Source organism: Diadema setosum, chromosome 2, assembly GCF_964275005.1.
Source record: "Diadema setosum chromosome 2, eeDiaSeto1, whole genome shotgun sequence".
NCBI classification, from domain to species: Eukaryota; Metazoa; Echinodermata; class Echinoidea; order Diadematoida; family Diadematidae; genus Diadema; species Diadema setosum.
This window is the reverse complement of record NC_092686.1, coordinates 40217094-40272763: the sequence shown is the minus strand read 5'-3', so window position 1 is coordinate 40272763 and position 55670 is coordinate 40217094. Positions and strand designations below refer to the sequence as shown.

Sequence of the window (55670 nt, the reverse complement as noted above, 5' to 3'; positions counted from 1 at the left end):
ATTGCTACAGTTGTACCTTTGTTTGATGTTGCAGCTTTTGCTTGCAAGAGTTGCGTGCGATGTGACAAGTTGAATGTCAAAATGAAATCTCTTTCCTTTCCACTCCCCCTCCCTTCTTCCTGTCTGTGTGTCTATGCTGTTGGGATTTGATATGTTTTATCATTCTTTTGTTTTGTGCGGATCTCTGGTATTTACAGTGAGTTATATTATAGAGTCAAACCTGTCTATAAGTTACCATTGTCTGTGGTGGCCACCTGCAGTTTATGACCACTAAACACAATTCCCCCAAGAGAAAAGCCATGTTAACCACCCTGTCTATAGTGGCCACCTGTCTACAGAGGCCACTTTTTTGTCTCCCTTGGGTGCCCACTGTAGACAGGTTTGACTGTACTAAGACATACTAAGACATACTAAGACATCACTGACTTCATGTTATGTGTTGTAGTACCATTGTTGAACTCCTGTCAACATTATTTACATGTGTTGGATGGGTCCTGCTTTGCCTTTCGATGTACCGAACTTGGCGAAAATGGTGCAACTCCTTCTGGCAGTCATATTCATGCATGAATGAAGTTGCGAAGATTGAAAATGTCTTGCTATCTACTGTGAATCTCAAGTGTGGTATATCACATTCACGGCAGCAAATAATGTACTGTGCATGTGATGCACTGTCATTGACAGCTCTGCTTATTCGGTTTCACATTAAAAGAATCTGCAATTGACAGGGAGATCCATTACATTTTTATGTCCATTATGAGTGATTGAGTGATTTGGAATATTCCTGTACACCAATCAGTGATGGCCAATATTCTTGTACACTGTGGGCCTCCCAACCCGAATATTTTGGTGCTTCGGCGAGTAGGTGTCAACGGACGAGTTTTCATGGCCAGTGAATGGCGTGATTTTCACTGTAGGAAAAAGTGGGCTCGGATGAAACAATAGATGCAGTGACATGGCTGTGTAACACAAGTCATAAATGCTTTCAAGATGACTCATATTGTGTGGTTCCCCTTCTTCTTGTCAATGCTTGCCTGTCGTATTTGGTTCCTTGGTCCATCTGAAGTTAGTTTGAGAGACATAGAGGTGACGTTTTATGAAAAAAAAGTTTTCAGGTCTTTCTCTGTACAAAATCTGTATAAAACTTTAACTTGTAATGCACCCGTTCTCTCATTGTAATAATATCATTCCTGCATTAAAAAAAAAAGAAGTGTTCTCCGCTGGAGATATCATAACCATCTTGATCTTTGACAAGTAGGCACAGAAATATCAGCGTGTATTCTTCCTCGGTTATCTGTGTAAAAATGTTGTTTTTATGCCTCTACCTCGAAGGGTGCTGGATGCATTAAGTTGCATTATGGGAGTATCTGTATTTCAGTCTATCTGTCTGTCTGTGCATCCCACATCCTTTTTTCATTATTTTAGCTCACTCCATGGGTTTTCTTGGCACAAGACCCAGCTAGATGTGCTACATGAGGTGTAGAGGTGTTGATTACACTTTGGGCAAATCACTGTAGGTCAAAGGTCAGAGGTCACTGAGATTTGGCTTGAAATGGAAATGTTACCTCCACCAAGGGAGGAGGTTATGTTTTCTTTGTTGTTTGTTTGTTTGTCCATGTGCAAAATAACTCAAAAAGTTGTGAACAGATTTGTATAAAACTTACGAGGAAAGTTGAGAATGACACAAGTAACAAATGATTAATGTTGGTAGTGATCAGGCAATTTTTGTGGGTTTTATGAAGAATTTTTAATATTTTGGCATAAACGCACTAAAGTGCATGCTCTGGTTTCTGCTGGGGCGAGGCACGCTGTGCAGCTGGAAGTTGATGTAACAAAAGGCTTCTATCTTTGGAAATCAGGCAACTTTCAGCACGCATACGTATGGGTGGAAATCAGTGATCTCTATGGAAGAACAAGATCAGTGGTGGAAATAAGCTGCTTGGCGGAGGTCTGCGCTCTCAGAGTGCTTCTCTAGTTCAGTTGTAATTTCATCTAGGAATGTCCAGATGGGATATAATGTAGCAGAAAGAGTAGAAATAGCAATTTTCTTTTTTTTGGCAGGAACATGATAGCAGTGTGGTCTGAAGTGTCATTCTTGAGCCATAACCTCAACTTGGTGTCTGCAGGTTGTATTATGTGGTAAGGTCGAGAAATATAGCAGTAATCAATTGATTGTTGGAAGTGACGGGGTGAAAGGTCATTCAAAGTTAACCAAAGTTATTTCCTGGCCATGAATTCCCCTCGGTTTAGATCTAGTGAAAATGCTATCTTGTGCTACAAATAGAAATAAAGAGAAAATATTTCTTGTGTGGAGAGAAGGTTAAAGGTGAATTCTTGTCAGTGATTACAGTAGGATTAACAAATACCATCAAAATCTATTAATGAGAGGCCGTGCTCCTATGGCTGACATTGTGGTTCGTTAGAAGCAGGGGCATCCCAGTTTACTGTGCACAACAATCCAAATGCTTCTAGTTGTCCTCAATAGAGGCCTCTTATTCTTTAAACTTACTCGTTGACTCAGGAATGCAATGACTTTAAAACCTTGGCAGTGTTTATTTCATACGATGCTGAATACCTCTTGTTTGTTGATACTCAATGTGCATGATGAACTGTGGCTATGGATATGAAGAAGATACAAATTTGCCAGTAACAGTTAGTCGCATGTAATCTCACAGGAGTGAAGTCTGTGGTCCAGTTGAACAATGAATTATGTGATCACAGTCTTCCTGTAGCTCGTCTTGTTGACCCAGTTGCATTTCCTGTTTTTTCTTCAACTTAACATACATGTATCTCTGTTTAGCATGCACTTAGGATATAACATAACAAGACCTACATATTCCTGTGGAAATCTCCATATGTCTCGACAATCATAGAAGATGTTTATGACTGCGCATTATCGACATCCGGCTTAATTTGTCTTGGGGGAAATCTCTCAATGTCTTGTCAGTAATTTATAGAGGAATATAAATCTATTAATCTGCTTTATTTCATTGTATTTGTGGTCATGAATATGGAAGTATGACATGAAAGGAATGTAGGATACCAAACGTTTGATTGTGGTGATATTATGAACATTATACGATGTATACTTTGCAGATATAACATTGTGGGAATTGGGACTCGTAAAGACAATTTTGTGAGTTGTCTAATTCACGATTGCAAACTGCAGTGTTGGAACAAGAATTTATATCTTTTCATCAGGAAAGCTTGTGATTTCCCATTTTGGAGATGATAAATGATGCATTTGTGTTGCAGGAAACAATATTCTAATGAGCCGTTAATTTTGCAAATGTATCAGTCGCATTGCACAATTCTTGCAAAGAGAAACATCTCAAAAGAAACGGGAAATACATTATGATGGAAAACAGATGAACAAGAAAACTGACGAAAGAATCGCATGCGTTGTGGCTTTTGTATAAAATTCAGATGCCTGAGAGCAGTTGTATTTTATCCCGAGGTGATGTTTTAGTACAGCCAGCCTTGCCTAAGTCGAATCTATTTGGACTGAAGTAGCTTCGACTCAGAGAAAATTTGACTTATGAGGGATTAAAGTCAATAGAATATAAAGAGAAGGGACCTTGAAAAGGCCATCGACTAAGGTGATTATTCGACTTACGTGAGGTCAACTTTAAGCAAGGTTGACTGTATCTGGGTAGCCCATGCCATGGTTCAATTCAAACACTCCCCCTGTCATAGCATCCATTGTTCCTATGTATCTTTTATTTCAATTCTCTGATTACATACTGTAGTGTCTTTCTGTTGACTCATAATGAAAAGGTTCACTTATGTCAGTAGTGGAGCAGAGGGATTGTGAGTCGAATGTCAGCATTTGCCGTCACATCAGTCGGGATAAGTTGTAGTAGGCCCACGAGTTTGGGGCATATACATGTACATGTATGTAGGACTGATGAGGGTTTTCCGTTTAGCAGTAAACATTGACCAAGGGTTAAGCAAAATCACTGTGGAAACTCATCATGGATAAAATCATGTGTGTAAAATCTTGTGTGAAGTATCAATACATACTGTGTACACCATATTATGTTATGCGATTATGATGTATGACATTTTCGGAATTGGGACTTACAAGACCAATCCATGAGTGGTTAAAGTTGTGATCAGGAACCACAGGGACAGATTGAGAAGTAATTCCTTTTTTCTTTTTTTCAGAAGAAAATTTGTGAATTCCCACGTTTAAAAAGCAATTATACAGAGTACCTGTCACCAGGGACATGTTACAAGTTGTCAATTTCACGCATATCAATCGACTTGTAAAAGCGCTGTGAAATATGCCATGTACATGTATGCAGCTGGAAACATTGTAAAGTCAGTTTAATATTCAGAACAAAAATCCTGCTTCTAGTGCCCTGAGATACATGCAGCTGTAATTTCTAAGCAGCAATTTGAAGGATATGAAAAGATAACATGAATATCTGAAATCATTTTTTTTTCTTCACAAAATATCATTAAGGACCTTGAAAGCTGGTATGTACACTTGCACCAGTCATTATGGTTGTGGAGCACTATAATTGTAGCCATCTTCATGGCACACTTTGTCTGACTGGTGTACAGTTGTCAAGTCCCTCAGTGAATTTGATGTGACATGTTGCTATCTTTTACTTGATGTCTGTCATTTTCATGATGTGATTTGAAGACTCCAGAATTTGTTACTGTATGTGACAGGATCCTGGTTAAAGTGATTCAAAGCATTCAGCCCTCTCAAATTTGTTTTACATGTGTACTTGTATCTCGTAATCTTCAGGCTGTCTGTTCCTACATGAATGTTTGCTTCAAGATTTGGAAAGGAAGTTTGGATGTACTATCTTGTGTTGCATTGAAATGTACATGAAGAGAAATTAAAGATATAAATTATACATTGTGCAGTGTACGTTTGTAGTCCCCCCCCCCCCCAATTCAGATATGAGAGTCCGCACATACAATGTACTCCCGTCTTTCGTTATGAAGAAATTTCATTTTAACAGAACAAATACAATATACATGTATTACGAAAACAAGGGAACCACACAGGTATCATATCCTGTTTGTTGAATACTCGTCATACACTGGAAAGCTATGTGAAATGGGATGGTACCTTTTTAATTTCATTTTAAATATTTTATTTAAAAGAGAGCATAAATTTGCTTGTATTGTCACACATGTATAGAAAATGATGGTGTAGGATTAGGTTAGTTTGCTGTTCCAAAGGTTCGTTTCTTACTAAAGTTTGTTACTCCGAAGGCTCCGTATTCCGAGGTTTCCCGGTATTCTGAAGGTGTGTCTGAAGCTTTGCTCTTTCAAAGATTTGTTATTCTGAAAGTTCGTAATTTACATAAAAAATATATATACATGTATATTGTCTGTTTTCCGAAGGTTCATTGATCAGAAAATGAAATAAGGTTCATCATTCCGAAGGCTGGTAAAATCAAACAAGGCAAGTGCCATAATGTGTCTCGCCCATTCCCGTACAAGAAATTGTACGTGAATGGGATATAACAGATAAAAAGAGATATAAAAGAGTAAAAAATTATGGCAAAAAAGAAACGTGCCATAAAGACTTAACATTGAGCCCTTAAAGTTTGTTGGCCCCTGCTTGTGACCTTTGACCTTGTGGTGACCATCCACTCCCCAAGGGACATCTACCATCCAAGTTTGGTCACAAATGGAGTTATGGATCAAAAGTTATGACCCATAATAGAAATGCGCCATAAAAACTTAACATTGCTCTCTAAAAGTTCGTTGACCCCTGCCTGTGACCTTTTACCTTGTGGTGACCATCCACTCCCCAAGGGACATCTACCATCTAAGTTTGGTCACAAATGGAGTTATGGATCAAAAGTTATGACCCATAATAGAAATGCGCCATAAAAACTTAACATTGCTCTCTAAAAGTTCGTTGACCCCTGCCTGTGACCTCTGACCTTGTGGTGACCATCCACTCCCCAAGGGACATCTACCATCCAAGTTTGGTCACAAATGGAGTTATGGATCAAAAGTTATGACCCATAATAGAAACGCGCCATAGAAAATTAACATTGGGCCCCCGAGTTCATTGACCCCTGCCTGTGAGCTTTGACCTTGAGGTGACCTTCATATATGGTAAAATGTGAAACTTTGTATGACCCCTCTTCCCTCGAAGTTTTATTGCAATTGAAGCCCAGAGTAAAGAGTTATTGAAATTTTTGTAGCGTTACGGACAGACGACGGACGGATGGACAGCCGCCGCAGGCGATCCCTTAGTCTCCCCTCACCTCCGGTGGGCTCGACAAAAATGAGAAAGGTTCTCTATTCTGAAGGTTCATTGTGCCGAAGGTTTTTTGATCTGAAAATGAAAGAAAGTTTGTTTTTCCAAAGGTTTGTTAATCAAAAAAATGAGAAAGGTTAGTTATTTCGAAGGTTCGGTTATCTTAAAACGATTATAAGGTTTTTAATTCGTAAGTTTTGCTGGTGGACTCATCTTTTATCACTTTTGGATTAATGAAACTTTATTTTCATGTTCTGATTAATAAACGTTTGGAATTCCTATCATTTTCGGACTAACAAACCATATTTCATTGTCAAATAAACAAACCCTATTCCCCTCGGAAACTGTGTGTGACACACAGAGCGAACACACAGTGATGTGAAGCACTCCCCTATATGCAGAGACACTATAAATGCTTGTTCCGCTACGTATTTTCCAAAGCCATCCGCATTTCGTTATAACGGAGCACATTTCTTTTGTTTTTCTTTGTCAGTGGCGCTCGGGAAAGACTTCATTATAACAAAAATTTCGCTATTTGTTATAAGCGAATTTTGTACCATAGACTTTAATGGAGATAACTTAGGAACCAGAAGTTTCACTCCGTTATAACGAAATTTTGTTATAACCGTGTTCGTTGTAATGGGAGTGCACTGTAACAAGAAAAATCACCCGGAACAGACGATCTTGTTACAGCGAGATTCCCCTGTCCAAAATATTCAGGCCAACTGATTTTCAAGTGTCAGATTTGTAGTGAAAGTAAATTTTCATTTGCACTTCCATAATTATAGTTCTGGTGCACACACACACACACACACACACACACACACACATTGCAATTGGAGTTAATTGTCAACATTAATACACTGATACAAGTGTGTCACAAGAAAAAAAAAATGAGTACTGGAGTCCGTTGTGTACGTAGACATAATTACAATTTTAATCATAGATCAGAATCGAAAAAGAGAAGGTTTGGGTAGAAATAGTCTGCCACTGAACAGGATCCTGTATTCTGACACATGCCTAGATGAACAAAATAACAGAACTGTTCAGGATTAGACAGTATGTCATACAGAGAGAGCATACCTGTACATTCTTCATCTAAATCTACCAGAACATTATTACATCTACAAGGTAAAATGAAACATAAAGCACAATATAATTTACAGCAGTGTCCCTTTCAGATGAAGAAAAACAAGAATGAACACAGATTGAAAGTTTGTTTCACTTGATTTTCCAATAAGTAAACATTGGCAAACAAACGACTTGCTATGGCAGAAACTTATTAAGGATATCACATTATTGTTATGAAGGGACATGCAGAAGTTGAGTCTTGGTTTAGAAAGAAATGACACGCCTATCGTACAAAAACACTCATTTACCTATATCGACGCGCAAATACCTCTGCGCTGTTGCACAGAGTAGGTTACTAAGCAATACATCCGTCAGTCTTGCGTGGTTCAACTGGAAATTCAGCATGTATTGCCCCACTTTAGTGATAAAAGCAGTGTCTCCATACTGTTAACAAACTCTTCAAAGCCCTTGCCGTATCTTTGCAAATGTATATACATGTACACCCATCGTCTTCCTCCCTACAACAGAACTGCGCAGCCATTTACTCTCTCATGCTTGTGACAATCCCATAAGTTTTTACCCCTATACTTGCAGAAAATAATTATGAGAGAGAGAGAGAGAGAAGAGAGTATGCACACACACACGCCACAGAGAGGAAATCAAACTGATTGAGACTGGACATCCCAGCTCCAAATGAAGCGAGCGACTCCCATGTGCCTGAGATGAGTGACGGAACACGACACGATAAGTCTTATGCTCTCATGTCGGACTGACGAGTCGCCCTTCAACAGAGAAAATGGTCCTTGACGTAATAACTGAACTTTATGCTTCAGACTACAGGATGTCGCATATACTGATGGGAATCTCATGTTTGGACTGCTCAACAGAAATTAGGTAATGCCCCCCAACCCCCAATACAACATGTGACAAAAAAAAAAAAAAAAAAAAATGTTTTGACCAAAACATCAGCCGTGGGAAACTGCGATTTTTATACTGTGTAATTCCTTAGTTGCGAGATTTAAATTATAGCAACAATAACCACCCACCACATGTGTTAGCAGTCTGCTATCTGGAAATGCTCTCTTCAGTAGGAAACAAACGGCTCATAAATTACGCAATATCTTCACTAAACTACCACACAATCTGAGGCATCCCAACCCTTCCTTTAAATTGATACTCTCAAATATCTGTGCGACGTTTGCTTTTCAAAACATGCTCGATAACAATGGGTTTATATAAAAGAATAATTAGTTAATTGCTACAAGTACACATGGTCAGTCGAACCTGTGAGGTGCAATATCAATGATGGAGCTGTAACTGTGTTACAGAGAACAAATACATGGTTGTTCTCTACCTTATTAATAAGACTGTCTTCATAAAGGCACAATGCCAAACTAATTGATCTTTACACAAGGAGGAAGAGATTTAAAACAAAACAAAACAAAACAAAAACAACCCTCCCTGTACTAACAGTTAAATATGTCTGGCAAAGATCAGGACATACAAGAGAAGCTAGCTGAAAATGGTAATGTCTGAGATATGGGTACTTCGGGTCATTTCCTTGCTAGGTACTACAATTGATGAGACTAATAATCTGGATATTTCCAAGTGATAGTGTGCTGTTGGTTGACATCTGCCCCTAACACTTCAGTAGCACTGAACCAGGTTTGTCAGACAAAGGTTTGACTCTCTGCTACACATAACCACTGCTCAACGCGTGCATAATACATAACATATATAATTCATGGCAGAGTGTGACATTTCCTTGAATAGTCGACACATATGTGAATACTGACCAGAAGAAATCATTTCCAGAATTTATGGAGCTGTTTCATGCCTACAATTCCATACTAGGAACTGCTATCAACTAAAGAACAATGTGTATTTCAATGGCTGATGTGATGTACAGATGGTTCTTCTTAAAATCCCGTAAAACATTTGCAGATGAGGGCTGCCACAGTGATTACAAAGATTATAAAAGCATCTCCCATCCGTAATGCTCATTAAATTTATATCATTCAAAAGAGCAAAATCAGCTGGAGTAGACACATGTTTGAAATTGCCATCTCTTACAATATAACCCAGAAGAAAAGTTATATTGGGGTAAGAATCTGAAATCAAGTCTTGGAACTAGAACAAAGTTCCAATATGAATGAGGAGCAGATTTCTCCAATGCCACTGACACTTCAAACGCATGTCTACAAATGTATTTCTTATTTTATTTTCATGTATATTCACACTTGAACATTCTCTGAGACTGCACGCTACAATATTCTTGTGTTCCAACATCCTGCACATTGCTTCTGATGTTTTCACCACAGAAAATAATCCAAGTCCTGGTACCATACCCCCTCCCCCCCCCCCCCAAAAAAAAAAACAAACAAACCCAAAACACCAACTTTAAAACTTTCCCTTCCAAGGAGCGTAAGTATAGCAGATGCTGTTGTAGCCCCCCAGCACACTATCACTGCTTTTGGTCTAAAACAAGGAGGCCAACTGAAATAGTGTGACAAAATAAAATCTGCTTAGTAGTACATGGTTACTAGCCGCTTGATGTCTCTCCAACGATGCTGACAGGCCTGTCCTAACTCATTGCATAAGTTCTGGTCCATTGTCTTGCTGCAAGGAGAAAAACAAAACAAAACAAAACAAAAGGACAGACAGATAGAAATAAAGTCATAGCTGGAAATGACATACTGATACATCATACATGGCAACTGTACAGTGAACGCTGACCCTGACATTTGAGCTTTCACCATCATTATATCATGGAAAATGTTGCTTTTTCAATTCTACCTTTCCTACCAAATACACAAATAGCACCATTCCTATTTGAAGTTACGGCTGAAAGTCAGTTTTTGGACAAAGTTCAATGACCTCTGATATTAAAGACCACAAGGACTATTCCCCAAAATGTAATCGGCACATCTGCACCTAAGACAGGAAACCTTGGCCACGCACGAAGAATGTCTAGAAAAAACTTGATTTCTTAATAAGCATGATAGCATGATCTGGAATGAATGGATGGATATGACCAGGGTGCTACATAACTTTATTTTACCACTTGCCCGTTCGGGCAAGCAGATTTTCAAGTTTGCTGCAAAACACTTGCCCGAAGATTAATTTTACTTGCCCGAAAAGAAAGTCCAAATTATAAAGAAATGATATAGAAAATCATGTGTAAGTCCAGGGCTTGATAAAACACAATCATTTGAATAAAACACCACAAAGATTCACACACCTAAACACAATGGCCCAAATTCATGAAGGTGGTACAAATGAAACCATGGTTTAAACCGTGGACAAAAACCATGGAGCGCCAAGTGTCGCATGGAATATTTCGTTACAAAATCAGTGATATCGTCGATGAAATGATCATTTTGTAACGAAATGACAACAGTTTGTAACTAAAGGAACGTTTTGTCCACGAAATGATAAATTTTTTGTTAACGAAACGGTCATTTTGTCAACGAAATGATCAATTTCGTAACGAAATATTCCGTGCGACACTTGGTGCTCCATGGTTTTTGTCCATGGTTTAAACCATGGTTTCATTTGTACCACCTTCGTGAATTCGGGCCAATGGAGTTAACAAATTTGGACCAATCAAGTGGTGCCATTGCATTGCACTGGGGCTTCTTCATGTATAGTACAAATGTTGGAACCTTGCTGAAATGAAGTATGAAGTGTGTTGCATACAGCCATTATCTTTGGGCTTCTGTATGGTTGACATTATGGGTTTGTTGTGGAGAATATTAAAAAGTGAAAAAGTGGCTTCAAATCTTTTTGCTTGCCCAATTCAAGCATGCATTTGTTCTCATTGTTCAAAAACACTTGCATGATTATGATATTCACTTGCCCCAGGCAATTGGGCAAGTGCTTATGTAGCACCCTGATATGACAAAGACATAATGCCTCTGGCAACCACAGAAGAGGAGGCATAAACACATAATTGATGTACATGCAAGTGTACGTGGGTTGTACGAACTTGAGATGGCAAAACAATGTATGTCACAAATTCATGAAAATTGGCTTAGTCACATATTCAAGTTTGTTTTAATGTAATCTAACTCTTGAACAATAAATCTTGAAATCGGAACACAGTCCGTTACTGAGATACGATGCCCCCTCCCAGTGGGAATTGTTATAATTTTGTTGGCAAAACAATGTACGTGGCGATATGTTTGCCCCTTCTCAACACATGTCGGTAATGAACTTAGCAAAACAACATGTCGGTAATGAACTTAGCAAAACAACATGTCGGTAATGAACTTAGCAAAACAACATATCTACATACAATACGTTGTTTTGCCATATGCATGTTTACTCAGTAATAGGCTGCATGCCATGCACAGATCACAGTGCACCACTGCTCGAGACTGACATTGTTTTGCCATAGCAATAGCTCGATACGTTGATACGGTAAAACAACATATGTTTTGATTTATGCAAATTATTCTTAAAAATAAGGGCCTAGTTAAATCAATTGGCATTCAATAATATATTGATATTGTTGGTCCTTTCAGAGTAAGATATGAAGTATCAAACAAAAACAGAAAAAGAGCAGTATGCTTGCAAAACTTTAAACTCAACTTACTGGAAATGAGGTTGCATTTAGATACATAGTTTTGCCATCTCATGGCCGTGTATTGGTTTGAAGAACATTGGACAGAATTTTATGTCATTGGAAGATTGTCCCAAAGCAAGAGATCAAAGTAATGTACTCTGGTGAAAAGGAAAGGTAATGGGTCACATCCACTCTGCAGGACAAAGTTACTGAAATACCCCCACCAATTCATGAAACAAAGAATGTGGTGGGGTTGGAAACCCAAGAATCTAACCTGTGAAACCAAATACTTGCCTGTCTCTAAAGCTTGTGCCTCATTTTCTTTCCATTTCTCGGCGACATCATTTGCTAGAGGGTCATCAGGGTTGGGTGCACTCAAGAGGGCTTGAATGGATAGCAGCACTGTTCTGATCTGTAGGGCAGGACTCCATTTGTCTACAAAATAAATGACACAGTCAAATCAGTCAATACAGTGAAATCTGCTTTAATATATTGTAGAACTGAAAATCTTTAGTTTTATCAAGTACAACTACACATGCACACTTCTTATGTTACATAACTTTTTCAGTGGGAGAGTGACATCTACATCCTTTACGCATAGTGACGTTTTTCATAGCAAAAAACTGTGGTGGATTATGCAAATCAGAATAAAACCAACATTACAACATCACAATATTATTCAACATAATAAATTCACGAGTCAGTAGTTAATAAAACTGAGGCTTCTGAAATCAGATTGCCCGAGCAGTTTGCAAGAAGTCTGTACTCCAAACTGAACAAAGTGTAAGGTGGTATTGTCTTCAGTTCAAGTTGCAATAAGTTAACATACTTTGCACTCCTTGGTACGGTTATGTGATGGTGAGATCTGACGACAAAATCGGATTAGATCAACAGCAATAAATCACAGAGTCAGATTCAAAGTAATGAGCCTCATCGGCATAACACCCAGAGATCAGAAGAGGCTGTACAATAGTGCAAACTATCAATTGACAATATTTTCAGGACGATCATGACAGGTGGCTGACATTGGTGGCAGATTACCATTCAGAAGATGACAACCTTTACCTTTAAGTATATCGAGGCAAATTCGTCCGAGTTTGTCAATGTTTGGGTGATAGATCCTTGTCATGAACCGTACTTTTGGCGCTGCCATTGGATACTCTTCTGGAAGGAAGAGCTCTAATCTGAAGTTTCCTCCTTCGAATGGAGACTGGCGAAAAGCATACAAACAAAAAGAAAATATATAAATTTACAACATAAGTATATGTCAACAGAAATGTTTCCGAGAGAGCCTGAAGTAAGGACAAGTATACAATGCACTCAGCTTGTACTCTTGAAAATGTAAGCATGTCTTCATTTTCCTTATCATCCCATACAATCTGAATCTTTATCCTTTTAGGCATTAAGCTTTGGCTTAAAGATAATTTGGTACATCAAAAAGTTAGTTACAGAATATTAATGATGAAATACAAATGTACATCATTAGGTGCACACTTAAGCTCTTCGGTTGTATTATTATATACAATACTACAATGTAAATAGTGTATGTTGTGCACAGCAAGCAAAGTGGGGGTGAAACTCTGATTGACTGTTTGACACTTTAGTATGTACAGGTGTATATGCTTGTGTTCTAAATCATACTTGAACTCATCCACTATTTTCACCTATAATTGATGAAAGCCACTAACAACAAATTGTGTCTAGTATGCACTGGTTATCATGGTACAATTTGTACAATGCCATCTAGCAGATTGCATTTACAAATATAATGTTATACACAGTGATATAAAATGCACATCATCACACAAGCTGTGATGTCGTGAATCTGCTGCCAATGGACAAGTACATTGACTTCTGAATGAGTAGAGTTTACAACCTTTCTCTCATACTACTACTAGTCTAATATTTTATAAGCTACACACTGTAAATGAAGGTCAACAACCAATACATGGTCATAAACTTGACTGTATGAACTTAACGAGTACTAGACAATTTCTGATGACCATAGGGGTACATACAAAATTTATTAAACTTTGGATGATGTACTGTACTTCCAGAGTCCTACTACCGGTAATGCTAGATAATCTAGGAACAAAACCATCATAAAGAATTCTGTGCACAGAATCCGAAGTTCAACTTAGCATTACAACCCCAACGTATTTAATACTGTAAAACCAGAAATATGACCTTTGATGACCTTTTTCATTGCATGAAACTTCTGCAAACTGCCGACCATGATGGTGTACATGTACACTATAACATTGTGTTGGCACTCTGTGCGCTGTGCAGATAAGAACTGACACATGCATTTCACTTTCACAAATCTTGGCTCCTTGCAAAATGCACCAAAGTTTCATGGGTGCAAACATTTCTGGTTTTACATTACATAGCTGCAAAATAGAAAAAAAGATGAAGGAAAAAAAAAATAATGGACTTTAAACATAAACAAATTTCACATCAAGCCTCTGATTGACTTTCTCAAAAGACACTTTCATAATTGATAATTGAACAGACCAAAGGCCAAATGTTGTAAATGCATGAACTAGACTGGTAGCACTTACATCTTTTGGGCCTACAATGTTGACCATGAAGTATCTTGAATTGTTTTCATCTGGAACTGCTTTTATTCCTGCCACAGGCTCTGACATGAGACGCTGGGTCTCCTGTAAAGGAGGGCATCATAAGAGAAAGAAAGGAATAAATAATGAGTGTAAGTCTGAATTAACATTGATTTTAAGAATATGATGAATACACAAGAGCACTCTGAACTGGTAAACACGAAGAGCCACAAACACGACATCCTTGATTGAGGTGAATAGATGGGTTACCTGATAATGCTATGTGTTCCTGGTAATGCTGCTGTCATGATTAATACCACATGGGACAATCTAGAACAGCGCTTATAACTGAAGATGACTTGAATTCATTGTGGAAGTAAATATTGTAGTTGTTTTTAATCATGCTACTATTTGTACAGCATTAATACTGGTCCAATAGCTTATGATCATTATCTTTGACGTTTGAATAATCATATTATAATTGCTGTTGTCACCATACATATCTGAATATCAATGTTATCATGGCACTTATATTCAAGGTCTGGAGGTGACAAATAAAATGGCAAAATGCAGAGCTACATGTTTGCACATGTAACTACCCTAAACAGCACTGTACATTCAACATAACATACAATGTACATGTAGCTGCTCTAACTGATGACTCCACGCCATGTGACGAACACGTTTGTGTTCCTCCATAAATTGAATGTGCTTGCAGTTTGTCAGCAGCAAGTGAAATCATCTTTTTATGCTATGCAATACATGTATGTCTGTGTGCAGTCACATGCCCTGTTTAAGGCACACTCCATCACCAAAATGAATACAATGTACAATATGTTTATAGTAATCCATGCAGTGAAGACGGCAAAGTACACATGTACATGTGAAATAAACAAGTATCAAAGAAAGTATCAAACAAGTATCAAGTATCAAAGGGATACACAAAAAACAAAGAGCGTCTGTTTCAGTACAAATACTGTATCACAAAAACATGAAAGAGTCTTTTACAAAATATTTTTTTTTCCTAATCAATACTTGTGCAGGAAAGTCAGAATTATACCTTTCAATAATTTTGATGTGTCCATCTCTGATAACAAACCCTTTTAAAAGGACTGCTTTTTCAATTACCAAATAAAACCTAGTCAAGGATCATGTGAAGCTGAATGGGTCAATCTCACTGTGAAGGTTTACACTCATTAAAAACTGCTTTCACTGTGCATAGGTTCGGTAAAATGTAAAATGAAACTTGAAAACAATCATGATATCCTCAGAGATTGTACAGTCCAGGCATACAGCTGTATGTTACCAGGAACTAGTGTCAGTTGTGTACATACACGTAGCCTATGATTGCTTTTTCCATGATAGCAAGATAACAGTATGAGAGTGATTAGCATTAGGCTCTACATTGTATACAGCACATGTACAGCCTACATTTTTGTCCCTGTGGGTGTGTTCAGCATCTCCCATTATATGCATGATATGTTCTTTACATTTCGACTGAATGGAATTTTGCAGATCCTTTTGATGGCATGCAGCTGTCTGCTAGAGGTAAGTAACAAAGAAAGAAAGAACCTGTTGTTACTGTGGTCAGCAGATTTTGAGAAAAAAACTTGGGAATAGCATGACCCAGTTGACCATAACATGGAGTGAAAAAGCTTTAATTACATTGTACCAGCAGAACCATTGTAATTTACAATACAGGACACAGAAGCTACAGGGGACATGATGCACAATTTGGGCATGTCAACATACATAAACATTATTATTGGTGTTATAACATGTAGCCTTCAAATACTCAAAAGAAAAAAAAAGAAAGAATGAACTAACACTCATTGCAATACAGACACTCCCATTTCAACAAAGTCCTCAGGACCGGCAATTTGCTTTTTTTTTTCATTAAAACTGATTGTCTTTATAACTGAACAGTATGACATGTATGTATAAGTTATAGGATAATAATATGGGGACTTGAATTCTTATTTTGTTGTAAGGAGAATTTCCTTGTAACCATGTTCCTCATGATGGAAGTGCATTCTATCACAAAGTGCCCTTAAACCAAGGTTCACTGAAAGTATTAGGTAACCACTTGGCTCAACACAAATTCAGTACTATCGATCAACTGACACGCATGTGCTTGCCATCACAGAGTGATGCACGAAGTCAATCACTTTTCCTGCTGACGGACTTTTAACAAAACTCTGGAATGAGGCAGTAGGCGTGTCTTCATCAGCCCGAAGTTTCAAAATAGCACGCTATCTTGCGGTTACCAGACTAGTCCGATGTCAAGATAGCGTGCTATCTGTGTAGTGAAGACGCAAATAGCGCACTATTTGATCGGGAAAATTTCCCCAGAAATCTTGGTCTAGTTCGTGAAATAGCGCGCTATTTCGGGTGCGTCTCCATCAGCCCGAAATTTTCTCGATCCCTCCACGCTTCTGGTTAGCCAGCTGGCTATTGAAAGCGCATGTACAAGCTAGTCATTGTGTATAGTGCATACACTCACAGCGTATTCAAGGATCACATGTGTGTACTAGGCCTACTGTTGTTGACATCTTTAAAACCAGGGAGGTGATTCCGTGCATGCTACATAGCTGTTTTTTGTAAACTTCTTCTGGTCCACTCTACCTTAGCTAAAGATTCTTGCAGATTGTGTGTATTTTGGATTTGTTTAAACATTGCAATTCGTTCATTTCATGTAAGATGTGTCACTGGACAGAAGAGTATCATTATTAATATCCCTTTGGAGAGAATTTGCTGTACTGCTCACCTCCCTGGTTGTAGTATCGTACATACGGTGTTGTAGGAGATTTTGAGCGGGAAATCCACTTTCGAACAGCGAGCTAGGCAGAGTAATGATGCAAAGTGCGCATGCGTCAATTTTCGGACTAATTTCCCGAAGTAGGCTGTTCGAGCTGATGAAGACGCACATTCGCTCTATCGGGCTATTTTCTAAGACCGCAAAATGTCCCGCTAGTTTGAACTTCGGGCTGATGAAGACACGCCTAGTGAGTGTACCAGTACGGCTTGTACCTGCACTTCCTTCGGCAAATTGTTCAGTGATTTAAAAAAACAACCATCACCACACACCAAAAAACAAAACTGTTGTACCTACCCAACAGCTGAGAATATAATTGCCCTCTTGCTCACTCTCTGTATGCTGACAGGTCTGCTAACATTAGTGATCATATCTAGAACCTACCTACCAGGCGCACAGCCAGTGATTGTCAAGAAAAGATTCTGAGGAAGAGGAAGGAACTACTGAAATTTGAATCAGATGATCTTATCTTCCATCCTGTTTATCCCTATTGGTTTCATCTTCATAGATAGATGGAACATACGTGTACGTAACAAATGTATGGTGTACATCCCCTGACTAATCACATCTTGGATAGTAAGATGTTGTACTGGACAATGCAGTTTACACAGCTGACATTGCAAGGTGCTACAAGCCCATTTGCTTGCCTTTTTTTCTTCAGTCCCAAATCTGTAACTCTAGGAGTAGTTTGTGTGGGAGAAACAGAATCACAAACGATGTACGTACCCTGTAGAAGTCATGCTTGAGAATCTCCGATGTAATAGAGAATGTCAGAATAAAAAAGAGTAAACCTTCAGTAAACTTTCCTGTTGATATGAATTCATAGCTGAAGAAAATTCTGCTACACTCACCTATAGATTCAACAGTTGTAATGTTGATAAAAGCTACACTGTATGCAAAGGGGGAATCACATGTGCTCAGGTATTATGACCTGATTTAGAATGATGCCAACCAATGAGAGAACTGAAAGACAATGACATCAATACCTCATCTCATTAGTAGTGTATGCGAGGGTTGTGACCAATGGCATTGCTTCATGAAAACATGTAAACCAAGAATGCCATTGGTTTTTGTTGTTGTTGTTATAAGACAAGTTAAACAAAACTTCCACTGTTACTCCTTTACAGACCTCCCACCTTACTGACTGAAAATAGGGATGATTTAGCTCAAAAGTACTGTAGGAAAGAAAGAGCAGTTCCCATAGGAGTGTTAAGCAAAATTATCCAGAAAAATAGGAAACTCCTGTTGAAACAAGAGCTGGGAATGGTCATAATTCAGATTCTTTCCTCCAAATTCAGTATGGTTGGGAGGTCTGTCTTTACCAAAGTTAATAGTGGGGGGCCTTGCATGTGTTATTTTTGATTTTCAGTTCAAGTTGATGTAAAAGTTTAATTTTTGGTACCAATGTAAAGGTAATTGTCTATAGATCAATTTTGGTGCGAGTGTCAAGCACACAAGTAAGAAATACTCAAAATGGCCACCAAATTCTAGACTTTTGTCAAAAAATTGGATAAAACTCTCCATTTGAAGTGATTTAAGTGCTGAACCTGATATTTTCAAGGGTAATGAGATTATTGGACACATTTAGAAATAAAAACAATTAATGCCTTTTGCTTAATTTGCATAAATTTACATAAATTCCACTTTTTAAAGTTTTTTTCCTTAAAAAAATACAATTATTTAGGGACAAAATGTATATAAAAAATGAAATAATCACAAGGAAATGATAATAAGGAAAGAATTACAGCGAAATCTTCCAGAAATGTCCTAAAATACATTTTCAGCACATTGTCACAAATGTACGTACACAAGTAGTTATGTACATGTTTAATGTATCAAGGCTGTACGCATGGTTGTTTTAATGTGTACATTGTACAGCTGTATGTACACAGGGTGACCAGATTAATGGAGAACATTCTATATGATATAGATATAGTACATACAGGCTGACCAGATCAGTGGAGAATTTTCTATGTGGTATACAATGTAGCTACAGTACATGTATGCATGTGACAGGAAATACATTATAGCTCACTCAATCTAGAATGATTTAACCCATTCCAGAAAATTCTAGGAAGTGCTTACATATTTGGCTGAGTGAGGCACTGCCCCTGTAACCCAATGTGATTGGTAGTTAATTTTGGCAATGATGTTATGCACATAGTTAGGCAGTGAGTCATCCAGGATTCCTGGAACTTGGACTTGCTAGTATGTTCAGGTATGTGGCCCCAGGTTGGAGAAAATTACAGAATGTTCAAGAAAGGGGTGAATGGATAGTATATAAGCCGGAGAAATTCTGAGGTAGGCAGAGTACCCAACACCTCTGCTCTGAGAGTTACGTCACTTTTGGCTCTGAAGAGACTTGTTATAGTCAGTCCTGTGTTACCTGCTGACCTGCTATACAAACTGTGTTTGTGGAGATAAGGCCTGGGAGACATTTTGCCTGCAGAGAATTAATTTGCCTACGTTGGAGATAGACTCCATATTTTAGTGTCAATGGACATTATTACGGCAAAGCTGTGACGGGCTGGATTCCTTGCTGGACATTATAAAGTGAATCATCATTCAACGCATCAACTGGACGTGGTCGTCATAACGTCTGGATTTTACATGTTTCGCTGTGAACATTATACCGTGGACATCTATCGTGGATTTCACCCCGGATTTATACTGTGGATTAATGCAACCTGTGCCTTTGGAGTTACGTCGGAGGAATCATTCATCGGTGCGTCAAGGATCATTCATCGGTGCATCGAACATCGTATCTGAACATTTTCAAAGGATTACTTGATAACAAAATATGTAAGTGATTCCATTACCGATTTGTAATTGTTTCTATTGATCATTATTGTACTGATGTGAAAACCGATTACGAGTCTGTACCCACAATATCACTGTTAATAAACCGCCTGAACATTAGTTGATTGTTTCTTTTGTGCGATCATTCTCAGAGTGATTTTGGTCGTAACAACATCCGATGAATAGGGGGTCAATAGCTCCATGTTTTACAGAGGCATTATACTCCAAAGAAAGGTCTTGGAACTGCTAGCGCACCCATTTGAAGTGATTTAAGTGCTGAACCTGATATTTTCAAGGGTAATGAGATTATTGGACACATTTAGAAATAAAAACAATTAATGCCTTTTGCTTAATTTGCATAAATTTACATAAATTCCATTTTTCAAGCTTTTTTCCTTAAAAAATACAATTACTTAGAGACAAAATGTATATAAAAAATGAAATAATCACTTTCAAAGCAATGTATCAATACATTGCTTTGAAAGTGACTGCTATACAGAATCAGAGCGTATGTGAGTTTTGTCCTGGCAGCTCATATTACAGGATATAACAGTAGTTGTTGAATTCTTGTTCATGGAATACAGCAGTGAACACAGAAATGTACATATGCACGTTACATGATCAGGAGTTGATATTTTCACATGTTGTTAGATTTGCGAATAGTACCCACATCGCAGAATTCCCACAAATAACCCCAGGAAAACAGGTACGGTATGAAGTCTCATTAATAAAGATTGTCTTTGATGCGTTCGAGGTGACAAAAAATGATGTCAAGTATCAAAACTAAATGCAATCGTAGAATTTGCTTTGTGTTTGCTCTGTGTTGTGGGCTACTCAGGTACAGCCCTGTCGCGATTTATACAGCGACTGGGCTGTGTATAGTTAGTGTACAGTGTATTTACATATTAATATGCACAGCCCTGTACAGTGTATTTACATAATATGTGTATGCACAGGCCTGTCACATCATTATCACAGCAAGTCATGACTGGTACTCTTAGTGGTCTCAGTCTGGTGGCCCCTGGCTGGGCCCCCTGCCTTGGGCCAGCACTTAGGCTCCTGGCCTCGGCCCGGCCTTGGGCCCCCGTGAGCCCCTGGGCCCCTGGGCCACCGAGCCCCCGGGCCTGGGCCCACTTGGGCTCTGGGCCCCTGGTTCTGGGCTAAGGCCCGTGGCCTTGGGTCCGGCCTTAGGCCCCACCTTTGGCCCGGCTGTACTTTGTACATGTTCTATGTGAAATCAAGCTTGTCTGTAACTGTATAATTACAAATAATTACAAATAATCACAAATGATCAACAGGTCCATACTATGCATATATGAATATATAAATATATGATTATATGAATATATATGAATACATATGTGAATATATATATATATATATATGAATATATATGTGAATATATAAAGATTATATAAATGTGATCAGGCGTTCTGTTACGGTGTCAGATCTGCAGTCATTCATATATAGCAAATTTTATGCATGAAATGGCATACATTCATGTGTACAGTATGCTACACTACCGCTATGAAGTAACTTAATGCTCTACCGGGAAAACCGTTCCTTACTGGTAAAATATTGTCTTACCGATCTGCTTTCATTCAAGCATTACCATTTGAAAACCGTTGCAAAGCTGACATAACTACCGGGAAAATAAAGAGAGGGCTTACCGTTGACACAACTTTTACCGTACCGTACCGTTGTTACCGTACCTTTACCGATAGCGCGCGAGTACTGCAGAGCGCGCGCGCCCGCAAATCTGTACTTCTACCAAAGATAGTAGATAACAAGATACGAAGGCGCGCGATAAAAATGGACACATTATGGCTACCCTACATGATACAAAAGAGAGCTAAGTACAAACTCAGTACACCTAGGAACGTCATTCATTTCCAAAGGTAGTGGTATCTTTATTATCTTAAAAAGATTTAAAAATCATAGTCGAAGCTTTCTTTCGATTAAGGGGATTATTTTGAAGAACAAGATTTTAGAGTAATAAGGATTATTTTGTGGAGGTAAAAATTCAAAACGCTTGATAAACAACAACATCTTCAAAGACAGCGCGTCTCAGGCAAAATACACACATCACCTGAGACGCGCTGTCCCTGAAGCAGCTGCTGCTGTTTATCAAGCGTCAAGGCAGCGCGTCTCAGGTGATGTGCGTACTACAGATATTGTTGCCTTTCAATGCTCAGGTTTGGTTTGACATGACAAAAAGTGTAAACTGTGTGCAATCAGGTTTTGAGATAATCTGTGTTCAGGAAAATAGGATTCATTCGTTCATTCATTCATTCTTTCATTCATTTATTCATTCATTCATTCATACCAAGTGTACGGAACTATGTGGCTGATTGGTACTGTTCTTTATATTAGCAGATATTTTAAACACATCATTAAATACAGGCCTGGTAACAGTAATTTAGCAATCTGCCAATGTGGTCCTACAATGTGTAATTAAAAAATTCACAAGAAAGGTCCGAAATGTGATTCAGAGAATTATCGACCTTTGAGTCTTACCAGTGCTGTCTGCAAAATAATGGAAATGCTTTCTAAGGGATTCTTTAATGACTCATCTTGAAAACAATGATCTTCTTACCCCTCATCAACATGGGTCAAGTAAAAGCAGATCCTGTGCTACCAAATTGCTCGAAGTAACAAATAACTGGAATGCATTTATTGAGATATCCTTCTCTAACCTGGATGAAAGAGGCTTTATAGTACGATTATATAAATCTATCATCCGTCCATCCCTGGAATAGTGGGGTAGTGTTTGCCTTCCATATTTATTAGAGGACATGGTCAAACTGGAGAATGCTAAACGAAGAGCAATAAAGCTGTTACCTCGTCTGAGAGACCAGAGTTACACATAACAACTAAAAGGAAGCTGCGCCTCTAAAAAAGAAATTATCTTTTAGGAGACACAGAGCAGGCATGATGGAGACATTCAAGATCTTAAATGGCCTACATGTAGATGATTTGCATAGCCCAGATTTCTTTCAGCAACATACAAGTACCTACTCCAGGATGAGAGGACATTTTACTTAAGCTCAGAAAACTTCACACAAACTTAAAACTACAACAGAGGAATTTCTCTCATCATGTAGTCAACTTCTGGAACATCCTACCAATGGAAGTCATCAATGGCTATAGTATTAACTCCTTCAAATCAAATTTAAAGAAGGCATGGAAACATAAATTCAACCGTTGTAAATTCCCATAATGCTCTTGCCCTATGCACGTAAATAGTAAAGCAAAAAAAAAAAAATCACAAAAAAAAACATCTGCTGCAAGGCTAAGGAGTGGACATGACTGTGTATGCACCTGCGAAGAGGCCAATACTCCTCAATTCCAGTTTCACAGACGACAATATGAAGACATGTACAGAGAACTTGAGGAAATCAGTTGGGAAGCTGATCTGAAAAATATATGTGTAGAGGAGCCGTGGAGGTTTTTGCAGATCTATACAACTTGGGTGAGAAAATAGACAAGCACAACCCAAAGACAATACCAAAACGAAAGAAAGAAACAAAGATGGAAGACTCGACAGGTACTCAAGAAACAAAGCCAGAAACAGAGCATCAAAAACTGGGCAGAGAACAAAACATCCAGTTGAACACATGAGAGCAAAAAGGTTGGCTGAAGACCTGCGAACCCTGATGAAACAAAGACGAAAACAATATGAGAGAGACCTAGCACATGACATAAAAACAAACCCCACAGGATTACAGGGGTCGCACTTAACTTTTTTTTCAACTAGCCAGGCGGACTACTTAGAATCAATTTTGACACTGAAGCAATATTTTGGCTAGCCAGACGGACTAGTAACTTCAGAATTTTATGATTTTTAGCTAGTCCGACGTGATTTTGGGTGGCCAATGGCCAGCTGACCATCGCCAATTTCGAAACCAGAGGATTCTGGAGGTATGCAAGCAGTTAACTCAAAACCCCATGCACGCTTGACAGATGGCAGGATATAACATCAGATACAAGGGAAAAGCCGATGCCTTGAATGACTTCTTTGTGAGCACCTTTACCTGCGAGGATGAACGCTCCATGTACATGTACCGGTATACCCAAACTCTCATGCAGGCACCTCGGAGAGCTTATGTTGCAGACTATAGAAATCACCCCTGATTGTGTCTGGATGAGAAACTCACCAGCCTGTCCAAATACAAGAGTGCTGGACCAGATGGGATACATCCATGTGTCTTGAAGGAAACACCTGCTACAATATGTGAACCACTCTCAATGATCTACAACAAAACTATGCAGGAGGGAATAATACCCAGTGATTGGAAAGACCGCTATATTAAAGTAGTGACAGTACACAGAAAAGGAAGGAAGATGGATGTCAGAAATTACCGACCTACATGTACTGTATCAGCCTAAAGTAACATCAACATGCAAAGTCCTAGAATCCATAATAATTCACAAGACAGTGAACCACCTGTTAATGGAAAACAACTTGCTGAGTGATGAGCAGAGTGGATTTGTCCTACATTGTAGGACGCTCTTGCATTACTCAGCTTCTGACTGTTATGGAGACATGGACTACAATACTGCAAGAAAGCTTTCCTGTTGATGTTGTATACAATTGGGTACCTGTCTGGACTTCAGGAAAGCATTTGATACTACATGTACATATATATGCATAGTGTCCCACACCAGCACCATCTCTCCGAGATGGAAGCTTATGGAATATCTTTTCCAACAAAGGCATGGATGGCCGATTTCCTCAAGAAAAGGCGGCAGAGGGTTATAGTTGTCTGAATAGACCAGGGTTAGGCATGGAGTTCCGCAAGGGAGTGTCCTTGGACCAACTTTGCATGTCCCGATTATCAATTACTTGCCAGATAGGTTGCATGCAACAGTCAAGATATGCTGATGACACTTAACTGTGTGGGAAAGCTGCCACAAAGGATGAGATAACTCTCTAGCAGGACCTTGATGCTCTGATGGACTAGAGTGAAAAATGGCAGATGCACTTTAACACGCAAAAATGCTCAGTCCTTCATATTGGCCAACATAACCCAAAATAGAGTTACACCCTTGGGAATGACATCCTACATGTACATCAATTGTAGTATCCATCCCACGGGAAAACAAGAGACCCACGGGTCTAGCGCTCACCTGAGTATCGCAAGTTCACCTTTCACGCAGTCACTAATCTAAATTATTCACAGCTCTACCAAAATTTGACCAGGCATTCTCAAGTAGAAGACGAAAATGTACAATAAGGGCCCAATTTTTTTAAGATTCCTTAATTTGGGGGGATTGGGGCCCCCTGGGGCCCTCTGGGTGGGGCATGGTGCCCATTTTGATAAATTGAGATCCTGACCCCCTAGGGATGCTACCTACCAAGTTTGATGAAAATCCATTATGAGGTTTTCAGGAAGAAGATGAAAATGTACAATTCAGGCCCCCATTTGGACCTTCCCAACCCCCCCCCCCCCCTGCCCCCAAGAGGGGCACCCCTGGATCTACTATGAACAAACTTGAAACTACAGTCATTAATGTACTCACTCATAGTATTATCTTAGCTTTATAACTTCTGATTCGAGAGAAGATTTTTAAAGATTCCTTCATTTTGAGGGGTTTGGGCCCCCCTGGGGGCATGGGTGGGGCATGGTGCCCATTTTAAGAAATTGAGATCCCAACCCCCTAGGGATGCTACCTACCAAGTTTGGTGAAAATGGGTCATGGTGTTCTCAAGAAGAAGATGAAAATGTACAATTTAGGCCCCATTAGGACCCCTCCCCACCCCCTCCCCTGGGTCCCAAGGGGGGCACCCCTGATTCTGCCATGAACAAACTTGAAACTACAGTCATCAATGTACTAACTCATAGTATTAACTTAGCTCTATCACTTCTGGTTCTAGAGAAGAAGATTTTTACAGATTCCTTAATTTTGGGGGGTTTGGGCCCCCTGGGGGCCCCCTGGGTGGGGCATGGTGCCCATTTTAACAAACTGAGTTCCTAACCACCTAGGGATGCTACCTGCCAAGTTTGAAGAAAATCGGTTTTGGGGATTTCAAGAAGAAGATGAAAATGTAAAAAGTTTACGCACGACACACGACGGACGACGGACGCCGGACGAAGGGCGATCGCAATAGCTCACTTGAGCCTTTGGCTCAGGTGAGCTAAAAATCTAGTCATTTTAGTTGACAGGGAGCTAAAATTCCAGAGTCATGGTTCTCATGCAGTAAAAAAGGGCCAACGGAGTGCTGTCATGCATCAGGCATAGCTTTGTTTGCAGAGACAGGTCCACAACCATTAAGCTGTACAAAGGACTGGTCAGGCCCATATTAGATTACAGAGACTCCATGGTACCCTCGTTTCATGGTGGATTTTAAAAAAAAAAAAAAAAGCCATAGAGAGAGTCCAGAAGAGAGCTACTAAAATGATCTCTGACATCAAGACATTATTACCATACACAGAAAGACAGCAGACGCTCAACCTTCCTTTTGAGCTTCCCTTGAATACAAAAGACGAGTATCCAGGTTTATAAGATAATCCATGGCCTGGACAGAATCCTACAGTAGGTGTCCAATACATCGACACTGTACATTGAAACCGACACCCCTCTACTTGCTGCATTGGCGTACAGGACGAACATTGCACACATGAGACTACAATTGTACGCGCAGGGGTTTTGCATTCTTCTTGGGGATGTGAAGATGTCTAAATATTACTGAAAACCCCGATAATAAACAAGATGAACAGCAAAACAATGATACCGAAGATTATAAATGGCACATAGGAAAAGCATTACATGCATTTCATACGTATTGTCCATGAAGGGTGGGGCAGGTGGTTTCAAAACTACAGCGAAAATGAGTGCGTCAAAATACAGTACTGTACATGTATGTAACACCCCACGCATTCGAAGCAGTTACATGATGTATAGTTGGAGCGTATACCGTGAATCACATTTTTAATGTGTGCTTGTGAATTCAGAATATTTTCTTGACATGTGAGTAAAATTTTGGGCAAATTGTGAGATATCTGAAGTTTCTATTGAAAAAAAAAAACTTAGGTCGGGTGTCGATGTGTTGGATACCAAACCATATGTAATTTATGCTTTCTTTGAATATGCTACATTGTACTTCCAATCAAGGAGGCATAGTCTGAAGCTCACCAAAATCACGCAAGACCAACTTCACCACGCAGAGACAAGGAATAATAAATGAATGGAATTCTCTGCCAGAGAATGTGATCAATGCCCATTATCAAGTGACCACTATTAAATTTCAAGATCAGACTGGACCGAGCAAGCATGGGCAAACCTAAACAGAAAGATCAATCTGTCCGCAGGAGTCTTTTATTTTTTTTGACATTATTGCTCTCCTCCAGATCCGTATAGCCAGACGCAGTCTCAGTGGAACATACACTGTATCCCTGACGACCAGATACAGACTGATCTTTCGGTCTAGGCCCAAGCAAGGGCAAACCAACGTTTCAGCTCCATATACACGGAGACAAAAATGCTGTGAGCACAGACAAGAGCCAGACAAACAGATAGAAAATAACACCAAAAGAAATGAAGGGAATAGAAATGATTTTGAGTCTAAACCACAAAACCAGAGCAGGAACTCTCTGTACTTGGCAGTTACCACTAAACACACAAAAGTGCAAAACTCTCCATCTTGGAAACAATAACCCAAATTGGACATATGCTATGGATGACGGACTGCTGGAAAATGTCACGAATGAGAAATATTTAGGAGTTATCATTGATGGAGAACTTTCCTTCCGGAAACACATCAGCAGCCGCAATGCACAAAGCAAACCAGATGCTTGGGCTTTAGCAAGCGCACTTTCATTAATGTCAACTTAGATACACTTGTACATTTATACCATTGTACAAAACTTTGGTGCGCCCCCATCTTGAATATTGTAACATGTCATGGAGTCCCAGATTTGTAACTGATGACCGTAAGATTGAGGCTGTACAGCGAAGAGCGACAAAGCTGATCCCTGGTACGAGTTTCTTGCCATATTCAGAACAACTACAACATCGTAATTTGTTTTCCCTCCACTATCGTCGAGAGAGGGGCGACATGATCCAAGTTTATAAGATTCTCCATGGCATGGATAGATTAAATCCTGAACATTTTTTTAGGAGAGCAGAGTATCACTCAGCATACCCGTGGTCACTCTATGAAACTCTTCAGTACTCGTTGCAGACTTAATATTAGAAGCAGTTTTTTCAGCAAACATACTATCAACGCTTGGAATGGTTTGCCAGAACAATTGGTTACTGCTTCAAGTTTGAATATCTTCAAAAATGGTCTTGACAAATTTTGGGCAGATAAGCAATTCAATTATGATTGTGTATGACATCCACGCACGCTGCACACAATGTTTAAGTTCAAGTTTTTTCGAGACATCTGCATCGAAGGCGCTTTTGACCGGGAGAACTACAGGACATCCTCAACTCCCGTACATCAAAGGTGAAAGGTGAAAGGAGGATGGAGAGTTGAAGCCTGACTGCCGTGACCATCTTTATATTGGCATTATAAACTGACAACACTCGTAAATTTTACTCAGTCATAGTCTCACCAACTGACAGCATTCATCCACAATTATTCTTGGTGGGTTTCCGGAGTAAAAATAAGTTATACGCCATGGGCATGTACCCTGTAATAAAACAACCGAGCTTAACAAAAAGCCGACAGAGAAATAAAATGTCATTTATCCAGCGTTTTCTACATGAAAGTACGCGCGGAACCGGGAGGCAGTCATGCTAAAAATCCGCTGCAGTGTATAATGCTTAATGCACGCAACAAGCCCAATGTGATTATGCTGTGAAACCAATACGCGATTGTTGGTGTGCTATCTATGATGCGCCCAATGGGCGAGTACTGACTGCAATTCTATGGCATGCGATCAGACAGGGTACAAAACGAACGCCACAATTACCTTCATAATTCTTTTAGGTAGTCCCGCCGACATTTGTACTATATGTAGATCTTTCTCCTATCTCCAGATGTTCACCAAGGTTTTCTTTTCACGACAGACTTCAATCATTTGCAATTTAGTTGGTATAATACAAGGCGGAATGCTCAGCGTGCGTCACTCACTTTTGAAACGTTCCCTTCGACATCGACCCCAGAAATATAATTTCACGCTATTTTTCCGAGAGATCAACGGACGCGCAAGGTCAGAGAAAGCGCGCGCGCGCTTAGGTCGCATGTAGTGATCGCACATGTTTTTACAGCGCTCTGGGTACGTACGCATGGCGCGTACGTGTATTCCTGCTTCCGCACTGTACTCGACGTCGCCAAGTAAAACCATCGATCGAGTTGGAAAGAGAACTACAGTATTTGGGAGGGACGACTTGCCCCAGTAACCCAAAGTTTATAGGTCCATGGTTTTAAAAGGATGATACACTAACTGATGTTTATGGGGCTTCAGGTTTCCAACTTGATTTGATGTTAAGTTTAGAATAATGAAAAACTTTTTATAAAATATGAATTAAGGAGCATATAATTCTAAGAGGATTTCAAAGTATTATTGTTTTGATGAAAATTGGTTTTGAAATGTTATCGGAGATATCCAAAGCAAAGCGATCCTACTAAAAATCTAGGATTACTTTGTTCTACTTTGTGTTTTGGATATCTCAACCATTTCGAAACCGATTTTCATCCTCTTAAAATCTGTATGCTTTTAACATTTCATAAAGTGGCTTTCTAAGTATCTCACAAAAAGTAAAAAGCTGAATCCTCACCTCAACCAGTACTAAACCAGCAGGGATTGTCTTGCACCTACCTGTTTGAACAGAGTTGTATAGACTTTGTATGATAGCGGAAGTAACGCTGAAAGGATGCGTGTGTTCTTCGCAGTTTCTCTTCGCTTTCATTCATTGATTCACTCATTTCTTTGTGGGCCTCTCATACTTTTTCAATTTTCATTTAACCTCATTTCATTGTTTATATCAAGGATGTTCAATTAAAGAGATGGAGTACCAACTCATCTATCTATAGGCCTATAAAAACCGCTGTCGGTTTTCTAAGGATGTACAAAAGAATTCCACATGTGGATTTGTGTCTTTGATAATCGGAGTGACCTTCTTTCTAAGCAAATTGAATTAATTTCCTTTTCTTTTTTTTAACGCTGACATGCAATATCGGTTCATATATGTATTCAATAGGTATATAAAATGAAATGAACACGTATAATGATGAATGTAACTTTATATAACGCAATCCCGTCCTGAAATAATGTGCGAAAATATAGACAACTGAGCTATACAAGTATGTATATATCTTATGAAAGTGTTTGAAATGTACCCAACTGAAAAACCGATTGAAGTTATATCCTTGTGACCTCAGTTCAAATATTGAGTCCGACAAATGAAACCGCTGATGTGATATAATCTTCAGTTATAACATTTCTTTATGAATTCAAATGTTAGATTAGTGTCAAGTCATACAGTCGAGTATATTTTAGTTATTTCAGCAATATATTTTACGCAATTATTTCGTGTATCTTTCCCCATATATATACCCATACCATTAGCATATCCGATCTATATTTCCCTCTGCTCAGGGTACGGCATTTATAAGTACAAGCCCTATATTGGCATGATGGGGTGGCGAAACTATATATATTATAAACCCTATTTACTGATAGTTTTCCTTGAGAGAGCTGTGGTTGATTATTATGCTGAGAGACGTTAGATCCATTATCCTCATATTATATGTGGGTCAGGCTCAATTTGAAACACCTCTACATTTTTTTTTTTTCTTGTTTGCGGCATCGAACATGCCGGGATCAAAGGGAATAATGGGGGTGATTGTTTCCCCATCTCTTGATGTCCTCAAGTGAAATAATTGAATGTGGCATGTTACTCGACATGACTTAAAAAAAAATGCAGTCGGTCAAGTAAACTATAAATATACTGAAAACAAACAAAATAATAGAAATATATGGCATCATGGAGAGAAGCAAAGCAAGAAATAAAGCACGTGATTAATCTTCCTCAGAGAAGTCCATATCGTATATTGATCAACTTGCAGCTTGCTTAGATAATAAACAAACACACAAGGCAAACTGGAATTAAAACGCAGAAGTGCAAAACAGCACCATGCAAATACAAGAGGGAAAGAACAAATTAGCTATAAAAATGCAACGCCGCTCCTGCCATGTTTTTTAATCTTTTTATTTCAGTTATAATTATTTTCTTTTTTTCTTTTATTGTACGAAATTGACTAAGATGACGCACTATACCCGGTATACGGTAAGTCGGCAGGAATTGCAGGCATGCCAGGCAGGCATGTTAAATTTATGATTGCTCATCGCCAATTGCTTTGCAGTCTAACATTAAAAATGAACGCAAAACTTGTGCGAACAGAATGGTGCATGGCGGTCCTGGAAAAACGTGCGTTTTGCATTACTTTGTTTTGTTTGTTTCCTATCTATTAAGAGGCATACAAAACAGTAAAGATGCTTGAATATCCATGATCGGTGTCTGATCGGTGACTACGTTCAATGAAAAAGCAGACCAATTGACATCTACAAGCTGTGATAATGAAATCTCTTTTCATATACTTTTTTTTTTGGTATATATATTTACGGGGCATAAGTTGTTTTTTTTTCTCATATAGCATCATCTCGTTCCAGTGATGCAGCTGACTTATCTTATACCTATAAAAAGGAGGGGAAAAGGGTACAACCCAGAAAGCTTTATACACAATAAGAGCAGTCAAAGCTAGTATGCACGATGTGCGACGGACGCATGCCATCTCTTTACTGTTTCGACTTCTTCGTCTTTTTATTCTTCTTCATCATAAAAAACGTGCATCTTATGTTGATTAATGATGATATGACCAATGTTCGTATCTATGCCTATATTGCATCGTATGTCACAACTCCCTTCATTACTTTTCTTCTCTTCCTCCCACACCTCCCTCTTGTTTGTTTGTTTTTTTTTTTTTTAATCTCAGCCCTTCATTTTGCAATATACATTGTATGTCATTTCCACTCATCTGCATTTTTTGCTTTTGTTTTTGTTTGTTTGTATGTTTGTTTGGTTTGTTTTGTTTTATGTGTTTTTATCTCTATTTTTATTTTTATTTATTCATTCATTTATTTTTTATTTTTTGTTTATTCATTTATTTATTTGTTTATTTATTTATTTATTTATTTATTTATCTATTTATTTTTATTTATTTTTTTTTTGGGGGGGGGGGGCTTTGTTAAAAAAGCCGTGCTTTTTCAAGGTTCCACGCAACATTCCATGCGTACATCAACCTGGTTCAATTTCAAAATTATAATACATGTATAGGTATGTACAAAACAGTGTATGTTTGTGTTGTATTACATGAATGATTTGTGAAAATAAATTGAAATTGAATTGAATTCTTCTTCTTCTTCTTCTTTCTCCTCCCTCCCTCTCTCTCCCTCTCTCGCTTTGTTCATCCCTCCCTCTCCATTTCTCCCCGACATTATAGGCCCTATATTTAAAAACCTGGCACAGCTGTAGAGGCATGGTTTGTCAGACACTGAGTATAGATAGGTTTTGAAATTGTGAATACATCGAATTTCTGAAATCATAGTGATTTGGTGCTATCATAGCCTTGGTTTGTATGGGTGCCAAAGTCGGATTTTGGGCCTAACCTTGTTTTACCATCCACCCAATGCTTTTTGATCGCTTTACCCTGATGCATGCATGTTTCAAGGGTGATGAATCCAAATCTGGATGATGCATCCTTTGAGATATTCAAAATGGGCGCCAAAATGGGCGCCAAAGTCTGAAATTCCCACATTATCTCCTCATAAATGGTGAAAAATTTGACACAACAATGGCGTTTAAGCACCGTATATTTCGAAGGTGCTGTGTGAATTCGAAACTAGATGGGATTCTATATGATATTCAAGATAGCCGTCAAAAAATAGATATATTTCTTTTTCATCTATAGGTGATGAAACTGAAGTTAAAAAGATTTGATGGTTTTGACATTTATCATTTTGACGGTGCAGAATCTGAATTCGGATATGGTAACTTTTGTATCCCTGAGGATACCCGAAATGGCTGCCAAAATGAAACTTTGATATTAGGTATATTTCTCTATAAATTGTGCAAATTCAAAATAACATTGATAGACTCACCCTATTATGAAGGTGTTGAACCTGTATCTAGTTAACACAATCAGGATTTTTTTTTTCATATTCAAGATGCCCGCCTAAAATTGACACTCCAATAAGAATTTCCTTATGGTGAATTAATCAAGACAAAAATACGGTTTTACCCTATTTCGAGGGTACTAAATCCGAATCTGGTTGATGCAATCTTTGAATCCTTAAGCTTTTTGAGATATTCAAGATGTTTGATATTCATATTGGCGGCCTTTTTGAATATCTCAAAATCCAGGATGCAGGACTCGCATCAACCAGATTCGGATCCAGCACCCTCGAAAAATTTATATCCAGTTCATTCACATTTCATAAGGAAAACCTATTTCAAAATTTAAATTTTGGCGGCCATTTTAGATATGTTGTATCACTTTGGATTATGTCAATTTTTTCTTTTCTTTTCTTTTTGATGATGGAAATAAATAAACTATTGAATTGAATAATTGATATCTCAAAAACCTCACGGACGAAAGAGTCGCTTCTTCCAATTCGGATTCAGCACCCCCAAAAATAGTTTAATACTATCATATGAGTTTTTTTTTCCCAAAAATTTTCACCGTTGCAAAGGAAATATCGGGATGGGAATTCCAATATTTGGCGTCCATATTGAATATCTTAAGTAGAATCCTCAAGAATGCAAATTGTTGTTGCATCATCCAGATTCGGATTCAGCACAGTATAAAAACCATCAAAAAACATCGGATGGACGGTAAAACAAGACATGCCTCTGGCACCAAGTGCAACTGAATGATACACGCCTTAAAATCAAAATAACAACAACACAACAACAGAAGGGGGGGGGGGGGTAAGCAGCTCTAATACTCTTTTTCTTCAAATTCGAAACATGTATTCAATAATGTACGTAATTAATTTAAAAAAAATAGTTTCTCAGTTATTCTGCCCCTTCGCTGTGTGCTGGTTCTGGAACTCAAATAAGGCATACACACCTCTTCATTTACATGCATTATTCATTACTATTCTTAAGACGCACCTCACCAATGTAGAATGTTGGTGAAATTTTGTTGTTTATACTTGCCTTAGAAATACTGCAAGAAAGTTCATTGCGCTTTTAACTCTTGAATAGAAATTATATTTAGTGTTATTTTATATGTGAATCCACTTAAGCGCATGAGAATAGGTTGATATAATTATCATGCGCTATAGGTATATCAAATATATTAAAATCATAATTATATCATCATTATTGCATAGGAGTTGATAATATGATCATAATAATTATGAATCACTTTTTTCAATACTTCAAGGCCTCTTGATGTCAGACATTTGCAAAAATCTTGAGGTTGTGTGTGTGTATGTGTGTGTGTGTGTGTGTGTGTGTGTGTGTGTGTGTGTGTGTGTGTGTGTGTGTGTGTGTGTTATTTTGTTTTGTTTTGTTTTTTGCCCCGGTAATTACAAGAGTAGTTGCTTGCATACATTTTTTTTTTTTTTTTTTTTTTTTTTACTGTGCACATTGTATGTACTTTACTTGTAGAGATTAGCAAAGAGATGTAGGTGTGTGTGCGCCCGCGCCCACCGCAGTTGATACGTACCGTACGTACTGTACAGTACGTACGCGTATGACGCATGCATAGTATACATGTACAACTATTGTAAGTACACGCGTTGAGAAGTTATAGATAATTGAACCGAAAATGCCGTCTGAAAATCTCGAGGAAGAGGGTCTTACGAAGAACCCAGATCTACATCTCGCCCAGCTTAAGTTCCTTTTGACGCAAGAAAGTCATAAAAATGACAAAAAGGCCAGAGATGAGCTAATGTCGGGGATCACAAGTGGAAGTAAGTCACAAATAAGAAAATGAAATGCTTTGTCACGACTGTTTTTTATCAGTCCCAGCGCTCAGATTCTGTGCTGGGTTTATTTTCGATACCTAGAGAACTGTGAGCTTGGCCTTGGCTGTGCAATTTTCCAAGCTTCCTAAATATAGTAAATTAAGACAAGGATGTAAAAAGAGGTAAAGAAAAGTTCTAAATGTATATTAGGTGTTTTACAAATCAAATTAGTCTAGAGGTTATGTGGATTTTACACCTCGGGCTCGGCTGCATGTCCAGGTCTGAAAATTTATGAAACGATCAGAGATAGAAACTAACGTTAGATTCTAAAACTAAAAGAATTTAAATTTTTATAAATATGATATGAAAATGAATGATTTTTATTTTACAGGAAAAACAAAATTTAATTGAATTTAACACGATCTGTCAGATTTCTATTGATGTACAAAGGAATTCCACAGGTGCACTTGTGCCTTTGATGATCGATGTTCCTTGCTGCCGTCTTGCTCAGCATTCTGAAGATTAATATTGAACGTTATCATGATTTTGGTCATATTTTGCTTATCTACAGATTTATTAAATGAAATGAAATTTCAATTACTGATAAAGCATGTAAAACAAAAGGCATTTCCGTCCAGAAATTTGCGCAAAAAGTGTAAATCTGAGCTGTATCATGTGAAAATGTGTAAAACTGTACGGCACTGTACCATCCTGGAAAGCTGGTTTTATCACTTTTCCGCTTAGTTTCCACAAATGAAACTAATATGGAATAATCTTTTAAGTATATAATTCTTTATTGATAGATATATCAGATTAGTGCCCGCATATGCCCAGTCGAGTAATTTTCATCTTCTTTTCAGCATTTTTTGCTCAATTTCTATTCGCGCATCCTCATGTCTGTACCACATACCTTTTATTCAAGGGATAGCGAAAAGTAATTACCATCACAAAGAAATATCTTCCTTTGAAAGTGGCTAGTGATTATGCAATGAGACACGAGTCAATTGTCTTCCTATTGTATCTGCGCGGCAGATCCTGTTTTGCACATGCTTCAAATATTTTTGAGCGGCAGCTTCGAACATCTAGCAAAGGAAATAAGACGGTTGTGACTCCATTCTGTAACCTCCTTGGTATGATTCATGATTCCATAAATGTCCAGTCTGTCCATAAACTTCACTATACAAACTTATGCCGCACTGCATAAATAATACACTACTAACTATGTATACATGTATTATGGCCTATGGGGCTATGGCTCCCATTGGCTAATGCTCACTGCTTTCCATTTTGTTTTGTTTTATATTTCATTTTTTTTTTTCTTTAAATATAATGATACTGGTCCATTCGTGAAAAAGTTCCTGGTCCAACATTGATTTTTACTGGTCTGGGACAGTCGGACCAGTGCCAGTGTGCAGCCTTGCATACTACTACCTGGTCATGAGGAAACAGGCTAAACTGATCTATTCTTGTGAATAACAGGAATGTGGAATCTACACTTATTTGTAGTTCCAGTCTACCCAAAACACAAAATAAAATGAGACTACAAATGATCTCTAGAGGAAATGCCAGCTGACTATTTTCAGCTTTCAAAATTTGCAAATCATGTGCAGTGTACTACATGTACACTGTATATCACATGAAGAGGATGTGGCTTCTCACTATAAGAGTGGGTCTACGTGCATGTACATGTACATATTTAAGATAGTTTGCAAGGAGTATTATTATAATGTTTAAAATTTGGTGTGTCTATTGTACAAAGCATGAAAAAAAAATCTTTAATGACCGAATAATAACAATAACAATAACTGACTCATGACTGACTGTGGGTCATGTATTCGTATTCATTGTTATGAAAATAACAGCCTGTATATATGCATGTACAAGAAGATGGACACGATGACATGTTGATGTGTTATTCCTCAGAAATGGCACCATTTTATGAAGAAATCTGCAAGGAGCTAAACTGGAAGGTTGACACCAAAGTTCTGCAGGCAATGAAAGATGACAATGCAGCAGAGCTGAAAAAGTTGGACGAAACTCTGAAAGACGCTGAACAAAATCTGGGAGAGACTGAAGTGCGTGATGCCTTGTTGGCCAAGGCAGAGTTCTTTTGTCGAATTGGAGACAAGGTAATGAGACTTGTAGTTTGTTCATGTTGATGTACATCGTCCATACCAGTCTGACTTTGTTGTAAAATCAGTTCCTGTTGTATTATAATCATCACAGTTGTTGTCCTCATTTTGATGATGATTTATCAAGTGATTTCAAACACCAGAATGCACAACAACGTTTATCTTTGTCATGATTGAGTTTATTCAAGCTTAATGAGAAATTGGTAATTGCTCCATTAGTAGGATTTATAAATGGAAAATGCTGTAAGATGTAATCAGCAATGTGAGAGTGGAAAGGGGGGATTTATCTGAACATTAAAAATAACACTGAAAAGTGAAATTTTTTAAAGAGGAAAAAATGCACCCGAGTCTTTTCAAGCAGAATGAAGAATGTCTTACATGATAATGTACCTCGGTATTCAAATCCATTTAGACAGGCCAGGCTGTTCAGGCTTCAAGTTTAATTCTACACCAAGTTAAAGTTGAGTTCAATGATAGAACAAAATGTTAAAAATCAAAAGTTTATCAACTCAGACAGAGATATGGAAGTTACAGAATTTATAAAAGACTCACACTGTTCTCACAGAATGAGAATATTGATAACAGCCTCTGGAGAACCATGGAGATTAGCCAAGATGATGATGTTATCACCTAACAGCTCTCTCATTGGCTTGTGCGCGAAAAATGGAGAATCATTTTTTGGAATGGTGATTTAGCAATCACTATATGAGCTCTTTCCTCCCTAATAGTCCTTGCTGCTACATGTAGGAAACAACATAACGGTACTCTTTTTAATTATATGTGGAAGAAAAAAATCAATGGAGATTTTTTTTTTCTTGTATTTTGGGAGACTGGTGAGGAGCTGACATCAAAACCTCCTACATGTAGATGTGGTTTTGGCAAATATTATAGAAACATGAAATCACCTGCAACTTTATGATTGCATAATTTTGTGGATTGGGTTTGATTTTTGATTTACCCATTACCATTCCTCTCATTTGATGAAACTATTAACCACCGAAAAGCATCCTTGAATATGTGTGAACTATTGCACCATGACGTGATACCAGAAAACGACACTTTTGAGCCTGTTAATGAAATATTATTTGTTTGTTTGAACGTTGTAGGAGTCCTGTTTGACCACTTTTAGGAAGGCATTTGAGAAGACAGTGGCCCTTGGACACAGACTGGACATCATCTTTCATCTCATCAGGGTTGGCATCTTCTGGAATGATAATGACCTCATTACCCGAAATATTGACAAGGCCAAAAGGTATTAGAGATTATATGCATTTTTATATTTTTTTAATTCAGTTCTATTTGATTAGGTTGATTGAAAATACCACCATGGCAGCCAGGAGGCTGAATTGCAGAGTAGCAATACAGATCAACAAGTAAGAAACATGTAGGGTGAAGTATGAAAACACTAATGGCAAAACAGTCAATTACTGAAGAGACAAAAAAAGATTCTAGTACGACGTATGTATATACCAAAAACAGAGATATTAAGTTAAATTCATTAGAAAAAAGTAATTTTTATTTCTATCATTAATAAATTTATGTACTGGCAAAAAAAAGAAAAGAAAAGAAAAATATATATATATGTCATATGTTTGCAAAAACTGTAAACAGCTAAGTTCAGTCGACTAAATGTAAAGGTACATACCAAAATGGAGACAAAACTTGGGTTGACGCAGGTCACATAAGGGTACTTCAGTGATTTGTTTTGTTTTGTTTTAGTTGTAATGACACAAATGCATGTTGAAGAAATTTGATGTATGTTCAGTTATTTATATTATAATCTTTTAATGCATATTATAATCTTTTAATGCATTTATGGCCACTGTTTTTTGATGATTACAACTCGGCCAATTTAATTTTGTTACTTTTTTGGTGATTTCCGGCAGCATGATTGATGAAGGTGGAGACTGGGATAGGAGAAACCGTCTCAAGGTGTACCAAGGTGTCTACAACATGTCCATCAGGGAATTCAAGGCCGCTGCCAACTTCTTCCTCGACACTGTCTCCACCTTCACGTCCTATGAGCTGATGGACTACAAGCAGTTTGTGACCTACACTGTCATTGTGTCCATGATTGCACTGAACAGGACAGAACTGAGAACCAAAGTAAGTGTGTGGCGAGCAATGGTTCTGGGAAACTGCCGAATACATTGCAAAAACCATGTTTGTTGCATGAATGGGTTGTATCTAAGGCAAAAGACACTGTGTGACATGTTTGTGTACCAAGGGTTTGAACAAATAGAAAAGTGTTTGGGGATCAAAATTTTGACAAAGTAGTGACATAAACCTGTATGAGACATCCACTGTTATCGTATCTGAATAACTATGTTTAAGCATCATTTATGATGGCCTTGAGCAATTGTGTAAAATGTAGTTTTACTTTTATTATCCAAATGACAAAAGAATGGACAGGCAACGGTGTAATCCACCAGTTTATTCCACAGTAGCTTATGAAGGCCCTTAAAATTAGATTGTAGTGATATTGTGCACAGGGGTTTTCAGTTCTTACATTCTGAAAAAATGTGTTTATTCATATCTGTTATTTTCACACGTACATTATACATTATCACTTATATTTTTGTATTCATATACATTGTATTGTAAATATGTTTGTACTCTCATACCCCGAGAGGGGGTCGATAGAGTCAATAAAATCTTACAAATGATGATGTGTATTTTGTGCCATGAAAGATTTAAGGTGAACCATACTTTTGATTGCTGTGGAGAGTTTTTTTCTTTTCTTTTATTCAACCTCATCAAAGTATTACATGTAGTACCACTCACATTCATATTTGCGAAGAATGAACTGACTTTATTTGTGAGTTTTTCCGGTTCACTTGTCCCTGTCCTTTAATCATTTTAATGTAGGTTGTGAAAGGTTCAGAAATTCTTGAGGTGCTTCACAGCCTTCCAGAACTGCGCACATTCCTGTTTTCGCTCTATGAATGCCGCTATGCAGAATTCTTTCAATCCCTTGGTAAGTGTGTGCAGAATCAAATACTTTGCTTTTTGAACATACCATGCAATTATCAGGAGTAGAAAATAAACTTTAACAAATTAACGACAGCAATGTAATGTATAACCAAAACTGTCTAAGCCAAACCTGCTAGCATGCAGACCAAATTTGCAGGAGTGCTAGGTACACATGGTATTCAAGCTAATTTGTGTGCACATGTGGTGTCAGATCTTAAGAGCTTTGATACCATGATATGTACTTTAAAGGGAAGATAAACCCCAAGAACAATGTGGATTGAGTGAAAGCAGCAACATTAGTAGAACACATCAGTGAAAGTTTGAAGAAAATCGGACAATCGATGCAAAAGTTATGAATTTTTAAAGTTTTGGTGTTGGAACCGCTGGATGAGGAGACTACTAGAGGTTATGACGTATGAGTGGACTACAATATTAAGAAAATATAAAGAAAATACTACAAAAATCCATTTTTCATGAAAATTACAAATTCCATTAACTTGATATTGACATATGTTAAGGGTAGCAATTATTCCCCCTGCTTTCTGAAAGCGGTTGGTCCACTGCTCTTTCATAATTCTAGAAAAGTGAATTTTTGTTGAATATCCTTTATATTTTCTTTGTATTGTTGTCCACTCATACGTCATATCCTCTAGTAGTCTCCTCATCCAGCGGTTCCAACACCAAAATTTTAAAAATTCATAACTTTTGCATCGATTGTCCGATTTTTCTCAAACTTTCACTGATGTGTTCTACTAATGTTGCTGCTTTCACTCAATCCACATTGCTCTTTAGGTTTACCTTCCCTTTAAACTTGCAAGGACTGGCCCTTTTTTTTTTCTGATATGGTTTAGAATAAGCCTGACATTCAAACTACCTGTAAAAATTACATTCTTGACTATAAATGAAATCCACTCTCTGCAGTAGGCAGTGTTTGTATTTCTCACATGTGATGGCAGCATGTACCATCGACTGTCACAGTTTGATTAAAAGTGATTTCTGCTAGATTTTAAACCTGAAATCATAATGAACAAGGGACGCAGGAGCTTTTGGCTCTGTCATAAAGGAGGCATATAGAAAACAAAATTAACATGGCACTGTAAAAGCAAACATTTTTGTGCAAGTAATTTTTTGCACGCCACTGGGTAAGATGTATTCTGCTTTTTTTTTTAATTTCGCATATTCGAAGCTTTTATAAAGAACGTGCAAAAAATGTATGTGCTTTTATTTTTGTGTTAGTTTCATGTTATGCGAAATGCACACAAGGATACACGTGTAGAGTAGTACGGTTATGCACATAATAATGTGCAATTCGCTGATTGAATATATTCTGTCTCATTCTGGGCCACCTAGAAATCCATTTAGCCTCCTAAAATTCCTGCTCAGGCGGCCCAACTGACCACCTGAAAAAAAAAAGAAAGAAAAAGATAATGTAAAGGGCAAGCTCTGCACACTGCAAAAATTTCCACTCTTACAGTATAGCTACTTCATGTGATGACTGGAGACCTACATTTAGTCTCCTTTTTATATATTGCATGTTCCTTTGCCGCTTTTGAAGTGAGTTTGGGTGTAATGTCAAGCAATCAAACAAGTCACAGTTTGTCCTAGCTCTCACGGCATGGCTGTACATGTATACATATTCGTAGTAGATCCACACAATGAAAATCTTATGTCTGACCTGTATTTTGCTGGTATACCCAGGTACAGGTAGTGTCTTCCCCCAACACCATGTATACTAGTAGTTTAGACTGCTGCAGATTTGCTGATGGCCGGTCACTGAGCAGCGCTTTCATGTTCCACTGAAAGTATTAACGAGAAACTGCGTGTAAGAGATGTCACACTGTAGCCACACATGTCTTTTTAAACTGTGCAGCTAAGGTGGAACAGGAGCTGAAGATAGACCGGTCGATGGCGCCCCACTTCAGATACTACGTACGCGAGATGAGGATTCTAGCCTACACCCAGCTACTGGAATCCTACCGCAGCCTCACCCTCCAGTACATGGCGGATGCATTTGGCGTCAGTGTGGACTTTATTGACCAGTATGTATATCACTGTCTAGCAATATGTTCTCTTCCTATACTGCAGCTGCTGGAGAAACTGCTACTACTTCTGCATAATTTTATGAATACTGCTGCTCACTTTTACTACTGCTGTCGCCACTGCTGCTACCACTACCAGTGGCGGATCCAGAGGGGGATGCAACCGGCGCACGCCCCCCTTTATTTTTCGTTAAAAACAAAAGAAATAAAAAGAAAAAATGAAATGAAACCCGGAAGTGGCACCAGAAATATTAGTTGTGCCCCCCTTTACAGAATTCCTGGATCCGCCTCTTACTACTTTGACTACTAAGTACACTGTTTTATTGCCACTACTTCCACTCATACCACTACAGCTGTACTACATCCAATAATTCTTCTGCTTCTTTTCTTATCATGTGTACTGTCACCACTACTCGTGTGGTGACAACAATAACAGCTACTGCTTCTCCTGCTGCTTCTTCTACTTTACTACTACCATTACCATTTCCTCTTATTTTTAGTCAGCTATTTTTCATGTTTGTACTGCTGTTGGTACCACGTATCAATTATTTTGCTGTTTTAATTAGTGTCTAGATTGTTATCTATTCTTCATTGTCATGAGACCAATGCTACTCTTTCAGTCAAACAGATTTACAGACTTGTGTGGCTAAAACTGACCTATATCACAATTATTTTTGCCACAAATGTTGATAGTAAAAGAGCACAAATATTGTTATTATGGAAAAGTGACAAGTGATTCCTGTTATAACAAATTCGTTGGGACCGGCAGTTTTCTTTCACTGTATCGAAATTTTGTTGTAGCCAAACAAATAGTTTATGAAGATAATAGTTGTGCCAAAATTTCCTTATAACTGGGTACATTGTGATGGGAGTGCTTTATACAATGGGCTGTATGCATAAAAACTAGCATTTGCTTGCAAGCGATTGCTTCAAGCATAAGCACAAGCTTGTCAAGCAAAAGATCAAGCTCAAGCAATTGCTTAAATCCATAAGCACAACCTTTTACTTGTATAAATCTTTTGCTTGCCCTGCGTAAGCCATTGCTTACGATTTATAAAAGGGATGTCATCCCTGTACAAACACAAGAAAAAAACACAGGTTTGGTAGGATGTATTTGAAATGGCGTGTGTTTGTAGAATCATTTCCTGACATAGCAGAAGAGCTTAAAAATGACATTCATAAATGTACACACACAGACACATGTACACACACACACATACATGTACCGCCTGATTCCCATCATTTGACTTATAGTAGCCCAGATCTACCAGACACGTTGAGAGAGGTCTCCTTGCTCTCCACAGATTCCAGGCATCCTACCCATTTTTCATCACATTTTGTCGGCTAACCACAGGACATTCCCCTTGTTGAAACGAAAACCAATACATCTTAGAAGAAATGTTTTCTTAATTTATACCACTCGTGCACAACTTTGGTCTTTCTTTTCTGAATGATCAGAAGGCTTAAAAATGAATGTCCCAGTAAAAGCAAAAGCTCAAGCTTGTTTAACAGAGCTTTGAAAAATATAAGCCATTACTAGCAAAAACATGCGAAAGGTCCATTTTATGCATATGTTTTTAAGTGAATGCATGGTCTGTAAGCAATTACTTGGCAGCAAGCAACTGCGTACTTTTGCTCACAAGCAATTGCTGTGTTTTTTATGCCTCCGCCACGAAGTGGTGCCGGAGGCATTATGTTTTCGGGTTGTCCGTCCGTCCGTCCGCCCGTCCGTCCGTCCGTCCGTCCGTAATGAATTTTGTGGACAAGGTAACTATCAAAACCTGTTGAGGTATCCTAATGAAACTTGGCATGTATGTGTATTAGGGGGTGAAGTTGTGCCTATCAACTTTTGGGTGCACATGCTCAAGGTCAAAGGTCAAAAGGTCAAGGTCAAATACATAAAATTTCACTATTTCCACCATATCTATTGAATGCCTGAAGATATTTTCTTGAAACTTAGTGTATACATGAATTACCCAATTAAGATTCTCTGGTGAAAGTTTACGTCATGAGGTCAAAGGTCAAAGGTCAAAAGGTCAGGGTCAAATACATGAAATTTCACTATTTTCGCCATATCTATTGAATGCCTGAAGATATTTTCTTGAAACTTAGTGTATACATGTATTACCTAATTAAGATTCTCTGGTGAAAGTTTGCGTCAAAGGTCAAAGGTCAAAAGGTCAGGGTCAAATACATGAAATTTCACTATTTTCGCCATATCTATTGAATGCCTGAAGATATTTTCTTGAAACTTAGTGTATACATGTATTACCCAATCAAGATTCTCTGGTGAAAGTTTGGGTCATGAGATCGAAGGTCAAAGGTCAAAAGGTCAAGTAAAAATATCAAAGCTTCTTTTTTTTCTCCGTGCCTTGGAAAATTGTTCAAGGTATCTTCATGGAACATAGTATATACATGTACTGACTGGAAGTGATTATCTAGAGAATGTAGGGTTCATGGGGTCAAAGGTCAGGGGTCAAAGGTCAAGTGCAACACTTCAAAATTTTACTATTTCCCTCATATTTATGCAATGCCAGCAGGGTTATTATTTTTTTACACTTGGTGTATGCATGTGTAACCTAATAGAAATTCTCTGGAAAGTTTTTTTTTTTTTTCTTCTTTTTTTGCCTCAAAGGTCAAAAGGTCAAAGATCAAGTGAAAGTGCTGAACTAACTTTTTCCTCCATATCTCGAAGTGGCTCAAGTTATCTTGAAACTTAGTACATATTATGCACGTTCTACCTGAAAGTGATTATCTTATGAATTTTAGGGTCAAGGGCCAGATGAAAATGGTAACAATTTACTATTCAATTCAGAAATTGCACTTTTTCTCCACACCTATACCTTGAAAATTACTCAATGTCTAAATGTATGAATGGGTCAAAGTCAAGTTAAAGTCCTTAAATCCCTAGATACATGCTCTCCTATTCATCCAATTAAACCTAGGTCAAGGAAGGTGAACATTCAACACATTTGTGACAAACTTGTCATTTCAATATTTTTTTGCCAATTTTGTGAAAATGTAATCACACATTGTCCACATGTACTATCTAGACCTATTGGGAAAATCATGCATTATGGCGGAGGCATACCAGTCGCCAAAGCGACATTTCTATAATGCATATGGTTTCAAGCAAAAAGCTAGCTGAATCAGTTGCTGCTTTTTATGCGTACAGCCTGTTGACTATTGTGGTAAAGTGGTAATTAGGGCAAGTACCATTGTTTATATTTGTTTCTACCATGAGATAAAAAGATGAAGTGACTGCCATACAATGATTGGATATAACTATTGTTCTCACCAACAGAGAATTATCAAGATTCATTGCAGCAGGCAGGCTGCACTGTAAAATAGACAAAGTTGGTGGCATCGTGGAGACCAATCGGCCTGACAGCAAAAACTACCAGTATCAGGTAACTCAGCTTTGGCATTTTGTTGTTGTTTTTGTTCTGTGTTCATTTTGTGATTTTTTTTTTCTGCTTCAGGAAAAAGCAGGGATGCTCATTTTATTGATGGAAAATTGATATGGCACAGCTAACTGAGACTTTGTAACCAGTGATTTTTAGGTGACATGGAGGAGACGAGAAAACAATGGAAGTATGGGTTATATATCTTATATTTTCAGCATATCCAAATTGTCGCTGGGGCAACAAGACGTCATATCTACAAAATGTTGTATGTTCAGGAGAGCAAAAAACATGGCAGACAAAGCACTACATCAAATGGGAGAGCCTTTCCTTTGACATGCCATGGCGGCTTCATTTGTGGGGTAAGACAGCTAAGATTTGGACAGGACACAATTTAACTGATTATCTGACCCTTAACCCAAAAAAGTCATTTTCACCAAAATGTCAGATGCGAGGTCTTGTCGCCCCAGCGATGAAATAAGTCTGACCAAATTTTATGTTAAATACCGTTTTGTATTTAAAGGGTTGGTATAGTATTGGTGGAGATGAGGTTTGGGCTTTTAACTTTTTGCGAGATGCCAAGAAAGCACTTATGAAATAGTATACAGCATACCATTTAAAAGGAATTCAAAGTTTATTTGATAAAAGTCGGTTTTGGTAATGGCGGAGACATCTTAAATCAAAGTAAAACAAAGCGATCGTAATAAAAGGTGGGTCCCACCTTTTATTAGGATTACCCTATTTTGGTTATTTTAGCCATTTCGAAAGCAATTTTCATCAAATAAAAGTTGAATTCCTTTTGGAATTACACAATCTTTCATATTTCGTAAGAGCTTTCTCATTATCTCACCCCAAAATGTAAGAAACCTGAAGTTAGGTCTCAACCAAAACTATATGTTACCTTTAAGCTTTGAACTATTCATTATATCTTCAGAATGTGTATTTAGCAAATAATTATGTCCATTGTATCTCTTTCCAATCCATATTTTACTTTATATCTCCTCCCCCCTTGTTTCTTTTTGCTCCTGTTCTTCTGCAGGCAACCATCAAGCAAGGTGATATCCTTCTCAACAGAGTGCAGAAACTGAGTAGAGTCATCAACATATAGAAGTCCCAATGCCAGGTGCCCCAAATTGTGTAGTCAGATGACATCCTGTTCCGTTCTGCCGTACCTGTCGTACCTGTCTTGAACAATGCAGTTTTCATGTATTGTGAACAGACATTTTCTGTACATAGACACTTTATAACTCTGGTAAGCATTCATTTTTGCTGGTGTTATTGTCCAGCCATTTTTAAGTGTGCATGTCAAAAGAGGACACAAGAAACCCTAAACCCCAAACCCCAGAAGCACAGGATGATATGATCATACAGTCTGCTGGTTTGATACTATCCAATGTCTGGCGAGCAGTATATCTGTTATGCCTTTTCCCATTACCATAATCACTCATTCTCTTCTCCCCATCCCCCTTAGTGAAAACAATATTAAAGCATTTAAAGTAACCAGGAAGTTTTTGGTTGGTAACAAAAGGTTATCAGTTGTGAAACACTTCACACCTTAAGTTGTTAGGTCAGCAGAAGGGAACAAGACTCCTCCGAATATCACCTTATTCTGTTCTCAAAGTTGCACAGGCATCTGTAAGTTTATTTATCTTTTGACATGTAAAGTACAGTGTATAATGGTAGTGGAAAGGCTAAAGGATGAAACAGTCTGACATATGAGATAGAAAGAGCAAAATAGCATTTTATGGTCATTGGTTGAATATCAGCTATTTCTTTTCTTTTTTTCAATCAGTGATAGGTTCTTGAGCTTGAAGTTTGTCCCCATTGAAGATGTATGGTAGGATGTTCACCGTAATGCCATTACAACAAATGACATACCAAATATGCTCTGTAAATTAGAGTGAAAACTGATTTTTGAGGTTGATTTTTTTCCCCCTGTTCAGTATCTGAAAAACCGCATTTGTCTGTTCTCGATATATGTGCTGTGCAACACGTGATGGCTTGCTAGAATTGTTCAAGCTGTTATCACACAGTGTAATATATTATTGAAAAAGGGCATGTAGCTGGCTGATAAGTACAAAAAAACGAGAGAGTTTTAAACGAAATCTTGCTTTTTAAGAAATAACCTATTGGGCCAAAGTGTTAATATTTTCCTCACATTTTGTTTTTTCTTGTATGAAAATTCAATTTATTTCAGCTCAGTTTCATTATACATGTATTATTCATTGCCTCCAATGGCTGATTTGTAAATGATTTACAATGTCAAATAGGAAAAATGGAACATAGTATGTGATTATAAAGAACAACAACAGCATGTAACATCACATTTAATGAAATTAGAATAAGTAGATTACTTGCAAAGTCTCTGAGTGCTAAGTGATTATAGGCTTGAAGAAACCTTTAACTGCTACTGTAAAAGTGGATATTTTCGCTCGACTGATTTTTCACGCTTGGCCGGGTAAGAAGAGTTTCATGTGTTTTTGATTCCGCGGAATCAAGACATCACACACAGGAACTTATGGCAAGCAAAAATATTTGTGTGCTTTTATTTTCGCGCTAGCTTCTGGTTGCGTGAAATGCGCGAAAATTTAAACACTGCAAGATTTCCACTTTTACAGTATATACTTACAGTTAACAGTATTTTAGGCCCTTATCAAGCATATTAATACAGTGGTAAGATTGGTAAGACTTTCGGTCTTTCTTCATCTCTCAAGGAGGCATGAAATAATTCTCATAAAACAAAATTACTGAGAATTTGTGGTTAAAGACGTCCTTTCATAATTCCAAAATCAAAATAAAATCCAGGAAAAACAGTGAGAAGTTGCTCCATTGATGTGCAAACAGGTTTTACTTGTACCAGCCAGGGAGAATGGGCATTACATCTTCCCACTCCATCCCTCAATCCAGTCCAGTCCCTCTGGTCAGTAAGTCCAACTCATAGCAAAAAGGGTTTTTGTTGTTATTGTTGTTTTTTTAATTCACAATTTTGTACCAGCATACAGAACCCACGTGATGCCTGTTCTTGTGTATGGCGTGAGTCTTGAATAGAGACTAAGACTCCTTTTCTGCTTACCCCATGGTCATACATTGACCCCATCCATGTTAGTCATGTGAATGTTGAGTGGTTGTCATTGTGACTCAGACTTTGTGTAGTTCAGAAGATATGCCAGATATAGGAACACTTGCAGAAAAGTGTATCGTCCTCTATGGTTAAACCAGGGGAGGCCATGTGTGTCGAGTGGCCGGAATGATTGTTATCAGAATGTCAGACTCTGTAATGTATGTGAAATAAATAAAAAACAAAAACAAAAAGAGTAGCACACAACTCTGTGGATGCAGAATGTTGACTGAATGTTGGTGTATGTGTGCTTGGATGAATATTTATGTGTGTGATTTGTATGTGAGTGTGTAGGTCTCTCTGTCTGTCTGTCTGTCTGTATGTGTGTGCATGTGTGGGATAGTGCATGGAGAGAGTTGAATACATGTGGTTGAACTACACTTGTAAATGATTACACTCAGCTCCAGATAACATTGCAGTTGTGTGTTCATTTATCTTTCAAGCAGATGCAAAAAATGTTATATGAGAAATTCTAAGGAGGGAAAAGGGAAGGAAGGAGGGAAAGAAGGCAAAGAGTAGTGTATTCATTTATAGAGCAGTGTATTTGTGAGTACATGTGCACATGTAGTCACCGGTTTATGCCGCAGAGGGCTACGACACGGATAGCGCCATCTGGTGGTGTGCTATTTACAATCCCACATTTTGATGAATGCGATTCTCGTCATTCTGGAACAAGTCATGAGGAATTTACATTCTGACGGGCCAATACATGTACTATCATTGAGGAATACAGCATGTTGATTTACAAAGAACAATATTGTTGACATAAGCTTTCCCCATTCTCTGTTATACACGTGTAGTGCTTTAATCGCTCTGTGGAACTTAGTCCGCATATCATTGATACAATACATAATAACCAGCTTTAGATCTGCGACGCGAAAGCTGAGATGACGCAGACTGCGGGTGGATAATGGAAACGGTTGTCTTCCGCGTGTGCAGAACACCATTAGCGTCTTCTTAGCGTTCGCGTCGCAGCTCTAAAACTCGCTGATAACTATAGAAGCCGTCGAGGCTCTGTGGACAAGATTGTGCACTCCCATCAATCACAATCCCCTAGCTGCAGTTGTTGTACCCCTGGGCACTCTTATGCTTATAGTCCCTTAATAATTTGAGAGGACTTGGTGAGCAGCCGACGGTCCCGTGGTTGCTCCCTGATAAACATTCGATGCTTCATTAACGTTTCCGTAAAAACATATCCATTCAAAATAAAATTCAAATTCAATGGTTAGTCTCTGTGCTTGTGTTGATGTTAAAGTACACGTATGTGTTCATGTTCGTGGTTGTGTATGTATCTATGCTTGCTTAAAAGATAAGATTTTGGATGAAAGTGGATGAGGGCTGATTGGATATGCTAGAACGACAACAACAACTGCACCAGAAAGGACAAGTCTTCTATTGTCTTTCCAGTTAATCTTTCATCTTCCACTACTCGATCCCCTCCCCTTTTCTAAGAAGACATTTGTCGGCTCAAACTTGTTTCAAGAGTACGTCAATGAAGCAGCTAAAGACTAGTGTATAAATGGCTGCTGGCTGGAAGATGTATCTATCATTGCGCCATAGACAAAGTTTTAAGTAGATTTTATCATGAACATAATGCAGTTTTCCTCCGCAGATGGTGATGTTTTTGTCTTGACCATTCAAGTGCGTTTGAGAATGTTTACTCGTCTTTTATCTCGTTTAGTGAAGTATATTACACTGTAAATGTTGTGTGATACCGCGATGTTTGGATATGACAAGAATAAAGACGAAATATATAGGTTGCACAAACTGAATGAGAAAAAACAAAACAAACACCTGTATAAAACCGATGAAGATTATTTGTTACGCCTGGCTCAACTGCTCGTCAGGAAAGTGTTAACAAAGAATGTGCATGTAGAAACGCACAAAACAGCAAACCGATCAATCTAACAAACATAAAACATCGCTTAGCATGCAACCATTATTCAGTCCCTCTCTATTTTTTTTTTTTTTTTTGTGCATTCAAAATCATTATATAAGGCTCAACACGACTGTTTTCATTTGGCGGGGCCCCGCATATATATATATATATATATATATATATATATATATATATATATATATATATATATATATCATGACTCGAAATGATTTGATAAAACGTTAGAATAACAAATGAACCATGATAATCATTTATGTGAAAACTGGCAGGTGATAATAATGCTTCTATACACTGGCTGTGACTAAGAAGTTTGAAAGAAAAAGACCTAAAAGAAATGAAGTGTAATTCATTACATGTACAAGTTAGTAATTATCATTAACCATGATACTTATTATTATTATATGAAAATTGGAAGGTATATAATCAAGGAAGCTCAAGAGACGGAGTTCCAGCTGGCTGTAATCTTGTACAAAGAGCTGTAAGTTTTCCATGGATGCACAAAAGAATTCCACAGGCGCATTTGTCCCTTTGATGTGGTTCGATGCAGCCATCTTTATGAATAATTTGAAGATTCAATTTTAACGTTAACATAATATCAGTTCTGGTATATTTTGCTCCTCTATGTGTCGAATGTTTAATGAAACTACACCAAAATAATATCATAAAGCATATAAAACAAAAGACAATCCCGTCCAAATGTGAAAATCCAAGCTCTGTTGTGAAAGTGTTTGAAATTGTACTTTTCTGAAATCAGTTTTTTTCCCGATTATTACCGGAAATTTAAACTGATGCATGTGGTATAATGTTCAAGTGTAAAAACATGTCACATTCGAGTAATTTTGATTTCTATTTCAACAATGTTTCCGCAATTTCTCTTCGCGCATCCCTGTATCCTTGCTATCACCTCATCTTGATGTGTAGGGGTGACGAAAAGAAAAGAAAAATACCATCATAAAGACATATCTTCCTTAGAGAGTGGCTGGTCATTATAAAGTGAGCCGTGAATACATTCTTCCTGCTGTGGGGCAGATCCAGTTTGGCACATACGTGTTTCCAGGGTACTTCAAATATTTCGGTTGGCGACATCAAACATGGGATCAAAAGGAATAAGACTTGTGACTCCATCTCTTGAACCCCCTTGGTATCATAAAGGGCTTGATATACCACGAACACGGGGACTAAGTTCATTAGATCTAACATATTCAATGTCGAATAGAGGCATGAACATGATATTCCATGACACCTTATATTCATGAAATTATTATACACAGCAAAAAAAAAAAAAAAAAGAAAAAAAAAAGAAAGAAAGTAAACACCTTTTCCAGCACATATTTTTCATAGAAGATTTTGATCAAAATCATTGTGTAATATACCATGTTAAAAATTATTTAATTGGCTATTAACCTGGTAGGTTAATACAAAGGGAAATGTCATGCCTGAATGAACACATTGATTTTTGTCTTTCAAGACACAACAGTAAAAATTGCAAACATTGACATTTTGTCATTCATTTGCAAACACCCTTCCAGATAGCAATGATAACAAACGACCAATTTAACACAATGAAAGATATTGCCTTTTTCATGCCATTTGAATTTGGATTTGTCATAGATTCTTAATCTTCTCTATTTTTCGCCTTTCTTTTTCTTTGCGGGCTACAGAGTCATTATAGAGATCATATGATGATTTTTGAAACTTGATTTGTATTTTTTAATTGTTTTGGATAGTCTTTAGTTGTCATTGTTACATTGTTACAAGAGCAAATACGCATGAATGACAACTTGTCCATTTTATGTAATTTTTACTTTTTGTGCTTTGGACAGGAAAACTGAATGTGTTCACTCATGCGTGAAGTTTGCCTCTTTATTGACTGACCAGGCTGATAGCCAATTGAATTACCTCTAAATGGCATATAAAACATTAATATTTAGCAAAATTTTCTATGAGAAATGTGAACTTGAAAAAGAGTCTACTTTCTTCTTTTTTCTTTTTTTTTTTTGCTGAGTGTATTTCAATATTTATACGTAGTTCTATTTTTGAATAGACAAAATTTGCTTGAAAGTGGCCGTGATAAAAAGTAGGTGGGCCTTAATTTGACCTTATCATAGACTGGATTTGACCATGAAGACTAGCCGGCGAGCTACCATCCCTATGGTCGCGGCAGCTAGCCGAAACAAATGCGTGCAGTATCATCGAGCATTGAGTAACGTGTTATTATCCCCTTCAATTCTCTGGAAGAGAAGAAAAAACAATGTACACAATAGGGAAAAGTGATCGGGCCACCGGGCAAAAGTTAATGTATAGAGCCTTGTATATCTATATAGATATTATACGAAATAATAACTCCTAATTTTCTTCAAGAACCAAAAGTGACGATTGTAGTCGCAAATATTTCTCCAGACCGCCTATTTTCGAAAAAGTCTTTAAAGTAACTTTAGGATAGAATTTTGGCAAATCATCAAGCATCTTTACCCAACTGTAAGTTACGATTCTCTTCTCGCTTTGTATGTCCGTCTTTACACGAATGTGCTGTACACCTATATTGTACTCCCTCTCATGATTATCCAAAAGTAAGACGGTTGTCCTCACATAAGTGGGGACCAAAGAGATTTTACACCATTGTCAAAGCTCTTTGGTGGGGACCTACTTCCTGCTATGACACTGTGTACACTATGATCATCTCTTAGCTATCCCTCCCCCCTTCCCCATGTTCCCCTCTCTCTTTCTCTATCTATCTATCTATCTATCGATCGATTAACAATCAATTATTGATTTCTCCAGTCTCTATCCAAAATAGTGTATGAAATATATACGTATATATATATATATATATACATATATGTATGTATATATATATATATATATATATATATATATATATATATATATATATACATACATATATGTATATACAGTATATATATATATATATATATATGATATATATGTTCTTTTAAACTAGATAATACATTAGAATAACTGAATATTTCCAATCATTCTAGTTTGTAAAGATCAGACAAGACAGTCGGATGTGGCCTCTTTTTTCTTTCTTTTTTTTTTCCCGAAAGAGGTATATTACTTGAACGAGAAAGTACTAGGCGAAAGAGTATAAGGAGTGATGAAAAATAAAGGTAGGGTATGACAATTTCAGCGAAATTGGAAAAACGAAATTTATTATAAAAATAATTTGTATGTGAACGCATTTATATTTAGGTCTCTTTTCAATGTACCCGAGGATATAAAAATACAATTACAATAACAACAACAACAACAACAACAACAACAACAACAACAACAACAACATATTATATAATCCTTTATTTATTCATGAGTGTGTATTTATGTTGAACTCCATTAAGACATAGGCCTAGCTGGTGTCTCTTCCTAAAAGTCAAGCTCTTTTTCTATAAACCGCGTGGATTCAAAATAAGAAAAGATTTATTTCGTATCACATCTAAATCTTTACGCACAACTTCATACAACTTCCATGAATATGACATTATGTTCTTATTTTGATTCTAATGTGATCAGATCAGATTGTCTATTCTGTCTTCTTTTTTTTAGTTCGAACTATATGGCAGGCCAGGAGTGTAAGGATTTCCAGCAAATTCTTGAAGTTGTTGTGCTTTTCTTCTTCGGAGAGTGAAAGCAGGGACAATCAGTCCCACTCGAGCGGTACGTTGTTGAGAAGGGACATTAATTGAGCAACACAACTCCCTTCACCGTTTTCATTATGGGCATTGTGGATGAAGCTTGTCAACATATTTCCTCCTTTCATTCTGACACTCGGCCGGCAGAGAAATTTCTCTCTACTGAGGATAGAAGAAAGTAAGAGCGTGGGTGGTGGTGGGGGAGGGGGGGGGGGGTTGAGGAACTGACACATTTGTCACAAAATTGCAACAATAAAATCAACGTAAACTCATTTGACTGAACGTATTTACTTTGTAACGTGATCTTCCATTTCTCGTCGACAACATTTTGTAATCTTGTTACTTCCTCGTCAGCATTACTTTCTAAATTTGATGTCAAATGACCAAAAACAGGGAATAAGAGAAAAAAATGCGTATATAAATCGACGACCCTCTCACTCGGCTACGACACAACATCAATTATAGAGCAGCACTTGTGCGCTTTGGGGGAAAATTCTCTTGAATCATTGGGATGAGGTTACATGAATTCAATATATCAGTTGATTGCAAGTCGAGAATATAAGACGATTGGGCGACAGGAAAAAGCTCATTGAAAGTTTTGGGTATTTTCATGGTGGGGAGGAACACTTTTAGCGTAATTAAATCGCCATTAGCCCCCTGGTACACCCCCATTTGGCGTCTAAACTTACACCCGCGAAAGAACGATCGTCTTCAATTTAGGGAATGAGGGAGAGAAGCTATTTTACATACGCCGGGATGTAATGTCGGTAATTCGGCGCGAAGTCGGATAAGATCTCCACTTGTTTTGTCGTCGTGACTTAGAGGCGTTTCGGGTACGTGCCCGTGGGACGGCGGCCGGGTAGCGTCCCCGATTGCCCCTTGATACGGCAAGGGGTTTGCTTCACGGGCGAGTCAATGCATGGCGGCAGCACCCAGGGACTCCCGCGGGCAACTGGTCCGCCGTTCAGCCGCTCCAGCGCCGAACAAAAGGCGCGGCTGGGTTTCCCCGAAGGCTATCAAAATGAGCCATGGTAATGAAGAAGGAAGCGACCAAGCCTGGCTCTTCTCTTCTCATGCAACAGCTCGAGCAATTTACGGGCCAATTTGTTGTACTCACATGGGTTAGTCTCCAAAGCCATTTGGATGCAAGTTTTCTCTCTCCAGCTCTTTTCTTTTTCTCGCTATCCTCTAATATCGCATCTTTCAATCTCTAACGACTCCCGAACACTAAATGAAATTGCTATCACCACGATTAGAGCTTTGCGAATCTTTTCACCGGTGCTGTACTCAAATAACTGTTAGCGACACCTTTTCCCCGCGCAACGCGAGACACCCTGAGGCTAAAATAATACTACATCCTATTTCACCACCAAGTCCGTCAACTTGTAGGAATGTCAAGCTTAATGTCAGAAGGAAAAGGAGCAGGTGAAAGCGAGGAAGAGCCGAGGACTTTTGGGAAGAAAAGGAGCCAGGGAAAATGGA

At 38.0% G+C, this 55670-nt stretch overlaps 2 protein-coding genes across 2 annotated transcripts; one reads left to right on the top strand and one right to left on the bottom strand.

Annotated features, from left to right (window-relative positions):
- Positions 1–9831: 9831 nt before the first annotated feature.
- Positions 9832–29143, bottom strand: LOC140245053 (ubiquitin-conjugating enzyme E2 N-like). Its single transcript, XM_072324651.1, has 5 exons — positions 28967–29143; positions 14435–14536; positions 12939–13083; positions 12164–12308; positions 9832–9925 (listed from the first exon to the last, which is right to left on the bottom strand). The coding sequence occupies exons 1-5, from the start codon at positions 28997–28999 to the stop codon at positions 9832–9834; spliced, it is 519 nt and encodes a 172-aa protein (XP_072180752.1). The 5' UTR covers positions 29000–29143.
- Positions 29144–34790: 5647 nt separating this feature from the next.
- LOC140246294 (26S proteasome non-ATPase regulatory subunit 6-like) lies at positions 34791–48837 on the top strand. Its single transcript, XM_072325761.1, has 8 exons — positions 34791–34978; positions 36896–37101; positions 38211–38356; positions 38991–39210; positions 39973–40081; positions 41948–42116; positions 45421–45526; positions 46560–48837. The coding sequence occupies exons 1-8, from the start codon at positions 34834–34836 to the stop codon at positions 46626–46628; spliced, it is 1170 nt and encodes a 389-aa protein (XP_072181862.1). The 5' UTR covers positions 34791–34833; the 3' UTR covers positions 46629–48837.
- Positions 48838–55670: the final 6833 nt, after the last annotated feature.

Coding starts and splice junctions, on each gene's coding strand:
- LOC140246294 (XM_072325761.1), top strand. CDS start 34,834: ATGCCGTCTGAAAATCTCGAGGAAGAGGGTCTTACGAAGAACCCAGAT. Junction 34,979..36,895: donor GTCGGGGATCACAAGTGGAA/GTAAGTCACAAA, acceptor GTTATTCCTCAG/AAATGGCACCATTTTATGAA. Junction 38,357..38,990: donor AATATTGACAAGGCCAAAAG/GTATTAGAGATT, acceptor GATTTCCGGCAG/CATGATTGATGAAGGTGGAG.
- LOC140245053 (XM_072324651.1), bottom strand. CDS start 28,999: ATGTCGGCGGGACTACCTAAAAGAATTATGAAG. Junction 13,084..14,434: donor ACATTGTAGGCCCAAAAGAT/GTAAGTGCTACC, acceptor GCTTTTCGCCAG/TCTCCATTCGAAGGAGGAAA. Junction 12,309..12,938: donor TTGCCTCGATATACTTAAAG/GTAAAGGTTGTC, acceptor TTTATTTTGTAG/ACAAATGGAGTCCTGCCCTA.